General features: G+C 44.5%; 1 long non-coding RNA gene and 3 pseudogenes across 1 annotated transcript; 2 read left to right on the top strand and 2 right to left on the bottom strand.

Moving 5' to 3' along the window:
• Positions 1-1279: 1279 nt before the first annotated feature.
• Positions 1280-7067, top strand: LOC125546411. Its single transcript, XR_007300632.1, has 5 exons — positions 1280-2284; positions 2387-2548; positions 2770-5604; positions 5684-5762; positions 5872-7067. It is a non-coding gene; the product is annotated as an uncharacterized LOC125546411 (long non-coding RNA).
• A 23661-nt stretch (positions 7068-30728) lies between these two features.
• LOC125549587 lies at positions 30729-32309 on the top strand (annotated as a pseudogene).
• A 10861-nt stretch (positions 32310-43170) lies between these two features.
• Positions 43171-44412, bottom strand: LOC125549586 (annotated as a pseudogene).
• A 5839-nt stretch (positions 44413-50251) lies between these two features.
• Positions 50252-51516, bottom strand: LOC125549585 (annotated as a pseudogene).
• Between the last annotated feature and the right edge of the window lie 20573 nt (positions 51517-72089).

Genomic DNA, 72089 nt, shown 5'->3' with positions numbered 1-72089 from the left:
GGATTACGGGCAGCTAGAATTCTAACCCAAGAGATCTAGGAAAAGATAACAATTCTCAGACCTCAAAATGAACCAAGAACTTTTGGATAATTATTTTCAAATATATAATTAACAGTTTTACTAGAACTCATCTAGATGAGATATAATTTGGTCTCATTCATCTTTTATAGCCATTGGATGTGATGCTATAAGATGCGTGTGTGCTGACGTGGGTTGTATTTGTTCTTGTTTTCAAAATGAATGAGACCAAATTATATCTCATCTATAATTAATACTAGAGCAAAAATACACCAAAGAGGACCACGAGCCGACCACTTGGGTAGGTGGCGCGGCCACCCCCTGGCCGACCACATGGGCTTGTGGGGCCTTGGTGGGTCCCCTCCCGACATCTCCATATATTGTCATTTGCCCTAGAAAAAAAATCAAGAAAAGAGTTTCGGTATTTTCCGGCCATTGTTTCGAGGTGAAACTAGGACAAAAGCACTTTTACTTTCAACGACGCACTTTTACTCTCCAACAGTGAGAGCTAATAATGCTCGTAAATGATGATAAATAGTAATGCCTTTTTTGGCACCTGAACAAATTAAGTTTTTTTTTGCGTGAAATAGTGGTCTTTATATTCATGTCATAAGCAAATTATGTTTACCTTTTTTTTAAGTAAACTAGGCCTTTTTAGTTTCCTCCTCTCCACGGACACCAACCACATCACGAAACCCTTGTGATCCCCGTTGCGATGGCGGCCGAGCGCCAGGACGCGGCAAAGGCAGAGGCGCTCCTCTCCCGCTGGCTCTCCTTCCTTCCTCACCCACCTGTCTCCGCCGCTGCCCGCCTCTCCGCTCTCCATGACGCTGACACCGGCGCCGACCGCATCAGCCGCCTGCCCTACGCGCTTCTCCGCGAAGTCTTCTCCCGCCTCCCTGCCAAGGACGCGGCGCGCAAGGCCACGCTCTCCAGCTGCTGGCGCGGGCTCGTCCTCGCAGACGGCGACCTCATCCTCGCCTCTGCAGTATCCCTAGTGGGCTTCACCCCTGTCTCTTGGTAATTACGTGGTAGTTTCCTAGTAGCTTCTGGACATGCAAGTACGTGGTAGTAGATGTGCATGTTCCTGGTAGTTTCTTAGTGCATCAACAGGAAAGTGCTATGCACTTACGTGGTGGTAGTCAGCAAGGGCTGTGCATGTTCGTAGTAGTTTCCTAGTAGTCTCCTAGGAGTTTACTTTAGCTTGACCAGGTAGCCAATAAAAGAACATGTGCCCCATCGGTTGTAAGCAGGAGAAGTATAGTACGGGAGTATCTTCAAGTGAGTGTGTGTGTGTGCGCTTCACTCATGTCCAACTAGCTTGCACTAGCTGCAAATTAGTTCCTTTCCCCTACTTCTGTTTGATCCTCGGCTAGCTACGTTGTAGTTGGGCTAACAATTGGTATCGAAGCCCCAGGTTGCGGTAGCCATGGCCGGTGAACAAGGAAAGAAGCAACGCACCACCTCGGGTGGTTTCCAGTCGCAGCCATCACAGGACAGCTCCCAATCGCCGGCTCCGCGGGAGCAGCGAGGGCGCAGCCGGTCCAGGCGCGACAATAGTGGTGAGGTCGCGGTTAGGGAGAACGCGCGCGAGACCGTAGTCAGCGGTAGCGTACCCATCACCTTCCCAATGCTCACGCGCTCGAACTACAGCGAGTGGGTGTTGATCATGGAGTACAAACTCCAGCGGCGAGCCTTTGAGTTCCCATGGAGGACGATATAGTCGAGAGAAAGGAGGACAGGAATGTCGTGGCAGCGCTCATGCGCGCCATGTCCATGCGAGAGGCATAGAGCTCTTCAACTAATCCCCTCCCGACATCAGTAGCACTCTCCCCGACAACAACGTTCTCGGGGGCCTACAATTGGGAGGCGATGAAGACCCGGGTGTGGGGGAGCCACACCCTCGCAACCACGTCCCCTGAGACAATGGACAAGCCCATGCAAGTTGGTACGGCAAAAACGCATTTGGGGGAACACACTCCGTCCATGATGATGGCTACCATCGAGTCTGTGCAGAAGCACACGTCAACTTAGGTCGGCCACACCCTGACAACCAGGTTCTTAGGGTTTCTGCATGCCCGTGTGGGCGACACAACACTCTTCGTTTGCCTCAACATGAAGTCTGACAGGCCACTCCCCGACAAAGTTGTTTTCAGGGCCTGTCAACTAGGAGGCGATGAAGAGACTGTCATGGGGCGGCAAGGCCTCAAACGTGACTATGGCGACCTTCGGGGTCTCCCTTCTGAAACTGTTGGAAGTGGTGCAGGTACATTACTATAGTATTGCCTCTTTGTGATGGGTTCTTTCATATACCTTATCCCTTGTATTTATTCCTTCTTATCTCACTCCAGCCTATGGTTCTGGCCAGGACGGTGGAAGCTCATCGCACCCTTAGTGCAGGTGGAACATGATAGATCAGAGATGGCCGTCCGCACGTCTCAAGGGCATGTCTTAGTGCCGGAAAGTCACAACCAGTTCTCTGCATCTCCTTGCGAGGCCTTCAGCAGATACTTTCAAGTGTTAGCTGGAAGTAAGTCTTATTTTCAGAATTATTAAGATGGAGATTTGTTCTTTCTTTCTGTGGGATATCACTTCATTGATCTGGCCTATTTCACATGTTGCACTACATCGACTGAGAACAAGATCATTATTTTTATCCAGGGCTACGCAACTAAGAGTATTTACACACCGTTTTGTCTTTTTGAGTAAATTGGTCATGTCTAAAGTAGTGTGTTTATTTAACAAATGCAGGTGCAAACTTTCCTCAGGCATATTGGTTACCAAGCCCATTTGAGAAATTATTCAACCTATTTCATGGATCAGGCAAAATAATCCATTCACAAATGTATTTGGTCTGCTTTCAGTTCGTTGATTTTAACAAGCTTGGGAATATTTCCACCTTTGCTAAAAGGTTTGTTTCATTGGCAGCATCAATTGTGAATCCGTTCGTTGATGTTAACAACCTTGGGAATATTTCCTCCTTTGCTAAAAGGTTTGTTTCGTTGGCGGCATCAATTGTGAATCCAGTGCATAGCAAATTGAATATTTACATTTGTGTGCCCGCTAGACTTATGCACAACTTGCTGGTCTTACTTGATGTTTAATAATAGGGATGGTGAAATTGTAATTATTTGTTGTATGTGATCATTTTGCATCGTGCAAGAGCACTTGCATGCATTTCTGTCTAACATGACAAGAGACGTTATGCTACATGTAGGATAAAGAACTCATCTATATCTATAAGATTAGGTTATTTAGTACAATTCCTTGAAATGGTTTTTAATTAAATTTCCTATCACTCTATTGCCAAAATAGATGGGCGCTGCAACGCACGCGATCTATGATCTAGTTTAAATTGAAGGCGGACTAATTGCTAGCTTCCAATGCATCCGTGCATGTAAACATTGGCTCAAACAAACTCTTTTCCGCATGATTTCCTCACGACACCAGAAGGTTGTTCTGTAGACGCTTTACCATTCATCTAATGGTGTTGACTATTGAGTGACGTGGTGCTTCTTAACTACCTAGTTCTCATATATTTATTTAGAAAGGGAACATGTGTTAAAAATTGCTAACATTTTTCGAAAATGTGTATCTTTTAACAATATTTTAAATTATGAAAATTTCACTAAAAAGTAAAAAATTTCTAATTTGGAGCAATTTTTAAATTGCCATTTTCTTTTCAGAAATATTGAACAATTTTGAAAAACAATAAAGTTTTCAAAAAATTGATAATCTTTTTTTCATGTTCCAAATATTTTTCAAAACAGCAACAAAATTTTCGAATGCTGAACATTTTCTATAATTTATTTTTCTAAAATTCTGATTTTTGTTTTGAGAATTTTTAATTTATGAACTAAATTCTATAAGAAAATTAAATTTGGAAGTGAAAAAAGAGATAAGGGAAGGAGAATAAAAATATAAAAAAATACAGAAACCAAGAAAAATGGCCAGCCCATTATTGGTTGTCCTGTCCGAAGCATGGACTATTTGTCGCCCTGTGCGGGAAATAGAATTTTCACAGCTGCATGGGCAGAAAATAATTGGGCTGGCTTCGCTGGGCCACAGTGCACGGCCCATGTACGAAATTCTATAAAAGCCTTTTTTTCGAGAGCAACTAATTAACGAGTGCTCCTTCGGGAGCCTCGCAACGATCAGCGCTACTTGGCACGCTCCCAGCCGCCTGCCACGTGTCGCGCTCTGGACGCTCCCTCCGGGTTTTTTTTTTCATTTTTCCACACGCGTTTTCGGCTTTTTAAACTGTTTTTTTTCGACGTTTCGGTTTTCCACCGGTCTTCCTGAGCTTTTGGACCAATTTTTTTCCGAAAATTATTATTTTTCCATGAAAAAACGCTTTTTCTTTTTTTCCCTTTCGCGAGAGTCACGGTTTTTCTTCCGCGAGAGGCACGGTTTTGCTTCGCGAGAGTCACGGCCGTGCCTCTCGAAAACGAAAAAAAACATGCTTATTTTCTTCCGCGAAGGCACGGTTTTGCTTCCGAGAGAGGCACGGTTGTGCTTTTGCGAGAGTCACGGCCGTGCCTCTCGGAAACGAAAAAAATCGTGTTTTCTATTTTTTTTCCTTCCGTGAAAGGCACGGTTTTGCTTTCGCGAGAGGCACGGTTGTGCTTTCACGACAGGCATGGCCATACCTCTCAAAAATGGAAAAATAACGCGTTTTTTTTGTTTCTCGAAAGGCATGCTTGTGCTTTCGCGAGAGGCACGGCCGTGCCTCCTCGAAAACGAAAAAAACTTGTTTTTTACTTTTTTTTGTTTCCGCGAGAGGAACAATTTCGCTTCCACGAGAGGCATGGTTGTGATTTCACGAGAGGCACGGGCGTGCCTCTTTCGGCATGGGAAAAACCCGTGCTCCGGTTCGGTTTTTTCGTCTAGTTTTTTTCGTGAAAAAGAAGTTCGTCAAAACCTATCAACATCGGATATAGTTTTGAAGATCTCGATGCGAGGAATCCAACGGTGAAAACGGTTCGAGATTTAGACGCACAGTTAAAGAGATAAAACGTTTTGAACAAACGAATCTACGAAAAAAAGGAAAACTCCCAGGTTGCGACAAGTGGCGCACATGCAGCGTGCCGCTTTTCGCAACCTGGGGAGGTGGAAGTGATCTTTGCAATGAGTACTTCTTAACTAGTGATTTCGTTTTTTTTAGCAAACGAACGCATAAGAATTTTGTATCGCCTCGGATAGAAAATAAAATTTATTTCAGCGGTGAACGGATGAAACATTTGGCGAAACGCGAGGTGCTTTATTAGTAGGTATAGATATAGATATATCAAGTGCATATAATAATTCCGGACATATATTTATGCCTTGACAGTTGTTGTACTTCATAGTTACAATACCCTGTTCAGAGTATCCATACATTGCTGACACTAGTGAAAACAACTGCCTTATTGTCTGCTGGAGATCATTGGTTCCGGCTATATGCAGTTGTAGTGTTGTTATTTCAGTGTCTGAAGTCTGAACGCAATTATCAGGCTCCCTCTATTTGTATATATACCTATTATATTGATGCGTGCATTTGCACCGGCCAGCATGTGAAATCAGCTACAACATCAAAGAGCAGTCAAGGTGAGCAGGTGCCAAACTTTATCTTTATAATAAAATTTGTGATGTCCATTTTGGTTAGTGAAGTTTTCCCTTTTTGCAGGTCCAGCTTGTGAAAAGTGGTGACCGAAATGTCTTCCTTCCGCAGATGCTTTGCAAAAGTTTAGAGGAATCACATGCAGGTCTATTTGGCTGGAACTCACTATATGTCTATATACTCAGCACCATATTGCAGCTGCTAGCTCCATGACTCATCACCCAACTCTAGCTCACATTTGAAATAATTTGCAGCAACGCAAGGAAACCACCGGGATCACCAGGAAGCTCGCTCTCAAGCTATGGGAGCAGTCGGCGGGCGACATCGAGTGCCTCCGTTCAAACATCAAGCTGATGGTCTTCCTTAACTTCCGAGGGGATCTGTGCGAGCTGTTTGGCTGGAGAACTCGGAGACCGTTGGAGCTGTTAGGCCGAGCCATGTACTCTGAACTTGATAGCCAGGTATTTGGCTGAACCTGAAATTCAACGGAATCATCTTCAGAAAATTGCTGAAGCTGCTAGGAAAATTCAATGTTGTGGTAATATCTTGTCAGCAGTTGCTCTTCTGTTCATAGATTTTGTCTAGCTCTGTGGCGTCAGTTAAACTGTTTAAAGGAAACGGTGCTGTAGTTTAAGCAGATATAATTCACGTGTGTGTGTGTACTGTTGTCCTCAGGTTTCTCAATTTTTGTACTCCGAAGAGAAGTTAGAAGGAAAAAAGAAAAGGAACGACTACATTAGGAGAAGTCGAACCCACGGTCTTCTGATCCAAAGTCAGACGCGCTAATACACTTAACAGGATTCTTCTTCTTTTACAACATTATTAATCATTCATCCATGTATATACCCGCAACCTGTTTGCCCAGTTCGCTCAGCATCTCAGGGTATACTCTGAACCTATTCTGTTCTACATCAGCTTCTCTTTTGGTCAGTTTCCCTTCATCTTATTGATTGTTATCCGTTTGTTCATTCTTATCCTCACAATTTTTTGTAGCAACTTCCAGCCTTCACAGGTACGGCGCTGCTGTACCAGTTAGGGAAATCGTCGGAACCATTTTTTATGGACGGAGGGCCATATGTCTTGTCTGTGATTTTTTATTTTTTCTGCACAGAAGTTGTGTTCTTGCTTGCTGAGTGCACTTTCTTCAAACAAGACATATGCTGCCTTCTTTTTGGTAAATTTCCGCAGGAGCAACATGTTGAGGCTAAGATGCCTAGAGAACCAAAGATATTCTTGCCAAAACCTTCCAAGTGAAGGAAGAGGCATCCCTGGAAATTCTTTACTGGATTTTATAGGAGATATTAGCATGCTACTAGTCAATTTACCTTCTGCATCGCGATACCAATTCGAGGCTTAGTTGATAGTAACCTGTAACCAAGCTCTGCACGCTGCACCAACATGATGAATTACTTCACCGTCTTATGGCAAAAGTATATTCAGGAAGAAGCTTTGTTACTCATAATGATTCTCAAGGGGTTGTTTCTCCGGTTAATTGTTGTATATGTATGTGATCTGAATGTGAATATGTTACCTGTGGCACTCGTAGTTACTACTTTCTTAATGCAAATGAGGAGTTAGAAACAAACATCCTGGCTATTGAACAAACAAATATTTCTTCGCTAACTTTCTTATTACACAACCTACAATACTAGTATGACTTTTTTTCTTTCAAAATGACATACTAGTTGCTTCTCTGCCCTAACTCCTAACATCCATAATTCAGGGTACATCCTGCCAATATTCACTTAGCCACGATGACATGGTGGAAATGCAAGAGAACAGTCTGTCCGGCTCTAAAACAGTCTCCTTTATCGGTTACATAACGTAACTCTGCAATGAAAGAATCTCAGATAACTAAAAAAAACAAACCGGATAAGCAACCACATAAATATCAATAGGATGCGCTACTGCAGCCGGGAAAAGTAATCTAAATGACAGGCCAACGATGCCATAGAAATAAAATGAAGTTCAAATGTAGTACACAAAAACACGGACAAAACTCTAGCTTAATATTATTCACGATTCTAGTATCTAAAAATTACCGTGGGGGGCTCCCCTACTATTTAGAGATTAAAAAAAATATTCAAGATTCATCCATCCATCAAAGCAGGACCTAAGCTGTGCAAAAGAATGTGAGGAAATCTCAAGTCGCTACTACACCAAGACGGGAAACAAATAAGGCTAGCCAATTAACCTCTAAGGGCACGATCTCTCTACGGCTAACATCATGACCGCAACGATAATCCATCACTTCTTGCAACACCCCAGTCTCGACATCGGCGACATACATGTGTTGGCCATCACCCTTGATAAGCAAGGTGCCGTTCTTCTCTCCCAAGCACGTGTATCGTTGTTTAGTCTGTGGGGCTGTTTGGATCAGCGCCATGGAGCGCCCCTCCAAACAGTTGAGGTTGACTGTGCCTTGGTAGCTGTTTGGAAATTTTTTGTGCGCCCAGCCCTCGTCGCCTTCTCTAGTTCTATTTTTCTCCTGTTTTTTTGCGAGACGAAGGCGGCGAGAACATCCGTCAATTATTTGGCTCATCCCTGTTTGCTGTGGCCAGCTTTGGCGCAAACCAAACAGCCTCTTAGTCTTCTTCTGTTGAGTCTGTGGTTCTAGCCTGGTTATCAGAGGCCTCGCGCAATCCTCGTGCCATCTCCAGATCTCTAGTTGGCTTCCATCCAATTGCAGGCAGAGCAAGACGAGGCTGCCCTCGGCATCAACGCTAAGGTATGGCACGTCATAAGTATCGGGACGGACAAGGTCGCCCGGTTTGATGTTATGTAGCCTTGTAATGGAGAAGTGGTCGGTCCTGGCATCGACATCAAGCGTGTAGAACCCTGATCCACCTCCAAAGAACCAGTGCGCGGCACCGCCACACACGACAGCTTCGTGCTGCCTGAGCATGGCCCCGATACGGTCCTGATGCTCCACACCGATTAGGCGCATGTTCCATCCCCACTCACCAACCGATGAGATTGTGTAGAGACGGTAGTCCATAGACCTCCTTTCGATCATAATGATTAGCACCTTGAAGAAGGGCGGCTTGTCTTCGTCCTCCGAGCCCGAACAGTCCACGGCGGTCAGCATGGCATAGCCAACCAAGCAATCCGGGTCACGCCAATTGTGCTCTAGACTGGGGAGCGACTTGTATTTGCCGGTGAGAAGGTTGCACACGACCAGGAGGCCGCCCTTGCGCACGAGGAGGAGACCGTGGCGTGAGGTGAGCGGCACGGCGGAGTCGTCCATGCCGGGGATGAAATAGCTGAGAAGGCGAGAACCAGGGCCGAACACGGGGCGCGGCCCCGGGACAAAGCACGTCTCAGGGAGACCTCCACGTACGGCGCCGCTTTGGTTTCTGAGTGAGGAAGCCAGTAAAAGGCGACGAGGGGGCTGCTGACAAGCAGCGGCGGAGGAAGGAGGGGTCGGATACGAGGAGGCCGCGCCACCGCTTGCAAGCCATGGCGCAGCGGAAGAGGGCGGCGATGTCCTTGACGCGGACGAAGATGTTGGGGAGCACGTCCTCGGGGAGCGTGACTGCCATGGCCGCCGCCGCCGCCCTTTCCTCCTCCATGTTTCGTACGTAGTAGATCGATCTATGTGAGCTACGTTCGCTTGGTTGGTTGATCGATTGAGTCTTCCGGCCGGGTTGGAAGACTTGGATCGGGATACAAACCCTTGTTCATGTATACTCCTCCCAATTTTTCAAGGCTCCACGTTAATTCTCAAGAAAAGCTAGCAAATTGTCCATCCAATCTTCAGATTAATTATCTGCAGCCGTCCGATGAAGTACATTAGGAGTCCAAGGTCGCTGTCCAAGGTGCACCTTTTATATTAGGAAACAAAAACATCTCTCTCGCTGATTTCTTCCTCCGCGTCCTGCGGTGTCCTCCTGCTTGGCTGGACGGAAAAAAATTCTGTACATACCGGTTGCAAACTCCATCTCCTGCATACCCTCTCTCAGATGCTCCCACATGTCCCACCTCCTCATCTGACGATATCTACTCCACCGCTCCGTTCGTGGTTTCTCTCAGCTTGGATTGGAAACGAACGCTCGGCTCCAAACATACGATCCCGGCTCATCGTGGTACAACCCCGGCTCCCGTGAATTATGCATATGCGACCGCTTCCGATCAGATAAACGTATGTAATTGCTAGCTCCTGCTTCCCCGTCCAACCGTGATCCAATCAAGTTTTATCATGGCCGAGCGACCGGGGCACTCTCCCCGTCCGTGATGTGATTGGTGGCCACATTCCTGGTCGAGCGTTCGCTGCACCGAGCGAAACTACAGCCAGGTCCGTCGCACGCCCAAACGACGTCCATTCCTTCCCATGGCCACATGGGGTTGGAAGGACATCCATGGCCGCCGCGGATCGTTCTGCCACAGGTAGGATCGTCGAGAAGGACGGGAGGGGCCATGCCTGAATCTGACATTGTCTCTTACAAGGACGACTATGGTGGCTCTGCCGCTGGCTTTGGATCACATAAACCTGACTACATGTCACCATGATAGGAAAAGGGGTGCAGCAGTCATCCAAATGGATTTCTGTAAAATTACATTGATAGTGTGACCGAATGTAGTGTTACATCTCAATCAAATTGAGTAGCGTGCCTGTTGTAGAGGTTTTGGTGAGCTATATAAATTTCCCTACATTAATCATCAATTACAAGCTGTAGTTAGAACAACTGTAAAGGTTTCAGAACTTCTGGATTGCTGATTTAAAATATAAGGGCATGTACAATGGTTGATAAGACAGTCTTATCTTAAGTTCTGCATGTAATTTAAAGATGACAAAAAAGTATGTCTACAACGGGTTATATCTTAGCCTTGTCTTCAATAACTAGCAATTCCTTAAAACATGGTGAGACAAATTATGCTAAGAGATCATCTCTTGTTTTATCTTAAATAAGAGAAGACAAGCATTTTCTTATGAGTTCTCTCTCCTCCACACTACAAGAAATATGTCAACTTATGACCTTCTATCAGTGACCCTCGAAGAATTGGTCATAAATTTATGACCATTTTAGACCAATTGGTCAAAAACTGTCTGGGGGGCTCTAAACCCTAAACCATAACGACCATTTTGGTCAGAAAGGTCATAATTTCATTAGAGGAAATGGTCATAAAGCAAACAGTGCTAGTCCATTGCCTTATTTCTAGTTGTTAACGACCAATATAGATGGTCATAGCCTTGTAAATTGTGGTGGGTTGCTATGACTAGGCGCCATCTCATCAGTTTTGCATGTGTCATTGTCCATGTGGCAGTTTTTGTCCTAGGTTGTGAAGCAACCTATATTTCTGTCATTCCCAAAATTCTTTGGGCCATATCTTCGTCAAATATGTAAAAACCTTCCTTGCCTAGTTCAAAAATAATTCAAAAATATTCATTTTTCTATTCTGTTCAAAACAACAGTTTGTGAAGGAAGTACCACTTTGGCATGTCCAAATAGTATCCATTTTCTACAGTGCTTTCCTATGCCCAAATAACCATCCTCCACCAAATGCCAGCTCAATCCATTTATTATTTTGAGCCGAGCTTCAACATTCGTAGTCATGTCCAGTGTGGTAGTTTGCAAAGCAAGTACCACCTAGGCTCCTCCTTTTGAGCTGAAAATTTGTGAATACGGTCTTCTTAGTAACTGATCATCCTCAGCCAAAACTCACACCCATTAGCCATGTACATTTCACGTACCGCTAATCAAACACTTGGCTGCTAATTCATGTTTGAGCATCGATCGGTCTCCTCGTGAGAATCTTATGTTGTAATTTTCTTCCTAGCACCTACCTGGGGAGTGCCCAACCCACTAGACATGCCTAGGCCGCCCAAAACACATGGCAACACCACGGTCACGCGGTGACCACGCGGCGGGCATGCGAGTTTATGCGCTCTAGAGTTGGGGCCCTCGGCCACCACCCAAACCTCGACATATCGCCACCAAACCATGTATTTATGATTAAATAGGTACTTATGTAACTAGAAATGATTTTTGGAAAAAATAAATAGCAAACTATGAGGCAGCTGCAGTTCAAATTTGACCCGCTTCCAGCTGAATCGGGGGAAATTTGTCTTTTTCACGAGAGGTGGATAAAAACATTTTACACCCAATCATTTTGTCAATTTTACATTAAATATGTTCTAGTATTTTAGAAAATTGATTTGGTCAAATTTTGCAACAATTATTTGGTAGGTCCTTCAAAAAAAACCTCCTTTTGGGCACTCAAAAATGGAAAATGGTTTTTTCGTCCAAAGAAAATGAAAACTTCCTTAGGCGACATTGTTTGCCATTCCAATATGCACCCTTGTGCACAATATGAGATCATTTGAACAAACTATGCCATGGATGTGGCCATAACATTGATCATTTGGCTTGAAAGCGATTGATCTCCACACGTGATAGCTGGTTTCTGAGAACACTTTTTCTAAAATAATTGCCGTATTACAAGTTTGTTATTTTTCCTAGGAACTTGGCCACATATAATGACACAATGCGAAGGTTTCCCAATTTTTTGATTTTTTTTGAATTTTTTATGCCCGTTTCAAAATGCGGTCAAAACGGCGGGAATGACCGTTCCTAGCTAGTGGTTGAATCTTGGAACTTTTTTGGTGTTTCTATGATTAAATAGATACTTATGTACCTAGAAATGATTTTTGTAAAAAATAAAGAGCAAACTATGAGGCAGCTGCAGTTCAAATTTAACCCGCTTCCAACTGAATCGGCGGAATTTGTCTTTTTCACCGGAGGTGGATCAAAACTTTTGACACCCAACCATTTGGTCAATTGTGCATTAAATATGGACTAGTATTTTAGAAAAATGATTTGGTCCAATTTTGCAACAATTATTTGGTAGGTCCTTCACAAAAAAACCTCCTTTTGGGCACTCAAAAAATAGAAAATGGTTTTTTCGTCCAAAGAAAATGAAATCTTACTTAGGCAACATTGTTTGCCATTCCAATATGCACCCTTGTGCACAATATGAGATCATTTGAACAAACTATGCCATGGATGTGGCCATAAGATTGATCATTTGGCTTGAAAGCCATTGATCTCCACACGTGATAGCTCGTTTCTGAGAACACTTTTTTAAAATAATTGCCGTATTACAAGTTTATTATTTTTCCTAGGAACTTGGCTAGTAGAAAACAGGGCTATGGTCCAGGCCGGCTCAGCCCATTAGTCCCGGTTCAGTGTAGAACCGGGACTAATGTGGGCATTGGTCCCGGTTCGTGAGCCCAGGGGGCCGGCCGTACCACGTGGGCCATTGGTCCCGGTTCGTCTGGACCTTTTGGTCCCGGTTGGTGGGACGAACCGGGACCAATGGGCCTCGCTCCTGGCCCACCACCATTGGTCCCGGTTGGTGGCCTGAACCGGGACCAAAGGCTCCCCTTTAGTCCCGGTTCTTGCCACAAACCGGGACCAATGAGGTGCCTATATATACCCTCGCCCGCGAACAGAGCACTCCAGTGCTCTGTTTTTCTCTGGCCGGCGAGGGGAGGGGTTTGTGGTGCTCTAGCTCACCTCCTATGCACATGAGGTGTTCGATGGAATGCCCGAGCCACACTACTTAAACTTTCTCCTCTCGAAGCTCGACCTCCAAGCTCCATTTTCCTCGAGATTTGTCTAGATTTAGCGGTCCGTCACGCCCCGTCCCCGTCTTCACCGCCGTCGATCACCCGCGCTGATCTCATCACCGACACCACCGTGGTGAGCCTCTTGTTCTTATCTTCTTTCTGAAAGGAAAAATATTCTTACTTGTCTGTTTAGATAGATACTTGTATCATTTTCTTACATTTATTATTGCATCTTATATAGTGCGATGGTTTTGGTATCCGCCCCCGTCGGCCCTCGTCCTGTCTATGATCGGATGTGGTATGTATATTATCTTTATAACTATTGGTTCATTTATTGTTTATGAAAATTATGCCGACCAACGTGACATAGATTTTATTTATCTAGGATGTATGTGAATCGGAAATGCCAACCGACCCTATTGTCGAGAGGTTAAATTTAGTTGAAGAAGAAAACAATTTGTTGAAGGAAAAAATAAAAAAAATTGAGGAGGAGAAGATGATATTGGAGTTGCATGTTGCGGATGTCGTCGATGATCACAAGATCAAGATGGATGCAATGCGCTTGAAGATTAGAAAGATTAGAAAATATGCCATTCATACCGAGGCTTGGTATCATTATGCGTTGGATCAATTGTTACCTTGGTTGCGATTATGATCGCATTTGTTTTCGCATTGAAATGTTTTACATAGTTTCAATGTATGGTTTAATTAATTAGATGCTCTGGAGAGCTATATGTTGTTAGATGAGAACTATGTATGCACTTTGGTTTTAATGTGATGATGAACTTCTATTAATTTGGACACTTAATTATATATAATGCACGCAGATGAACCGGCAATGGATGTACGGTGACAGACACACCCGCGAGTACATTAAGGGCGTGCATGAGTTTCTCGATGCGGCTGAGGCAAACAAGCAGAATGGTTTTATGTGTTGTCCATGCACTGAATGTGGGAATACGAGGTCTTACTCTAACCGGAAAATCCTTCACTCCCACCTGCTTTACAAGGGTTTCATGCCACACTATAATGTTTGGACGAGGCACGGAGAAATAGGGGTTATGATGGAAGACGGCGAAGAAGAAGAGTACGATGACAACTATGTGCCCCCTGAATACGGTGATGCTGCAACGGGGGGAGCTGGTGAAGATCAAGAGGAACCAGACGATGTGCCCAATGATGCTGCCACGGGTGAAGCTGCTGAAGATCAAGAGGAACCAGACGATGTGCCCGATGATGATGATCTCCGCCGGGTCATTGTCGATGCAAGGACGCAATGCATTAGTCAAAAGGAGAAGCTGAAGTTCGATCGCATGTTAGAGGATCACAAAAAAGGGTTATACCCCAATTGCGAAGATGGCAACACAAAGCTCGGTACCGTACTGGAATTGCTGCAGTGGAAGGCAGAGAATGCTGTGGCTGACAAAGGATTTGAGAAGCTACTGAAAATATTGAAGAAGAAGCTTCCAAACGATAACGAATTGCCCGACAGTACATACGCAGCAAAGAAGGTCGTATGCCCTCTAGGATTGGAGGTGGAGAAGATACATGCATGCCCTAATGACTGCATCCTCTACCGCGGTGCCTACAAGGATCTGAACGAATGCCCGGTATGCGGTGCGTTGCGGTATAAGATCAGACGAGATGACCCTGGTGATGTTGACGGCGAGCCCCTCAGGAAGAGGGTTCCTGCGAAGGTGATGTGGTATGCTCCTATAATACCACGGTTGAAACGTCTGTTCAGAAACGAAGAGCATGCCAAGTTGATGCGATGGCACAGTGAGAACCGAAAGAAAGATGGGAAGTTGAGAGCACCCGCTGACGGGTCGCAGTGGAGAAAAATCGAGAGAAAGTACTGGGATGAGTTTGCAAAGGACCCAAGGAATGTATGGTTTGCTTTAAGCGCGGATGGCATTAATCCTTTCGGGGAGCATAGCAGCAATCACAACACCTGGCCCGTGACTCTATGTATGTATAACCTTCCTCCTTGGATGTGCATGAAGCGGAAGTTCATTATGATGCCAGTTCTCATCCAAGGCCCTAAGCAACCCGGCAACGAAATTGATGTGTACCTAAGGCCATTCGTTGAAGAACTTTTACAGCTGTGGAGTGGAAACGGTGTACGTACGTGGGATGAGCACAGACAGGAGGAATTTAACCTTAAGGCATTGCTGTTCGTGACCAATCAACGATTGCCCGCTCTCAGTAACCTTTCAGGACAGACAACAAAGGATACCACGCATGCACGCACGTTTTAGATGACACTGAAAGTATATACCTGGACAAAAATGCAGGAAGAATGTGTACCTGGGCCATCGTCGATTTCTTCCGACCAACCATCAATGTCGAAAGAAAGGCAAGCATTTCAAAGGCGAGGCAGATCACCGGAAGAAGCCCGCCATGCGCACCGGTGATCACGTGCTTGCTATGGTCAATGATTTACACTTAATCTTTGGAAAGGGTCCCGGTGGACTAGCTGTTCCGAATGACGTTGAGGGACACGCACCCATGTGGAAGAAGAAATCTATATTTTGGACCTACCCTACTGGAAAGACCTAGAGGTCCGCTCTTCAATCGACGTGATGCACGTGAGGAAGAACCTTTGCGTGAACCTGCTAGGCTTCTTGGGCGTGTATGGGAAGACAAAAGATACACCTGAGGCACGGGAGGACCTGCAACGTTTGCATGAAAAAGACGGCATGCCTCCGAAGCAGTATAAAGGTCCTGCCAGCTACGCTCTTACGAAAGAAGAGAAAGAAATCTTCTTTGAATGCCTACTCAGTATGAAGGTCACGACTGGCTTCTCGTCGAATATAAAGGGAATAATAAATATGCCAGAGAAAAAGTTTCAGAACCTAAAGTCTCATGACTGCCACATGATTATGACGCAACTGCTTCCGGTTGCATTGAGGGGGCTTCTACCGGAAAACGTCCGATTAGCCATTGTGAAGCTATGTGCATTCCTCAATGCAATCTCTCAGAAGGTGATCGATCCAGAAATCGTACCAAGGCAAAGGAGTGATGTGGCGCAATGTCTTGTCAGTTTCGAGCTGGTGTTCCCACCATCCTTCTTCAATATCATGACGCACATCCTAGTTCATCTAGTCGACAAGATTGTCATCCTGGGGCCCGTATTTCCACACAATATGTTCCCCTTTGAGTGGTTCATGGGAGTCCTAAAGAAATATGTCCGTAACCGCGCTAGGACAGAAGGAAGCATCTCCATGGGCCATCAAACAGAGCATGTTATCGGGTTTTGAGTTGACTTCATTCCTGGCCTTAAGAAGATAGGTCTCCCTAAATCACGGTATGAGGGGAGACTGACTGGAAAAGGCACTCTTGGAAGTGACTCAATAATATGTAGGGACAGATATTCTTGGTCTCAAGCACACTACACAGTTCTATAGAACTCTACCTTGGTGACCCCGTATGTCGATGAACACAAGAACAGTCTGCGCTCCAAACACCCGGAGCAGTGCGACGACTGGATTACATGTGAACACATCAGGACTTTCAGTAGTTGATTGGAAACACGTCTCGGAGGTGACAACACTGTTTGTGATGAGTTGTACTTGTTGTCCAGGGGACCATCTTTGACTGTATTGACTTACAAAGGATACGAGATAAATGGGAATACATTTTACACGATCGCCCAAGATCAAAAGAGCACCAACCAAAACAGCGGTGTCCGCTTTGATGCAGCAACGAGCGGAAAGGACACATATTATGGTTACATAGTGGACATATGGGAACTTGACTACGGACCTGATTTTAAGGTCCCTTTGTTTAAGTGCAAATGGGTCAATCTGTTAGGCGGCGGGGTACAGGTAGACCCACATACGGAATGACAACAGTGGATCTGAAAAATCTTGGGTACACTGACGAACCCGTTCGTCCTAGCCAATGATGTGGCACAGGTTATCTATGTGAAGGACATGTCTACCAAACCGAGAAAAAGAAAAGATAAGGAAGCGAATACATCATACGATGAGCCAAAGCGCCACATAGTTCTTTCAGGAAAAAGGGACATCCTGGGAGTGGACGGCAAGACAGACATGTCTGAAGATTATGAAAAGTTTCATGAAATTCCTCCCTTCAATGTCAAGGCTGACCCAAGCATCCTGATAAACAATGAAGATTATCCATGGTTACGGCGCAATAAGCAAATGACACAAGCAAAGAAAAAGTGAAGACTTTCTCCCGCAATAAGCAAATGCTATGTGGGTGAAATTATGATACCATCCCAACTTTCAACTTTTTCAGAGTTCATTTGAAATGCTTTCATGTCTTATGGTTCGAAACTTTGATACTTCGAAAGTGATTGTCCATTTTGTACACGAAGTGCATCAAGTTTTTGTCGTAACCCTCTCTACTTTTTGGAACATGCTATGTGGGTAAAATGATGATACCATGCCAACTTTCAACCTTTTCAGAGTTCATTTTGAAATGCTTTCCAATTTCAGAGTCATTTAGCTCAAAGAATGAATTAATAGCAAACAGAATGAACTACAAAACTTTTATGAAAATAAAAACAATCAATTAAAATATTATGTTATGATCAACTAAATAAAACTATAATATTCTTCAATAGCAAAAAGAATATAATTTGTGTGACCTAAAATCAAACTATAAGTATTTAATTGTAAGTATAAATAAAAAATAAATAGCAAAGAAGAAAAAAATTCTAATTTTATAGTAAATTTATTCATAAACTAGTGATTCACACAAATTTTTAAAAATTCAGATTTAAACTATTTAAAATTTAAAACTAATGGCACTAATAGAAAGTTTATAATTTTTGTGACCTAAAAGCAAAAAGAAATCACTTAAAAAACTGTAATTATTTAGTTTTAAGTAGAAACAAAAAAATAAAAACCAAAAAAATGTAGAAATAGAAAAGAAAAAACCAAAAAAAATGCCACCTACTGGGCCTCCACGGCCTGAATACGACTAGAAACCCTACATGGGCCATGATTCAGGCCCGCAGAGGCCCAATAGGCCCACAGGCAGTAGCAGTTTAGGCCCGAAAGCCTGCATTTGAGAGGAGCTCGAAAGGGGAGGCAGAGCAGCGCTTATAAACCAGTATCGGCGCCCTTCAGCTAGCGATGTGGGACTAAACTTCTGGGCGTGGGGCGCACAAGGGCATTGGTCCCGGTTGGTGGCACCAACCGGGACTAAAGGGGGCATTGGTCACGGTTGGTGGCACCAACCGGGACCAATGCCCCCCTTTAGTCCCGGTTGGTGGCACCAACCGGGACCAAAGGTCACCGCTTCCCGCCCTTTGGCCTGCCGAAAATTGACCTTTGGTCTCGGTTCGTGGCACCAACCGGGACTAATGCCCACCTTTGGTCCCGGTTGCTGCCACGAACCGGGACTAAAGCCTGTTCTATATAAGGAAGCACTTAGCATTTTTTCATTCTCATCCTGCAGTTGCCCCGACGCCGCCCGCCCCCATCGTCGCCGTCGCCCACGCCCATCGTCGCCGTCGCCCGCGCCGCGCGCCGCCCCGGCCCGCCCCCGTCGCCGTCGCCCTCGTCCCTGCGCCGCCCCGCACCGCCCTCGTCCCTGCCCCGATGCCACCCGCCCCCATCGTCGCCGTCGCCCGCGCCGCGTGCCGCCCCGGCCCGCCCACGTCGCCCGCGCCGCGTGCCGCCCCGACGCTGCCCGCCCCCATCGTCGCCGTCGCCCGCGCCCATCGTCGCCGTCGCCCGCGCCTACTTCGGGCTAATAAGAAGAAGAAGAATATATTCTATTTTCTCTTTTCTCCACTATTCCTTTCTTCTTCTCCTCTTTTTTTTCTTCTTTTCTTCTTCTTCTTCTTCTTCTTCTTCTTCTTATTAGCCGGAAGTAGAGAGAGGTTTCCTAGTGTCAAAGTATTGAAGAAATCCATGCCTTCATCATTAGCCGGAAGTAACCAGGGCATGTTGGTACGAAGTTCTGCAAAGTTATTCTGGAATGGAGTCCCGGATAGAATAATCCGCTTTTTGGTACGAATTCAGCAAAGGCCTTCCAAATAGCGATATTCGGAAGGCTCTTGCTGAACTTTGTACCAAAAAGCGAATTATCCTATCTGGGACTCCGTTCCAGAACAACTTTGAAGAGCTTCGTACCATCATGCACATGTTACTTTCGCCTAATGATGAAGACATGGTTTTGTTGAATCCTTTGACACTAGGCAACCTCCCGACCCCTCGGCGATCCTCTCGAACATGAGAGGAAGAAGAGGGTCGTCTAGGGGTCGAGGGTTCCAGGGTCGTCGAGGGTTCGAGGGGTCGAGGATCGCCGAGGGGTCGAGAGAGGTTTCCTAGTGTCAAAGTATTGAAGAAATCCATGCCTTCATCATTAGCCGGAAGTAACCAGGGCATGTTGGTACGAAGTTCTGCAAAGTTTTTTTGGAATGGAGTCCCGGATAGAATAATCCGCCTTTTGGTACCAATTCAGCAAAGGCCTTCCAAATAGCGATATTCGGAAGGCTCTTGCTGAACTTTGTACCAAAAGGCAGATTATCCTATCTGGGAGTCCGTTCCAGAACAACTTTGAAGAGCTTCGTACCATCATGCACATGTTACTTTCGCCTAATGATGAAGACATGGTTTTGTTGAACCCTGAGACACTACGCAACCTCCCGACCCCTCGGCGATCCTATCGAACATGAGAGGAAGAAGAGGATAAAAAAAGAAGAGGAAGAAGAAAAAAAGAGGAGAAGAAAGAATAGAGGAGATCTTCTCCTCTATTCTTTCTTCTCCTCTTATTTTTCTTCTTCTTCCTCTTTTTTTTATCGGGAACGAGGGTCGTCGAGGGACATAGATGTAGTGTCGTCGTTGTCGATATATACCCCCTCCCGATAGCTTACTATGATTAGGTAGCTAGTTCTACGTTTGGCACTAATATATCCATCTATCATGTTTGAATAATAATTGCCATGTTGTAATTATTTGTAGAAACTATGGACACCGCCCTAGACGAAGCAACAAAAGAAGCGTTGTTGAGGGACATAATCGCAGAAGGAAGTGATGCCATCTCGTTGTTTCTCAACGAAACCGATGGTCTGGAAGGACAGGGTGAACAAGCTGGCTACGGTGACCTAATGCCGGTGCAAGAAGAAGAACATGAGGACGGCTCCGGTGACCCAATGCCGGTGCAAGAAGGAGACCGTGATGACGGCTCCGGTGACCGAACCGAGTCCGGCCAGGTATATATATTAGTTAAGCCTATGCTGACTAGCTGATTGATGCATTCATTGTTTTGGTATGTACACATATTAATTAAGTCTTTGTTCTTTTTTCTAGCCCTCCGAATCGAGCACAACTTCGGTAAAGAGACGAGGCCCGAAGAAAAAGTTGAGCTCGGATGAAAAGTTTGAGATCATAGCAATCGCGCCCGACGGCCAACCTATTGAACCCCTCCGGACAAAGAGCGCATTTGTTGCTCAGTGCGGGGTTCTGGTTAGGGACAAGATCCCGATAAGCATCCAGCAATGGTTTAAGCCAGCTACAGAAGACCCTGAGGTGTCTTATGTCAATGATATGCAGAAAAATGATCTTTGGACTGAGCTGAAGTCAAATTTCACCCTACCGCCTGAGGATAATCCAGAGAACCCAGTTAAAGAGAAATTAATCAAGTCTTTTGCTCTGAAGAGGCTGGCAGAACTATTCAGGAGGTGGAAGAAAGAGTTGAATAAGTTTGTCAAAAAAAATGAGACACCAGAATTCAAGGGCAGATATGAGAAGATCAGAGATCACTGGCCCGCATTTGTGGCCCACAAGACATCAGAAAAGAGTAAGAAGATGTCGGCGACAAACAAGAAAAATGCTGCGAAGAAGAAGCTTCACCATCGCACGGGGTCAGGTGGCTACCTCGTAGCCCGGCCTAAGTGGTCCAAGAGTGAGAATGATCTGGTTCATAAAGGGATCGAACCAGAGACAAATAACTGGCCAGACCGTTGCCGGACTTGGTTCTTCGGGGCTGGCGGAACCCTGGACCCTGAAACAGGGAAGTGCATTTGGACGAACGATCAAATGGACATACCAGTCAGTAAGCTTAAGCAGTATATCGAAGCAGCGTAGGAAGGGACGTTCTTTCCAGACAGAGAGAACGACGAGCTCACAATGGCCCTCGGGAATCCTGAGCACCCTGGACGGACACGAGGCACGCCAGGCTCCGTTCCGTGGAAGGTTGGGTTTCCGGACGCAGGCGGTTACAAATCCCATGAGAGGAGGAAAAAAGTGCAGCAGACCCAAATGCAGGCACTGCAAGCAAGGGTGGACGCGATAGAGGAACGAGAAGCAAATCGCAGCAAACGTACTGCCGAAGCCTCCCCCGAAGCTACCCCGCCATCTCAGCGCAGAAGTAGCGTGGCTTCCACCGAGCTTCTTCAGCTAGAGCATGCCTTGACGGCTCCTGCCAGCTATCCCGTGGATGCTATCACGGAGTCTCAAAATTGCCACCTTATGACGCAATGGATGAATTTGAAGGTCAAGGCGGCTGTTGGCTCTGTTTATCCTACTGAACCCGGCGCAACTTTTCACTGCCGGCCGATTCCAGAAGGATATGCTAGGGTGATGGTGGATGAGATAACGGAGGGATTTGAGGACCTCCAGCTTGACCACCCTACCGGTGAAGGGGAGACTCGGCTGGGGTCTGCTCTGAAGACTCCATGCCTATGGCGGAAGGACCTCATCAACCTTCCGAACTGGACGCCACCGCCTCCTCCTCCTCCTCCGGCGAGTCAGGGCACTCCGCCTCCACCGCCTCCTCCTCCTCCGGCGAGTGACGATCAGGGACCTCGGCCGGCTCCTTCTCCGGCGCGCGGCGGCACTCCGCCTCCTTCTCCGCCTGCGCCGACGCGCCCGAGCAGCCCGCCTCCTCCTTCTCCGCCTCGTCAGCAAGGGCGGAAGAGACCTGCCGCCGCTCCAGCTGCTCCGGCGCGTCGTAGTCCTTCTCCTCCGCCGCTTAAGCAAGTAAAGAAGACAACCGCTACGTCTGCTCGGTCGGCGTCTAGCAGTACAACCAGAGGCGGGAGGACATACAGATTCGGTCCTTCTCTGAAGACTCCAGAGAAGTTACCATACGAGAGGACCCAGGAGGAGAACGCCGAGATCGCGCGAGAAGGAGTGAAGAAATTCTTTGAAGGGGTGAAAGCAAAGAAACATCCACCTCCGGAGGAGAAGGTAGATCGGGTGAAAGTGAAGCGCACTCTGGCTGCCCTGACAAAAACACCGAAGTCTGATTCGCCGAAAGGAAACTATGACCGCATTATTGGAAAGGAATTTGCCGAAGCGGAGCGGTCGGGAAGTACTGTCAGTGATCAAAGGCTGAAACAACGACGAGCTGGGAAACAAATTGCCCAGCTCGGCGAACAAGCGAAGCAATCGTGCCCCCCGCTCAAGGTGCCTAGCCACAACGTCGATAATGATCCGAGGATGGTGCCCGGTTATAGCAATCCTGCAGATTACCTGCCCGACGAAGTACATTATGACCCCATGGACGTGCAGATACAAAGATACGAGTACGGGAAGCCTCTCGTCAAAGATGAAAGATCTCTATCAACGATGATGCGAAGATTGCATGATTGGTACTTGAAAATCTGCAGAGACTCTGGGGGGAGGAGTACTTTGTATGCGAGAGTTAAACCGGAGCATGACCTCGTTGGAATTGATCTGTTGCCTGTTCCATTTGAGGAGTTATATCAGTTCTTCAATCAATTGGCCCTCGATAAAGCAACTGTCACCTGCTACTGTCTGTAAGTAGTACTACTTCTGTCATTAAGTTTCTCTATATAGCTTAGCTCTTTCATTGCATGTATTTATAATCATCCTCACTATATTATGCAGATTGAAGATCATCAAATTGAAGAAAAGACAAGTCGGTGATATTGGGTTCATTAACACAAATCTCATAGATGCAACTCAGGTTAAATTTCATGCCGCAGAAACCGAGGCCAGCATGCTAGAATCATTGATAATAAATCAAAACAAAGATATAATACTCTTTCCTTACAACTTCAAGTGAGTGTTACTGTCTTGTGCGTATTCGGTTTCCCTTATATATTAGTCAAGGTTATAGTAATGTAATTGATGAGTTATGCATGCGTGTGCAGTTTCCACTATATTCTCCTACATATTAAGCTTGAGCAGGGACTAGTAACCGTCTTAGATTCAAGACGAAAAGATCCCAAGGACTATGCAGACATGACTCAAATACTCGAGAAGTAAGTTAAATCGATCATTATCCACCATATCAGCAACTTTGTTCATTTCCTGATATATCAAGTAATTGTTTTCTTTGTCCGGCAGGGTTTGGAGAAAATTCACCAGAAAAGCTCCGGGACTGCCGAAGGAGCTGCAATTTAGACACCCGAAAGTAAGTACTAGCTATAGTAGCATTTTAAGCGCATCTACTAGTCATTCAAGCGCTAGTTTCATCAATACCATTTGGCATTCTTGCTTATCAGTTTGATTAACCTCTATTTCTTGTAAAGTGGTTGTGGCAGCAACAAGGGAATGATTTCTGTGGTTACTATGTTTGCGAGTTCATCCGCCACACGACCTGTGAGCGGGGCTACACCGATGAACAATATGAAGTACGTAAATAACAACATTCACAATTTTATTTTATTACCATCATTTGTGTTGAGTTTCATTCATTCATATATATATGTATTGACCCCCTTCTTTAAATTAGATGTTTCGGAAGCGGGATGAACTCCTAGCACCAGCTCGCATGCGAGGAATTCAAGAGGAATTGGCGGCATTCTTTCTTGACCACGTGATCCCTGAAGACGGAGAATTCTATGTTAACCCTGAGTCCGTATGATTATATTTGTAAGAGATAATTACTGTATATATGTAGCCGGTAGTGTCAGATAGATATACGAGAACTTGTTGTTCGACCAATCTCTCGGAGAAGGAGAGGTGGTCGATATCACTTCTCTCTGTATATATGCATATATGTTCATGACGATCTTCTGTTTCCTTCGTTTGCTTACTAGCTAGCTAGCGTGTCTAGTCCTCTCTATATACGTATGTATAGTACGTAGCGTCGACCAAGCACAGACATAACAGAGGACACTTCTCTTTATTAATTATAACTAGCTAACACAATATATGAAACACCTAAATTAACCCCCTAAAACCCCCAACCCCCCCCCCCCTTCAAAAAAAAACAAAAACCCCAGCCACAGAAGTGCTGACGCGTTGATGCCTATTGGTCCCGGTTGGTGCCACCAACCGGGACCAAAGGGTCTCCACGTGGGCAGTGCGCAGAGCCCAGTCAGGAGACCCTTTGGTCCCGGTTGGTGGCCTTTAGTCCCGGTTCTGGATTGAACCGGGACTAAAGGGTGGACGTATTAGTACCGACACTTTAGTCCCGGTTCCTGAACCGGGACTAAAGGCCCTTACGAACCGGGACTATAGGCCCTTTTTCTACCAGTGGGAACTTGGCCACATAAAATGACACAATGCGAAGGTTTCCCAATTTTTTGATTTTTTTTAATTTTTTATGCCCGTTTCAAAATGCGGTCAAAACGGCAGAAATGACCGTTCCTAGCTAGTGGTTGAATCTTGGATTTTTTTTGGTGTTTCTATGATTAAATAGATACTTATGTATCTAGAAATGATTTTTGTAAAAAATAAAGAGCAAACTATGAGGCAGCTGCAGTTCAAATTTGAACCGCTTCCAGCTGAATCGGCGGAATTTGTCTTTTTCACCAGAGGTGGATCAAAACTTTTGACACCCAACCATTTGGTCAATTGTCCATTAAACATGGCCTAGTATTTTAGAATGAACTGTTTTTTTTCATGCATGTTGCATGACTTATTTGTATGTTGAGTGAAAGATATTAACGGGGATCACCAATTGATAATAGGCGCTCAACCATGAAGTTGAGGCCGGCCTTTCTGATACGTCTAAGGACTAAAATATCATTGTGGATGCAAACAAAACTAACTCTAATTATTTGATGAGCAAGCTGCCTTGATGGATTCCTACTTGGAGGTTGGCTAGTTAGCTCGATAAATAGCACGCACCAAACACATGAACACGGCGCGACACACGAGTGTGTTCCTCTTGCACTATTGGGCACTTGGGAGGCTAGCCCACCACAAGATGCTCAAGGATTTTCTTATTCTTGAAACTTGCCTTTCCAATTTGTTAATATTTTGTTTTTAATTCATTGAGCGCGAGGAGTAATATAGGTATTTTTTTATTTTACTGAATAAAGTTCCACAACTATCCATTGATACATATTTAAAATACTAGCACTTGGTAATATCAAAGCAGTGATGCGCTACTTATCTACTCAATTTTGTTTATGAAATATTATCTACTCAATTGCCACTTACCTAATCAATTATGCAAACACGTATGTTTGTTCTTTGGTGTGACTCGTGAATCACTATAGTGGTTCACTTATTCCTCAATTAGTTTAAGACTTCTTAGCGGGGACGTCCTTCTGCGTCGTTACCTTGTTGAACGCATTGCTCGGATATGCTTCGACTTATTTTTCAAGGTGAAAACCTATATTCTAGCCTTGATGGTTGTATCTGGGTGGCGCACGGGTGTCGCTCCCTTCCTCAAGGCATTGTTGCTGTAGAACTTTGTCCTACGTGTGGTGTCATGCGATGGTTTGTGTGGAACTGTAGATATGATCATTGCTACTGTTTGCCAATCAAATCTGAACGATTTTTTTTCTCACCCACACATAGCTTTGATGTGTGTTCATAGTGTTTGTATTCTCTTGATGCTTCATTTTGAGCTACCAAAATCTACCCTTTGTCAAAAAAATGATTTAGCAAGTTTTATCGATTGCTTAATCGGATGAGGCCGGACCACAATAAGCACATCGAAAAATAAGCAATGAGGTTTTCTCAAATTTGATGGTACCTTCCGCAGTCCTGCGCGAAGTGGTTGCAACCTATTACAGTGGAATTTGGTTGTATGGAGCATGAATGTTTGAATTAATAATACGGGGACCGAAACTAAAAAATACATATTTTATTGCATTGGATTATTATCTAATTTTAAACAATCATTCTATATAAGTAGTATAAAAGAATAAAAAGTTTTTGGCATGCGCATAAAATGTTTGCATGTTGAGTGAAAGATGTTAGTGGGGATCACCAATTGTTAATAGGCGCTCATGACCACGGAGTTGTGGCCGGCCTTTCTAATCCGTCGGAGGACTCATTATTTGATGAGCTAGCTGGCTTGATGGATTCCTGCTTGGAGGTTGGCTAGCTCGTTGGATGGATAGCACGCACCTAATACATGAACACGACACGACCGATTTGAATATTTGATGGCTACAGAAGTGTGTCCCTCCTTTGGCCGCCGATCCGCGATGTGCGTGTCTGGATCTCTTTCTTGTGTGCTGCTGCAACGCGATCTGGTACACGGCCATCAACGACGGCAGCACCACCCATACTGTCCTCCATGATGTGAACACAGGTGGTACTGTGCGTGGTTGCTGGCACAGGCTGAATCAGATCCGAAAGCGTGTGTCATGGGCAGGATAGATCCAGCCGGATCTTAGCCTCTGGTGGTTTGCGGGTGGCCTGTGGCTAGGGATTGCAATGGGTATTTAGTACCTACGTACTCTGCGGGTAAAAATCCTATAAAGATAAGAGTATAGGACAAAAAGTTACGGGTATGTATATAGAGAAATCTCAAACCTATCGGATAGATAGGGTATGGTTATGAGATTGAGATGATATACCCCGTACCCGCATACCTTTCACTAGTAGAAAAAGGGGCTTTTGTCCCGGTTGGTAAGGCCCTTTAATACCGGTTTTCGAACCGGGACTAAAGGGTCGGTTCTACGTGGAGCTTCACCTTTAGTCCCAGTTGGTAACACCAACCGGGACTAAAGGAAATTTTATGATTTTTTTTATTTTTTTTTACTATTTTTTGATTTTCAAATTTCTGAATTATTTTAACCTCTAGTGTGCAATCACCACCCCTCACCACTGCTCAATTTATCCTCTAATCACCCTCATCATTCCAAATTATCTAACTTCCCGAACGATTTTTTTATTTTTTTTTATTTTCAAATTTCTGAATTATTTTAACCTCTAGTGTGTAATCACCACCCCTCATCACTGCTCAATTTATCCTCTAATCACCCCTCATCATTCCAAATTATCTAACTTCCCGAACGGTCACCCATCCTCCCACTCCCCCAGCCTGAGCACGCTTAACTTCCCGGTTCTATTATCTCTCGTTTCCAAGTCTGCACTTGTTGTTTTCCTGACAATAGTAAGATGTCAATCCTATAGTACCGGTTCGTGCCATGAACCGGTACTAATGCCTCAAAACCCATTAGTACCGGTTGGTGCCACCAACCGGGACTAATGTGCATCGCACCCTTTAGTCCCGATTCGTGGCACGAACCGGGACTAAAGGGGCCAGATGAACCGGGACTAATGCCTTAGCCGCACGAACCGGGATAAATGCTCACATTAGTCCCGGTTCTTGACTGAACCGGGACTAATGGGCTGACCCGGCCTGGACCAAAGCCCTGTTTTCCACTAGTGTTTGTACCCTTATAAAACCTAACAAGTACAGAAAAAAAATACTTCTATCCTTTGTCGTGAGTTTGTAACCTAAAATGTATGACTATGTATCATTGTTATGATGTGTTGTTGTTTACAAGGAAGTGTTCACGTTTATAAGATGTGTTGTGTTTACAATGTGTTGTTATTTATAAGTATGTATTGATGTTATTATGTGTTGTTGTTTATAAATTATGATTGTATGTTGTTCTTTATGATATGTGTCGGTTAAATTGATGTTATGCAAATATGGGTAATTTTACCCGCGGGTACCCATCTATCCTGTCGGGTGACGGGTATGGGAAAAATGTGTACCCAATAGCGGGTATGGGTACGTGTCGTGGGTAAGCTTAAATGGGACGGGTAAGGGTATGGGGTGGCTCCACCCATACCCAAACCCCGCGGGTGCCATCCCTACCTGTGGTGGTGCTCTGAAAGTGCCTGATGCGGTGGATGGCTGGATGCAGTCTTGTCCGTTTCAACAGTTAGTGATGGGCGTTTGGGTGGTGATCCGCGCTGTGTATTGGTCGCGTGCTGGTCAGGCCGATCTCAGCAGGTTTGATCCGATTGTGGTGCATGCTCGGTGGTAGCGCACATGATTTGGTCGTAGGGCTTCGCGTGGCAGGCTTACCTATGTCTCCCGCCCTCACGACGGTCCGTATCTTTACTAGATATATGTCTTGCTTCGGTGATGGTCGGAGTGTGCCCCACATCGGCGTCAGGTGCTAGCATGTGCGGCCATTGTCCGCATGGTCAGATTTGTCGTCTCAGCAAATGTCCGGTGTGGGGTGTTCACTTCAATTCGTGATTCCGGTGCTGATTGGGATATTGTAGCATGACTTCTTCACTAGCAATTTGGTGGCGGCAACACAGAGAACTTCGTCTATGGTGGTGAATGCCAGGCCTCGAGTTCCGGGGTGAAAACCCTAGGTTTGGCCTTCACTTGTTGTACCTGGCCAATGGCGGTTTATACTTCCTTGTTGAAGGCACTGTCTAAGAAATACTCGGTCCATCTTTTTCAGGTCAAAACCCATGATCTGTAGTTGATGTATTGCTGCAGTGGGTTGTTCACCTCGCCTTGACCCTTCTTTTATTTTTTTAAGAAATGGAGGAGGACCCCCGGCCTCTGCATCTGGATGATGCATGCAACCACTTTATTAATTATTCACACAAGACCTTACAACAGTAAGACTAAAGTCACCATCTAGGCAACATCTGTCGCTACTTCTATCCAGTTGATGAAGGGATGCTGATAGTCTGGGCCTAATACCAAACAGACCTCGCAGCCAAACCTAACATCTAAGACCTGAGGTCCCAACCAGGATGCCTGCCGGGTATGGCCACCAGTCCGGCGCACTCCTCAACCAGGACGCCTGTCGGGTATGAAGCCGCCACAGCCACCTACCACCAATCTATCTTCAGTGCTGTACTGCTGCATCTACCTTGCCCGGTCTAACTACCATCGACGCCACCACGACGCCAGACAGCGTCACCCTCGTGCGCGAGTCCATCATCGCACATTAGACGCCTAATCTCCAGAGCGCCAAGCCATCAAGATCTGTCACCATCAATGTGCATGATGAAGCACCGCTCCACCAAACACGTCGTCCACTGGTCCCTTGAGCCCACGTACACCTCCAAGAAAGACGCCCCCAAGTAGGAAACGACACAAACGCGCCACCGTCATCTGATCTATCGATCTAGGGTTTCCCCCGGTGGTAGCAGATCATAGTCTAGAACTTCTCCACAGCGATGCCTTCAAGAAGGGAACGACACCGTAGAGCGCCGCCATCGCCGGCTTTGGCATCTAGCCAAGAGCAGGTTTTCACCCAGATCTGTTCGAAGAACTCCATCCGCTTCTTGTGCGCGGACCGTCGCCTTCTCTGTCGAAGCCTAGACCAAGGGTCCAGCCGTCGCCGCCAGATCCATGTACCCAGCACCGGAGATGACGACTATCTCCCTGTACCGGAACTAGCACGAACCGAAACAGATCAAGTCGGAGACGATGATGCCCCTAGATCTCTAGCAGACCAGCGAGCCGCCGGCCCAACCGCATCCAGATCGCCGGCCACGCCGGGCCGCCGCTACCCCCCGCGTCGTCCGGGTCGGAGAGCCGCCAACCGCGCACAGGGGTCGCCGCCGCCTCCACACGCCGGAGCACAGCGGCAAGCCCAGCGCCCGCCACCACCGCCAAGCTCCGGGGCCGCCGCCCCGGCATCCGGTTGCCGCGAGAACCGGACGCCGCCCCCAGCCGCAGCTGCCAGCCACCAGCAGCGTTGAAGACAACCCCGACAGGCGAGGTAAGGCACAGGACCGCGCCCTGCTTCTAGGCCCGCACCTCCGGCGTACACACATCAGCAGCCGCCGCTCGAGATCCGTCGAGGCGCGCGAAAGAAGACAGCCCCGCCGCCGCTGACGCCGTGCAGGCTTTGCCCGCGGCGCCCTGGCGGCGGCGAGGTGAGGGAAGGGGCGGGAGGGAGCCGGCCACGGCGGCTTGCAGATCCGCCCGAGCCGCTCCTGGCAGAGCGACGCGGGGTTGCGTTGGCCCCTATGGGTCCTTTTTTCTTTCTTTCTTTTTAGTTGTGTGCATTCTAAACGTGCAGAGAGCGGGTTAGTACTTGTTATGTTTGTATCTGCTTGATGCCATATTAGTCAAATAATAAAGAACGCCCTCGTGCGTTATTTCTTTCTTCCCAATTGCGTTATTCATGCATGTCTATCCGAACGGCCGCAGCCGAATCCCAGGGAGCGGGACTAGTGTGGACTGTGGACAGCGCAGGACAGCTGTAGGAATATTGTTGATTGACGATGCATCACATGCATTCACCAATCGCACGACACTAAAAACTACTAACATGAAAACAGTGCCACGGCTGGTAAGTTTTGTCTTTAAATAGCAGCTCCCACCAGCTCAAGTTGCAACGCACAACACACAGTAGAGACACATACACCAGAGAGAGAGAGAGAGAGAGAGAGAGAGTTTTGGGTGACCATGGAGGGCGTGGTGATCAGACACCGGATAGTGTAGGGGAACGGCATATCGATGCATATGGCGGAAGCCGGTCGCCAAGGGGGTGGTGCTGCTCCTGCATGGCTTCCCGGAGCTGTGGTACTCGTGGCGCCATCAGATGGAGTACTTGGCGACTCGTGGTTACCGCTGCGTCGCGCCTGACCTCCGTGGCTATGGTGGCACCACTGCACCTCCCGATGTGGCCTCTTACACCGCCTTTCACATCGTTGGTGACCTTGTTGCGCTCCTCGACACTTTAGAGCTTGCAAAGGTACAATTAAGCTTACCTTGTAACCAAATAATATAGTCTGTTTCTGGATTATCCAGAGACGACACATGAGCACACACACACATACACAACACGCCCCCACCACACGCGGGCAGGTAATACACCTGCAAATCAGATGCTAACATTGATAAAGATCCTAAATAAATTATGGCATCTCATAGAATGAGATTTTTCAGCGTTGGAGAAAGAACATATTTTGTTTATTTGTTAGAATTTGAAAATGAATTCTCGCTTTTCCAAGTGAATTCATAATCCTTTTGTTCTCTCGTTGGGCAAAACCAAAATTTTCTAGATTTTTAGTTAATATCAATGGAGATATGTTGTGCAATATATTCCATAAGCCGTCTGCTGCATACATGAATGTTCTAACTGAAGTAATTTTGACCTCATAACATACACATCATGGTTGAAATGAAGGTGTTTTTGGTGGGGCACGACTGGGGCGCAATCATCGCGTGGTACATGTGCCTGTTCCGCCCGGAGCGTGTGACGGCACTCGTCAACACCAGCGTCGCCTTCATGCGCCACATCATGATCCGCACCGGCCCCGACTTCGTAAATCCCATAGAGTACTTCAAGCGCGCATACGGCCCCAACTACTACAAGTGCCGCTTCCAGGCAAGCCACTAGCATGCATTCGCAACATTCAACTGGTATCTGCATTATCAGATGCCCACGACAAACTATTGCTACAAAATCCTTACAAAACGTATATATGCATATGGTTCACGTACAGGAGCCAGGTGTCGCGGAGAAGCAGTTCGCGCCGGCGCATGCCAAGCGCCTCATGAGGCAGTTGTTGTGCCATTGCTTTAGCCACGGCGTGTTCTGTGATGAGGAGATGGATGACAACAAGTTCCCGACATCTCCGCTTCCACCTTGGCTCACCGAGGCCGACATTGACTACTTTGTCACCTCCTTCGAAAAGACTGGCTTCACTGGTGCCATCAACTACTACCGAAACTTTGACAAGAACTGCGAGCTGGCGGCGCCGTGGGCGGACGCCAAAGTGCAGGTGCCGACCAAGTACATCGTGGGGGACGATGACATCACATACAACTTTGAGGGGATCCAGGAGTACATCCACGCCGGTGGGTTTAAAGAGGATGTTCCGCTGCTAGATGAGGTGGTCGTCATCCCTGGCGCTGGCCACTTTATCCAGCAGAAACTTTTTCATCCGAGTTAGTATGCAAAAGTTATGCCCATTTTTACAAATTTCAGAGAAATTTTGCAAATAAAGTCAAAATTCACATTTGCAAATTTTCCCAACAACTAGACCACATATCACATGAGAAACTTATTTTCTTTTTTTTTTGACATTTCCATTATTTTCTTTATTTTTTTTTTTAAACTGAAAAGGCGATCGGGGGGGGGGGGGGTAGAGTTTGAAAATGGGACCTTTAGTACCGGTTCGTGGCACGAACCGGGACTAAAGGTCTCAACCCCACCCCATTAGTCCCGGTTCGTGCCTCAAACCGGGACTAAAGGTCTAATCTTTAGTCCCGGTTTCAGGCACGAACCGGGACTAAAGGTCATCGCACCCTTTAGTCCCGGTTCATGTCTTAAACCGGGACTAAAGGGCCCGAGTGAACCGGGACTAATGCCTTAGCCGCACGAACCGGGACCAATGCTCACATTAGTCCCGGTTCTAGACTGAACCGGGACTAATGGGCTGAGCCGGCCTGGACCATAGCCCTGTTTTCTACTAGTGGGTGGTCGTCATCCCTGGCGCTGGCCACTTTATCCAGCAGGAGAGGGCCCAGGAGGTCAGCAAGCATATCTATGACTTCATCATCAAGTTCTAATCTTGAACTCCAGATGGACACAAGTATCCATGTGCTTGCAGTTGTCGATGTTTGATCTTGCATGTGTCTTTTTCTTTGCGGGTGTGCTGTCTATTTATCTTCATGCTCCCATTCAAGGTGTGTACGTAGGTTGTTGTTTGTTGTATTTCTGCCCGTACATCCAGGTTATAACCTGTTGTAATAATAATAATAATAATAATAATAATAATAATAATAATAATAATAATGTGTTTGAATCCTGGCAACATTCATACCTTGTAGGCCCAAGGTAGAGGACTCTCCCTATGCCTTTTCTTGTAATACGTCATGATCTGAGATCGTTAGATCGCTCACAACGGCTCCGGAGTTATGGCTGTTGCAGCCTAGCGACCTGCGATTCTACCAGTACATATATATAACAACGATCTTGATGCAAGATTCACCGACCATTTTCTTGTAGTTCTCCCAAGCATAAGCCTTTGCCAGGGGGGTCATCGAGCAGAATGACCTAGGGCCTGTACCCGCGTCATACCTTACTTCCAACCTTACTACAGATTTTTCTTCCACACTCAACTCTAGTCTGACCCTAGCAAACAGTTCACAAAGAATTGGATCCCTATATCCTAACAGTGAAATCTAAGATGGGACAAGAAAGAAGCTTAAAGGCCAGGCAAAGAAGAGGATGGAGAAATCGTAGGTAAAAACGTTGGGTTACCAACTCGGGCGGGTTCTCAAACCAAGGTTCCTCCCTCCAAACTTGTTGTGCCAGATTAAATGTTCAACGTGTCGCCATGATTTAAGTGCACTGCACTGTGGTACTCCATCCTACATAAAAAGGGAATATAAAAAATATCAACTTGATGCATGGGACTAAGGTTGGTCTTGTCATAATAAAGTGAACTATTTTATTAGCTAAACTTTCCCAGACTGCATATGTCATATAGAACTGATCTAGAACCTCCAAATTGATTCATATAAACCTCACATTACAGATTAAGGTCAGTACCTTGTGGTTTCAGCAGATCTGACTGTTGGTGCGTTGAGGTCGTGGGTTCGAAGCCTGTGTCCTGATTTTTTTTGCGAGTTTAGAGAAAATTAAATCATATATGAGCCGACCCAGGTAAAAGCGTCTTCCGCGTCAGTTAACAAAATGAACGTTAACTGGCACTGAAGACGCCCAATAGGAAATACCAGGATTGAATCTATCACGATTAGGTCCCAACGTCATACCGGTTGAGCTAACTGAAATTTTTGTTAACCACATGGTAATAGCCTGTAACAAAGCGGTCAAATGAAAGTCGTCCCTCCCTATTAGGCACACGAGCTGTGAGTTCCTGGGGAACGGACATGTGATCACAGTGAGCTGCAGTCAGCAGTTTGTAAAGATAGCTCGTCCTTGGCAAGGTCATACAGCAGGTGCATGTTCTGCAACTAGAAGTTGCCAATGATGCTTATGCCGTTGGAATTGTCCAGCGGCACCAGCAACATGTCCGCTCCGCCATTGAAGTGTAGCACCATGGACGGCACTGTCTTTTCTTGCGCCACCGCCACACATAGGTCCATTCCAATGTCAGTGGGTGGTGACACGATTCAAAGAAAATTCATGATTTTTTTAAGAAATGTTCATAAAAATATAAAATGATTGTGAAATACAAAAAAGTTCATCGATTAAAAAAATGTTCATTGGTTCAAAAAATGTTTTCTTATTAGAAATATGCTCCCCAATTCTAAACAATGTTTATGAGATTAAAAAATACAATTTAAAAAAAATATTTTTTTACGAATTCCAGAAATGTACATGATTAAAACATAGAAATATGATTATAAAATCGAAATATGTTAATGATTTCCTAAAGTATGTTCATTATTTGGAAAGATGCTGAGAAAATGAAAGAAAAAAAATAAAGAAACATGAAAAATGAAAATAAAAAAATTTGAACACTAACATGAAGAATGAAAAGAAAAAGGAAAAAGATAAAAGAATGCAAATAAAAAATGAAAAGCGCAAAAAATACTAGAAAATTCTGGTCTGGAGAGGTTCAAAATGTGTTCGTTGTTGGAGGGGGCGGGGGGCAGTACGCCCATTTGTGTAAACGGTGCTCGGGCGCTCCACTAGATGAGCCGCAGCCCATCACCGTCCTAGTCGCTCTCTCTCATGAAATTATCTTGCTCGCTAAATTTTTTTACCTCACTCGGTGGGAGACACATTGGCAAACTTCTAGTCGAACCGTACCATTGAATAGTTTACAGTTAACCAATTTCACCATTGACTTTTGAAAAACATTATCTGAAAAATGCAAAACCAAAAGTAGTTCACAAAATTTGTAAAAAGTTCATAAATTTGAAAAATTCACGAACTTGAATTTTTTTACATGTTTAAGAAAAAGTTCATGAGTTCGAATAAAAGTTTGCACGTCCAAGCATTTGACCTTTTGTAGTAGTTTTTCAGAAAAAAAATCATGAAAATTTCAATAGAAAGTAAAAAGTACATACGAAAATTAAAAAAGTAAAAGAAACGAATAAAACAAGAAAGAAAAAACTGGTAGGAAAACCAAATGAAAACCGGACTAGGAGCTTCCCACAACTAGACTAGGAGCTTCCCAAAACTGGACTGCATTAGGAGCTCCCGACATCGCCTGCATGCTGAGAGCAGACGGGAAAAAAATAATTGGGCCGAGTCTAGTATAGAAGGGGTGTGGGCTGCTTCGTGGGAACACCTTTAAATGGCGCAGCAGGTGCTAAATAGGATTCAGGCGTGCTAGGTCACTGGTTAGTGACCTGCGCACCGAATAGGATTGGCCATATAGTACACATGGTCTGTCGAGAGCAACTAATAAGCGAGTACTCCTTCGGTAGCGCCCGCAAGGGTCACTTTGGGAGGGCTGGGAGCGTGCCAGTTGGCGCGCTCTTAGCCGCCGCCACGTATCTCGTTATGGACACTCCTTCCGGATATCCCTTTTTTATTTTTTTGTATGTGTTTTTTGCTTTTAGATGATTTTTTTTGATGTTTTTGGCTCTTCGGTATTCCAGAAGTTTTTCTTAGGTTCTGGACCCAAACAAATTTTAAAAAAAAGCAAAAAAATGCCTTTTCTTTTTTCCCACCAGAGCCATAGTCGTGTCTCTCGGAAAGTGAAAAAATGAGTTTTTTTTTCATTTTGTGAGAGGTGTGGATTTACTGCTCGTGAGGATATGGATTTGATTCCATGAGAGGCATAGTAATGCCTCTTTGGAAATGAAAAAAAATTCCCAGTTATGTTTTTTCATGAAAATTTTTTTATCGAAAACTAGCAACATGGGATCTAGTTTTGAAGATCTCGACATGAGGAATGCAACAATGAGACCGGTTCAAAATTTGGATGCACAATTTATGAGATAAAAATGTACGAGAAAATGGAAACTCCAAGATTGCAAGAAGTAGCGCGCATGCAGTGCGTCACTTGTCGTTAGAAGTGGGAGTGATCTTTGTAAAGAGTACTCCTCAATTATTGATTTCCTCATCTGTCTGGCCTTTTTTTGGAGAGCAACTAGTTAACGAGCGCTCCTTCGGGAGCCTCGCAACGATCAGCGCCACTTGGCGCGCTCTCAGCCATTCGCCACGTGTCGTGCTCTGGACGCTTCCTCCGGTTTTTTTATATTTTTCCGCACGCGTTTTCCCGGGTTTTTTCCATGTTTTGGTTTTCACCCAATCTTTTCTTAGATTTTCGATCAAAAAAATAATTTCAAAAAAAATAATTTTTTGCATGAAAAAAATCAGTTTTTTCGCAAAAGTCACGGTTTTTCTTCTACGAGAGGCATGGTTGTGCTTTAGCGAGAGTCACGGCCGTGCCTTTCGGAAACGGAAACAAAAACGCATTTTCTGTTATTTTTCTTTCGCAAGAGTCACGTTTTGCTTCCGCAAGAGGCACGGTTGTGCTTTCGCGAGAGTCACGGCTGTGCCTCTTGGAAAGGGAAAAACAAAACACGTTTTCTGTTTTTTTTTCTTTCGCGAGAGTGACGGTTTTGCTTCTGCGAGAGGCACGGTTGTGCTTTCGCAAGAGTCACGGCCGTTCCTCTCGGAAAGGGAAAAATACGCATTTCTGTTTTTTTCTTTCTCGAGAGTCACGGTTTTGCTTTCGCGAGAGGCACGGTTGTGCTTTCGCGAGAGTCACGGACGTGCCTCTCGGAAAGGAAAAAATACGCGTTTTCTGTTTTTTTCTTCCCGGGAGTCATGGTTTTGCTTTCACGAGAGGCACGGTTGTGATTTCGCGAGAGGCACGGACGTGCCTCTTTCGTAAAGGAAAAAAACCATGCTCCTGGTTCGGTTTTTTCGCCCGGTTTTTTTCGTCCGGTTTTTTTCGTGAAAAAATGTTCGTCAAAACCTATCAACATGGGATCTAGTTTTGAAGATCTCGACGCGAGGAATCCAATGGTGAAAATGGTTTGAGATTTGGATGTAACTTTTCGAGTAGATGATTTTTCATATAAAAAACTTTTTCATCCGAGTTAGTATGCAAAAGTTATGCCCATTTTTACAAATTTCAGAGAGATTTTGCAAATAAAGTCAAAATTTTGCAAATTTTTCACAACAACTAGACCACATATCACATGAGAAACTTATTTTCTTTTATTTTTTTGACATTTCCATTATTTTCTTTTATTTTTTTAAACTGAAAAGGCGATCCACGGGGGGGGGGGGAGAGTTTGAAAATGGGACCTTTTACCGGTCGTGGCACGAATCCTAAAGGTCTCGTCCCGGCGCCTCAAACCGGACTAAAGGTCTAATCTTTAGTCCCGGTTTCAGGCACGAACCGGGACGGGACCGGTTCATGTCTTAAACCGGGACTAAAGGCCCGAGTGAACCGGGACTAATGCCTTAGCCGCACGAACCGGGACCAATACTCACATTAGTCCCGGTTCTAGACTGAACTGGGACTAATGGGCTGAGCCGGCCTGGACCATAGCCCTGTTTTCTACTAGTGGGTGGTCGTCATCCCTGGCGCTGGCCACTTTATCCTCAAGAGAGGGACCAGGAGGTCAGCAACCATATCTATGACTTCATCATCAAGTTCTAATCTTGAACTCCAGATGGACACAAGTATCCATGTGCTTGCAGTTGTCGATGTTTGATCTTGCATGTGTCTTTTTCTTTGCGGGTGTGCTGTCTGTTTATCTTCATGCTCCCATTCAAGGTGTGTACGTAGGTTGTTGTTTGTTGTATTTCTGCCCGTACATCCAGGTTATAACCTGTTGTAATAATAATAATAATAATAATAATACTAATAATAATACTAATACTAATGTGTTTGAATCCTGGCAACATTCATACCTTGTGGGCCCAAGGTAGAGGACTCTCCCTATGCCTTTTCTTGTAATACGTCATGATCTGAGATCGTTAGATCGCTCACAACGGCTCCGGAGTTATGGCTGTTGCAGCCTAGCGACCTGCGATTCTACCATTACATATATATAACAACGATCTTGATGCAAGATTCACCGACGATTTTCTTGTAGTTCTCCCAAGCATAAGCCTTTGCCAGGGGGGTCATCGAGCAGAATGACCTAGGGCCTGTACCCGCGTCATACCTTACTTCCAACCTTACTACAGATTTTTCTTCCACACTCAACTCTAGTCTGACCCTAGCAAACAGTTCACAAAGAATTGGATCCCTATATCCTAACGGTGAAATCTAAGATGGGACAAGAAAGAAGCTAAAGGCCAGGCAAAGAAGAGGAGGGAGAAATCGTAGGTAAAAACGTTGGGTGACCAACTCGGGCGGGTTCTCACACCAAGGTTCCTCCCTCTAAACTTGTTGTGCCAGATTAAATGTTAAACGTGTCGCCATGATTTAAGTGCACTGCACTGTGGTACGCCATCCTACATAAAAAGGGAATATAAAAAATATCAACTTGATACATGGGACTAAGGTTGGTCTTGTCATAATAAAGTGAACTATTTTATTAGCTAAACTTTCCCAGACTGCATATGTCATATAGAACTGATCTAGAACCTCCAAATTGATTCATATAAACCTCACATTACAGATTAAGGTCAGTACCTTGTGGTTTCAGCAGATCTGACTGTTGGTGTGTTGAGGTCGCGGGTTCGAAGCCTGTGTCCTGAATTTTTTTTGCGAGTTTAGAGAAAATTAAATCATATATGAGCCGGCCCAGGTAAAAGCGTCTTCCGCGTCAGTTAACAAAATGAACGTTAACTGGCACTGAAGACACCCAATAGGAAATACCAGGATTGAATCTATCACGATTAGGTCCCAACGTCATACCGGTTGAGCTAACTTAAATTTTTCTTAACCACATGGTAATAGCCTGTAACAAAGCGGTCAAATGAAAGTCGTCCCTCCCTATTAGGCACACGAGCTGTGAGTTCCTGGGGAACGGACATGTGATCACAGTGAGCTGCAGTCAGCAGTTTGTAAAGATAGCTCGTCCTTGGCAAGGTCGTACAGCAGGTGCATGTTCTGCAACTGGAAGTTGCCAATGATGCTTATGCCGTTGGAATTGTCCAGCGGCACCCAGTAGTTCTCCGACAGCAGCAACATGTCCGTTCCGCCACTGAAGTGTAGCACCATGGACGACACTGTCTTTTCTTGCGCCACCGCCACACATAGGTTCAAAATGAAAAGCGCAAAAAATACTAGAAAATTCTTGTCTGGAGAGGTTCAAAATGTGTTCGTTGTTGGAGGCGGCGGGGGGCAGTACGCCCATTTGTGTAAACGGTGCTCGGGCGCTCCACTAGATGAGCCGCAGTCCATCACCGTCCTAGTCGCTCTCTCTCATGAAATTATCTCGCTCGCTAAATTTTTTTTACCTCACTCGGTGGGAGACACATTGGCAAACTTCTAGTCGAACCTTACCATTGAATAGTTTACTGTTAACCAATTTCACCATTGACTTTTGGAAAACATTATCTGAAAAATGCAAAACCAAAAGTAGTTCACAAAAGTTGTAAAAAGTTCGTAAATTTGAAAAATTCACGAACTTGAATTTTTTTACATGTTTAAGAAAAAGTTCATGAGTTCGAATAAAAGTTTGCACGTCCAAGGATTTGACCTTTTGTAGTAGTTTTTCAGAAAAAAAATCATGAAAATTTCAATAGAAAGTAAAAAGTACATACGAAAAATAAAAAAGTAAAAGAATCAAATAGAACAAGAAAGAAAAAACTGGTAGGAAAACCAAATGAAAACCGGACTAGGAGTTTCCCACAACTAGACTAGGAGCTTCCCAAAACTGGACTGCATTAGGAGCTCCCGACATCGCCTGCATGCTGAGAGCAGACGGGAAAAAAATAATTGGGCCGAGTCTAGTATAGAAGGGGTGTGGGCTGCTTCGTGGGAACACCTTTAAATGGCGCAACAGGTGCTAAATAGGATTCAGGCGTGCTAGGTCGCTGGTTAGTGACCTGCGCACCGAATAGGATTGGCCATACAGTACACATGGTCTGTCGAGAGCAACTAATAAGCGAGAACTCCTTCGGTAGCGCCCGCAAGGGTCACTTTGGGAGGGCTGGGAGCGTGCCAGTTGGCGCGCTCTTAGCCGCCGCCACGTATCTCGTTATGGACACTCCTTCCGGATATCCCTTTTTATTTTTTTGTATGTGTTTTTTGCTTTTAGATGATTTTTTTCGATGTTTTTGGCTCTTCGGTATTCCAGAAGTTTTTCTTAGGTTCTGGACCCAAACAAATTTCAAAAAAAAAAACGCAAAAAATGCCTTTTCTTTTTTCCCACCAGAGCCATAGTCATGTCTCTCGGAAAGTGAAAAAATGAGTTTTTTTCCTTTTGTGAGAGGTGTGGATTTACTGCTCGTGAGGATATGGATTTGATTCCGTGAGAGGCACAGTAATGCCTCTTTGGAAATGAAAAAAAACTCCCAGCTATGTTTTTTCATGAAATTTTTTTATCGAAAACTAGCAACATGGGATCTAGTTTTGAATATCTCGACATAAGGAATGCAACAATGAGACCGGTTCAAAATTTGGATGCACAATTTATGAGATAAAAATGTACGAGAAAAGGGAGACTCCAAGATTGCAAGAAGTAGCGCGCATGCAGTGCGTCACTTGTCGTTAGAAGTGGGAGTGATCTTTGTAAAGAGTACTCCTTAATTATTGATTTCCTCATCTGTCTGGCCTTTTTTTGGAGAGCAACTAGTTAACGAGCGCTTCTTCGGGAGCCTCGCAACGATCAGCGCCACTTGGCGCGCTCTCAGCCATTCGCCACGTGTCGTGCTCTGGACGCTTCCTCCGGTTTTTTTATATTTCCTGCACGCGTCTTCCCTGGTTTTTTCCACGTTTTGGTTTTCACCCAATCTTTCTTAGATTTTCGATCAAAAAAATAATTTCAAAAAATAATAATTTTTTGCATGAAAAAAATCAGTTTTTTTTCGCAAAAGTCACGGTTTTTCTTCTGCGAGAGGCATGGTTGTACTTTAGCGAGAGTCACGGCCGTGCCTTTCGGAAACGGAAACAAAAACGCATTTTCTATTTTTTTTCTTTTGCAAGAGTCACGTTTTGCTTCCGCGAGAGGCACGGTTGTGCTTCCGCGAGAGTCACGGCCGTGCCTCTTGGAAAGGCAAAAACAAAACGCGTTTTCTGTTTTTTCTCTTTCGCGATAGTGACGGTTTTGCTTCTGCGAGAGGCACGGTTGTGCTTTCGCAAGAGTCACGGCCGTTCCTCTCGGAAAGGGAAAAATACGCATTTCTATTTTTTTTTCCCGAGAGTCACAGTTTTGCTTTCGCAAGAGGCACGGTTGTGCTTTCGCGAGAGTCACGGACGTGCCTCTCGGAAAGGAAAAAATACGCGTTTTCTGTTTTTTTTTCTTCCCGGGAGTCATGGTTTTGCTTTCACGAGAGGCACGGTTGTGATTTCGCGAGAGGCACGGACGTGCCTCTTTCATACAGGAAAAAAACCGTGCTCCTGGTTCGGTTTTTTCGCCCGGTTTTTTTCGTCCGGTTTTTTTCGTGAAAAAAAGTTCGTCAAAACCTATCAACATGGGATCTAGTTTTGAAGATCTCGACGCGAGGAATCCAATGGTGAAAATGGTTTGAGATTTGGACGCACAGTTTAAGAGAAAACGTTTTGAATAAACGGATCTACGAAAAAAGGGAAAACTCCCAGGTTGCGACAAGTGACCCGCTGCATGTGCGCCACTTGTCGTGACCTGGAAAAGTGGAGTGTTCTTTGCAACGAGTACTCCTTAATTACTAATTTCTTTTTTTTTTCATGCCACAGCTACGTCTGCTTCGGGCTGGACTACGCTACTCGGCCCTAGCCTACGGTGGAGCTGCTGGGCCTGCTCCACAGGTAGAAAAAAAATAATTCTGGGATCCTTTCAGGATTAGAAAAGGGGTGACCACCTAAGCATTAAATCTATCACCAACAGGCCCGAACATCGTACCAATTGAGCTAACTTCAATTTTTGTCCTTTCAAAAAAAAAAACTTCTCGTTAACACCAGGGTAATAGCTTTTAGCAAGCGGTCACAAGAAATTGGTCTATCCCTGTTAGCCCTAACCTTCGCCGCCTCCCTCCCTCCGCTCTACGGCCCAGTTGGGTTTTTCTTTTTTCTTTTAGTTCTTCTAGTGGGAGTTCCTGCGGAACAGTACGTACTCACTAGAGTTGATCGAGCACCTCAAAAAAAAAACTAGAGTTAGATCGTTGACCCGAGCCATTGGTTACACTTTTGTTTTACTTTGAGAATCATGGTTTTAAATACTACTAGCAAAAGGCCCGTGCGTTGCAACGGGAGAAAAAATTTATAGCAACAAAGGCCATGCCAATATTTTGCTACATCACAGATAACATTTGTTTTCAAAATTGGGAATTTTTTTTGAATATGCAAACATTGTAAAAACAATTATGAATTTTTTTAAATCCACAAACATTTTATGATTTATTGAATATTTTATTTATAAATTCTCTTTTTTAATTCATGAAATTTTTTGAAGTACTAAATTATTTAAAGGAGAAAACAATGAACACGGAAAAGAAAAAAGAAAGATAAAAACAAAATTTTAAAACAGGCCGCCCGCACGGAAGCACTAATGACTTTATGTGACGTACCACCAGAAGCACTAATGACTTTATTATTAGATTGGAGATATAGTATATATATCGATATAGATATAGATATAGATGTCTCCTAAAAGAAACACGATCTTAAGGTTTAGCATCCATTAACAGTAAACAATTTGCCAGAAAAACAACAACCAGTTCTCAAAGAGGAAAGGAATGATCAAGAAGATTCTCCGATGCAAGTGCTACAACAGATTATCAGGCTGTTGATCCAAGTGCTACAACAGATTATTAGGCTGATTCCCTACAACACAGTCCTTTTAACACCGGGGAACGGACGTGTGATCACAGTGAACTGCAGTCGGCTCTTTGGAAAGATAGCTCGTCCTTGGCAAGGTCGTAGAGCAGGTGCATATTCTGCAACTGGAATTTGCCGATGACGCTCATGCCATTGGATATATGCATCACCATGCATGACGTGGAATTGTCCAGTCGCACCCAGTAGTTCTCCGGCGGCAGCACCATGTCCGCTCCGCCACTGAAGTGGAACACCAAGGAGGGCACTGTCTTTTCGTGTGCCACCACCATACACAGGTCCATTCCACTGTTTGCGGGTGGCGACACGAGGCTCCCGTTCAGCTGCCTCCGGAGCTCCTCGCGCAGGGGCCCATACGCCCCGTCAGCCAGAGCTGTAGTGGGGGTACCGGAGTCGATGATGACACCGCCGCCGGTGCCGTTTGGTTTTAGAGCAAACACGGTCGGTGGGATGGACAGCCTTGTGTGTCCCACGCTTATCCCGACGAGGGGGACGTAGTAGAATGGATACTTCTTAGGGACTTGCACGAAACGCATGGACATCACAGGGCTGCTGCTGCTAAGGCTCGCGGAGGCGCCGACGAAAAGATGGCTGCTGGCACTGGCGGAGGTGTTGCTGCGCAGATAGGGGGTGTGACAGTAAGAGAACTTTTTGGCGCCCACCTGAGAGATGAGCGACAGGGGGCCGCGGACATGCCCTATGAGACAGGACGCCCCGTGGAGGGACCCCGGAGTGATCATCAGCAAGTCGAGGCAGCCGAACGTGAGCCTCGCGGTGCCGTTTTGGAAGGCGAAGACCTCAGTGCCAATGGACCCTCTGGCGACGCCGGCGCCGTAGAAGGCCCCAAAAGCGCAGCTGCCGCCCCTGGCGGACGAGTGCTCCTGGTTGGCCAAGCACAAGGTGTCATGGCATGGCACGGGATGGAAACTGTCCGAGTTGGACGCATTATAGTATGGCAGGCCCTGCTTGATGCACGATCCTTTGAGGCTGCGTCCAGATGAGGTCACTGCATGTGTCCACGATGGCCTCCACGCGCTGCGGTGGGTTGCCGATCAGGTACTCAGCGATGTACTGGCACGCTCACGTCAGCAAAGGACGCCAGACGCTGCCGGCTGTTGGCCATGGCGCGCTGCACGCGCTCCGCTGTGGTGTAGCTCCCCTTGCCATCAACATGGGTGAGCTCCATGTGGAACCCTGCGCTACTACAAAGTAACTAGGGTAGCAGCAATGGAGCACAACACAACAACGATCAGCACCAGGCTTAATTTCATTGTTTCACTCGTTGGTTTGGTGCTGCCTCCTCACCATGTTATAGCTTAATTTGCAACTCGTGGCCTCCATACATACATATGCATCTCTACTATTAAAGGTGAATGAGTATGTAGTTGTTCGCACACAACCACTAATGCAAAGAAATAGAAACAGAGGACGAATCAATTTAAAAATCAAGATATTAATGCAATCAATTACACAAAAAGTTAATTAAATGTGCAAGTAAATAGATCTAATTAAATAGGGATTTTTTGTGCTGAATCAACTGAAAAATCAATTCATTAATATGAAGGCTAATAATGAGGTCTATAGATAATTAGGCTGGTTGTAATGGGTAGTATCATATAATAGTATCATGCATATAATATTAGTGTATAATACTACCTCCCTAACGCACAGTATCATAGAATAGTATCATATAGTACTTTATTTATTATTATGCATGACACATACTACCATAGCATTTATTATGATATGGTATCATGATAGCATGATACTCAATCCTCTCTTTTTTCATTTAATTCCATGACACCTCATCAAAATTGCCTAGTTGGCATGCATGATACTAACTATGATACTTCTATTACGACCAGCCTTAGAAGTGTACCTATTTTCCAGTTAATAAGACAATTAATGAGTTAGGCAGAAAATTAATCATACTGAATCAACCATATAGCCATTAGTCTGGAAACAATTTTAAAAACTAGCTCCGAATCCATTTGAAAATCACATCATTAATACAATAAATCAGCTAGACGGTTAATTACATGAACAATTCATTAGGTCCATTTAAAAGTGGATTTTTTCATGTCGAATCTCTATTATTCAATACGAATATGTGTATAGTCCTTCGCCGACAACCATTAATGCAAAAATTAGAAACAGAGTAATGCATTTAAATAGGATTTTTTTTCATCGAATCAATCTCAAAATTAAGTTATTAATGCAACTTATTAATTAGTTAGTCAATTAATTAGCCTTACAGATAATTAGAGTTTCTCCCTCCATTCTTATATAAGGTCTATGTGTTTTTCTAGGCTTTGGCCATGTGTTAGAACAATACAATAATATATGACATGCATGTTACACCATTGCTACTTGTGAGCTGTGTTGGGATTGCCTCTGATTTCCTCGAAGGGAGAAGATGATGCAGTACAGTAGAGATAAGTATTTCCCTCAGTTATGAAACCAAAGTTATCAATCCAATAGGAGAACCAAGCAACAATATGTAAACAACACCTGCACACAACAACAAATACTTGCAACCCAACGCGTAGAGGGGTTGTCAATCCCTCAACAATTACGAGCAAGGTATTTGATAGATAGATCTAACAAAAATAATAAATAAAATAAATTTTAGCAATGTATATTTAGGATTTTTATATGATAAAAGATAGACCCAGGGGCCATAGATTTCACTAGAGGCTTCTCTCGAGAAAATAGCATAGAATGGATAAACAAATTACGGTTGGGAAATTGATAGAAAAGCAAATAATTATGACGATATCCAAGGCAATGATCATACATAGGCATCACGTCCAGGATTAGTAGACCAAAATGATTCTGCATCTACTACTATTACTCCACACATCGACCGCTATCCACCATGCATCTAGTGTATCAAGTTCATGAAAAAATGGAGTAATGCATTAAGAAGACATGATGTAGACAAGATAAACTCATGTATGAATAAACCCCATCTTTTTTACCCTTAATAGCAACGATACATACATATCATGTCCCCTTCTATCACTGGGATTGAGCACCGCAAGATGGAACCCATTACAAAGCACATCTTCCCTTGACAAGATAAATCAATGTAGTTGGCCAAACCAAACCAATAAATCTGAGAAGAAATATGAAGCTATATTAATCATGCATAAAAGAGTTCAGAGAAACCCAAACAATATTCACGGATAGATCTGACTATAAACTCACAATTCATCGGATCCCAGCAAACACACCACCAAAAGTTATTACATCAAATAGATTTCCAAGAACAACGAGGAGAACATTGTATTGAGAATAAAAAAGAGAGAAGAGAAGTCATCTAGATACTAACGATGGGCCTATAGGTATGTGGTAAACTACTTACGCATCATCGGAGGGGCAGCAAGGATGATGAAGAACCCCTCCAGGTTTTCCCCCTCCGGTGGAGTACCGGAGAAGGCCTCTAGATGGGATTTCTCGAGAGCAGAGGCTTGCAGTGGCGGAAAAAGTATTTCATGGCCTCCCTGGTAGGTTTCCTGATTTTAGAGTATTTATAGAGGCGGAGTTAGGTCAAACGGAGGCTCGTGTGCCCCACTACCCACAAGGGCACGCCAGGGGCCTGTGGCGCGCCTTGGTGCCTAGTGGGCCACTCCTCCATCTTCTCGTGTCCTCCTGAAGCTTACAGTGTCTCTTATTGCCATAAAAAAAAATCTCCAAATGGTATAAAGTTGATTGTAAGTTAGTAGGTTAGTACCACAAAATGATATAAAGTTGATTGTAAATGTATATAAAACATCCAAGATTGATACGATAATAGCATGAAACAATCAAAAATTATAAAAATGAAGGAGTATCTAATGATATAATTTTCGTATCATACATCTCATAAACTTTATTTCTTATCAATAGTCAAAGCCAACCTCGAAAAATTTATTAGGCCCTATATATACGGATGAGGGAGTAGGGATTTTCTTCGCGCGGAATCAGTTTAAAAGTGCTCGTGGGTGAGGAAGGCCACCAGACTTTTGCTGACATTGGCGAGTACTAGTAGGCTCTTAGCGCATGGCAGACCAATGCTTGATACCATGGACAATGACCAACAAGCCCTCGCGACATGGGCGACCAAGCGTTCGCCCAGATGGATGGCAGTCATGGTCCGCAGGACGTACACACACTCGATGGTCGCTCACTAGAGGACGAGCGGGTATTGATGTTCGAAGACAATGATGACGATCGAGTACAATCGGTCGCATGACACCATTTTTCAAATATTGTTCTATCATGTAGCAACGCACGAGTATGTAGTTAGTCTGGATAATATGTAGAAACAAACCAGCTGATGAAGGATCGATTATGATACATTCATAATTTAATACACTAGCTAGTATAATCAAGTCTTCGGTGCCGGCCTGAACCTTGAATGGGATTGGGCGGACTTCCTTATTGTCACATCCCAAATTTTTTCCAAATCAGGTATGTTAAAAGAATTCATAGGGAATAAAAAATTTGCTAGGAAATATCTATGATTGCTTGTGTTTGACTTTGTTTTGCTCGATTGTTGCCTAGAAAGGATAAAATCCCACTGTCACAAGTTGAAATCCTAGCAAGTCTTGGTAGAAACCAAACCATTTATAATATTATTAGGCACAACGCTAACCTTAATAAGTCCCAAGAATAACCAAGCCAATTTATGTTTCCCTAAAATGACTTGAGTTGGATTCATTGTGAAAACAATTCAAAAATGAAAGGGAAAATATTTGAAATGGCTTTGCAATTATTTTAGCAGGAAGATGAATTCCACAAATCCAAACAATGACCTTGACCCTCTGGATTTTTTTCTAAAATGAATTTGAAACACATTTGAGGTTGAAACCAAATTCAAATTCAAATGGGCAATATAAGTGCAGGAATTATATGTCCAAATTGCCAAAACAAAATTTTAAAGAAAACCCCCGAACTTAAAACACTCACAACTAATTATTTACATATCCAAATTGAGTGATTCACTTTGCAAAACGAACCTCATGAAATGTACTGTCACCCTGTACAGAAACATTTTACTTTTGAATAATTTAAATTTTAAATTCAAACAGAATGAATTCAAATTTAAATAGGGCATAACATGCAAATTAAAATCAAAATAAATTGACTCTTTTTTGAAAATTGAGCCTAGAGAAATATAGTTTCAACTCAGAATACTTTAGTTCATATGTGCGTAAGACAATTATGATATTTGACAGTAATATGGACTTCGGTTATTAGTCGACTTTAGGAAATTCAAATGATATTTGAATTTAATTCAAACACAATTTGATTATAACTTTGAAACCATAGGTTTAATTTAAATAAAACTAATGCAAAATGTTTAATTAATTAAACTAGACCTTGTAAATACCTTGGAGTTAATACTTGACTTTGGGGAAAGATGAGCACAAATTAAATTCAAATAAAGTTGAAAACCAAATGAAATGTATTTTTCAAAGTTTAATTGTTTTTTAAATATACAATATGTGCGGAAGGTGAGGTTCTTCGAGGGTTTAAAATTTGAAGTTGGAATCTTAATCAACTGTAGGAGGTATGACCAAAGTCATCACTGAATAGTGACAAATTGTACGACATTGTTGTTTATGCATATTTTTTCCTTCTCTAGCTCCCAAATGAACATGGTTTCATACTTTGAACAGAACATGTTTATACTTCATAGTACAAGACCTTTCTAACATACCGCATTTTTTTAGAGTTATTCTGCAAGTATCAAGCATGGTTTCCACGGAGTTTTCATGACATGATTTCCACGAAACAATTTTCGTTCCCAGATGGAATAGTAGTAGTACTAGCATAATCGTTCCCTTCTCACAATCAGACACCTCAATTAGCATACACAAATTCATACAAATTCATGCAACTACATAATGATGCATTACACACATCGTCCGGCTACTACGTCAGGACATGTCATCGGACTACCAAAATTTGTCATTTTTACCTACATGCTACCTATTTACAAGAACATCCACGACTGCCCTTACCCTTCCCAGTGCCCTTGACGTCCTTCTTCCCGAAGTAGCGGTCAAAAACGCAGTATGGATCAAGCCGGATCTGCTCATCGTCGGAGTTGTCCGACCCGTCGCTATCCTCCTTCTCCTACTTGGGGGGCACACTGGCCATTTCAAGGAATGCCCCACTCTGCTCTTGGGCGAGAGAGCGCTTGTTCCTCCGTTGCCGCTTCTTAAAATGCAGGCGCGGATGAATTTCTCCTCTGCGGCAGCGTGCGCTGCCGCATCATTCGCCTCCGTTGTCGCCATGTCAGCAGCGAGTCAGGCCTCAGCGGCCCTCAACCTCTCCTTCCCAAGGTGGCACACCGGTCCTAGTAGGACCCATACTCCGGCGGACCGGTGATGGCGAAAAGTAGATTGGAAGGCTCCCAGGAGGACCACGATGATCTGCCCTAGAGGATCCGAACATTCGGTGCGTCGATGCAATGGACTCGCGGCGGACAGATCGTACCCTCGGTCGGGCATTGTCCTACTGGGAGCGGCGGAGTGCAATGTGGATAGCCGTTGCCTCCTCCGACCTGCACGAGACGACACCTCAGCCGACGGATCCATGCTGGTCGGAGTCAGATCCACTGCCTGCCATGCCGGAGAAGGCCGGAGATCGCCGGATGGGAGTTTTGGTGGTGGAGTAGAGTGGAGTGAAGTGGCTAGGATTTGGTCCGAGGAGCAGATGGGGATGAATATATGTGGCGTCGGGTGGGCTAGCATGGGCTGGAACTGACGTGATGGACGCACCCGTGCGTGTGCCCGGGCCTCCCCATATCCGCTCCATACGTGAGCTGGATATGAGGGATGTCAGTCAACCCGGGCGTTTGAGGCCGGTTTGAGGTGCCCGTCTGATCAGATTTTTTTTGACCTGTCATTGACTGGGCCGTTTGTCCGGGCGTTTGAGGCGAGTTTGAAGTGCCCCGCTGTAGATGTTCTGTGACCCAAACATTCCCATAAATATAAATCGATTGACTTCTAAATGCCAAATCACACCCATTCGAACTTCGAAGCATCAATATCAATGGAAGTTCCACATATGCATGAGTTGAAATAAATTTATTCCAGTGACAGTAAACGTGGGTGATCAGAGTTTGCTGCAGTCCGCTGTTTGGAAAGAGAGCTCATCCTTGGCAAGGTCGTAGAGCAGGTGGATGTTCTGCAATTGGAAGTTGCCGATGACGCTCATGTCGTCGGATCTCTCCATGACCATGCATGACGTGGAACTGTCTAGGGGTACCCAGTAGTTCTCCGGCGGCAGCACCATGTCGGCTCCGCCACTGAAGTGGAGCACCATGGACGGCACTTTCTTTTCCTGCGTCACCGCCACACACAGGTCCATCTCACTGTCAGCGGGTGACGGCACGAGGCTCCCGTTCAGCTGCCTCCGAAGCTCCTCGCGCAGGGGCCCATACGCCCCGTGGGCCAGACCCGTAGTGGGGGTGCCGGAGTCGACGATGACACCGCCGCCGCTGCCGTTTGGTTTCAGAGCGAACACCGCAGGTGGGATGGGCAGCCTTGTCTGTCCCACACTTATCCCGACAAGTGGAACGTAGTAGAATGTGCCCTCTTTAGGGCCTTGCACGAAAGACATGGACATCACAGGGCTGTCGCCGCTAAGGCTCGCAGAGGCGCCAACAAAAAGGTGGCTGCTGGCACCGGCAGTGGCGTTACTGCGGAGGTAGGGGTGTGGCAGTAAGAGAACTTGCTGGCGCCTGCTTGAGAGACGAGCGACAGGGGGCCGCGGCCAAGCCCTATGAGGCCGGACGCCTCGTCGAGGGACCCCGGAGAGATGAACAGCGAGTCCACGCAGCCGAACGTGAGCCTTGCCGAGCCGTTTTGAAAGGCGAAGACCTCGGTGTCGATGGTCCCTCTGGCGTCGCCGGCACCGTAGAAGGCCCCAAAATTGCAGCTGCCGTCCCGGCGGCACGAGTGCTCCTGGTTGGCCAGGCACAATGTGTCGTTGCATGACACGGGATGGAAGGTGTCCGACTTGGATGCGTTATAGAGGGGCAGGCCCTGCTTGACGCATTGCTTGCAGGTGGAGCACTGCGTCCAGATGAGGTCGCTGCCGGTGTCGATGAGTGCCTCGGCGCGCTGAGGTGGGGTGCCGATCAGGTACTCCGCGATGTACTGGCTGGTGTTCCAGTGGACTGGCGCGGTCACGTCGACAAAGGACGCCAGGCGCTGACGGCTGGTGGTTATGGCGCGCTGCACGCGCTGCGCGGTGGTGTAGCTGCCCTTGCTATCAACATGGGTGAGCTCCATGTGGAACCCTGCGCTACTACAAGTAACTAGGGTAGCAGCACTGGAGCATAACACAAGAACGATCAGCACCAGGCTTATTTCCATTGTTGTTTCCCTTGTTGGTTTGGTGCTATAGCTCCTCACAATGTTATAGCTTAATTTGTAAGTTGTAGCCTCCATATATATGCATGAGGATAACATGTGGAAACAAACAAACTGACGGAGGATCGAGGATGATACATCCATAATTTAATACATGGGTGGGATTGGGCGGACTTCCTTGCAGCTAGCTAGCAGCTGGGGTTGCATCTCTAATCTCTCCAAGTGTCGACCTTTACAAGAAGCTCGGATTTTGTCGCCAGATCCTAGTGTGTGTTTTGTCAAGGGCTGCTAGTCGATTATTCGAGGCCATAAACCTCCTGATATTTATGACTTACTATTATAGAAGTAGCAAAGTGGCCCGCTCGATGCGTGGGTTAGGATTTTTCAAATGTAATTACATAGTCAATATCTTAGCATTTTATTTCAAGAACATATTACTCGATTTGTCTAAAGAAGAATTGGGACCCAATTTTGTGTCACTTACAAAATGATCTTTTAACAATATAATTTCATATTGCGTAAATCATACATAAAAATAGAAAATTTGCTTCACAAACTGAATATAATTGAGTTGAACTGAAAAGTTCAATTTATTTTCTACACAACAATACAATGGACAACAATAAAATTTCAAACATTCTCTCATATCCCATAATGTTGAGGATATTAGAACTTTATACTAATCAAACTTTGCGCTGGTGGTGTTTTTGTATCTTGTAAGAAGTGACATCTCTTCTGTCGTAAGTATTAAAAAAATTATATTCATTGCAAGATTGAAATTAATCAAGAACCTCTAAAAATAGCCAAGAGACATATAGAAGATGTAAATCGTTTTCTAAGCACATCTCTTCTGTTGAGAGGTATTTATGTATTTTCCAGTTATATTTTTTCTTTAGTGATGAACTTAATTAAGTGCTTGGAACGAAACTATTGGAACAATCCGGGGTAGTAATAACATTCTTATCTTCTGAATACCATGGCATATTTTTCGCAACTAAAATGTACAACCGTAGTTGTCATTATTTGTTATTTACAACTGTTTTACCAAAAGAAAATTTATCCTTCAGTCTCATCATATACACAAAGCCTGCTTTTCTATCTTGCCCATGCTGTTTTTGCATATTATGGTCGAACAAATTGAGCCACTGTAATTATGCATGAGAAAGTGATCCAAGCACATGTGGGTTTAGAGTTAATGTACAGTCTAGACACCTAGATAATAATCATCGGAAACATTAATCTATTTTCATATGTACGTATTATATTATCAAGGTCTCCCTAGAGATTTCATCTATAAAAAAATTATATTGATTGAAGATTATGGAAACATCACCTTGCCTCACTCATGTCATACCCTTGTTATTTTGGATTTCCGCACATTTTTTTATGACCTGTATCTTTAAAAAGCCGAAATGACATCTTTTGCCTAATGAACATCATAATTAACGTGCTCTTTTGTTTCTTGTATTTTATTATTGTCGAGCAACATTGTTTTTATTCCTTCATATGATACAACTTACACATATAATATTTGAATCGACCCACGTATCCTTCTTGCCTGGTGTATGCATGTCTTGTACCAGGTTTTGTGCATCCATTTTTCTTTCTTTCCAAATTCACTATAGGTAGCAGCCGTGAAGTCGGTAGTGGATGCTAATGGGAGCAGTTAAAAATGAAACACCTACAACGTAGGTGTGCCTTTATCTCGATCTAAACTGTCCATGCATCAATCGGTCTTGCATTGTACTTCCTTCGTCTCAAAATAAATGTCTCAACTTTGTACTCTTTTTTCTTAAAGAGTGGGTAATTTTTTTAACTTTTGTCTTATCTAATGGCTATAAAAACTTTGTCTATTGGATTAACAGTTCGATGTTTCTAATTTATGTGGTAATTTTTAGTTAATTCTCTTTTTTCTGGTTAATAACCCGTCAACTATTTTTAATATATAATAGATAGATTTGCCATGGCCTGACTGGCTAGAGTCTGGACTCATACTGATCCACCTGGCCATCCCTTCCCAGGTAAATCTGTCCAATTTGTTATAAGCTCGCAATGTACTCTTTTTCTATTCTTTTTTTAAAATATGCACGGATGTGCATATCATATAGGACAAATAAAAAATGTGAAGAGTAGCAGACAAAAGAATTAAAGTTTGTCAGGGAGAATATTTACGTTCTGTCAAGTTTGTGTCGAATATATATACAACGGGGTTACATCTGGACTTGAGTTGTAATTAATAGTGGTAAGGGTATGAGTCGTACTAGGGTCAGACACTTGTACCTTCGCCTCATATATAATGAGAGGGGCACCACATGTTATAATCGATAATGACTTGAAACCAACAAGTACGAGGGGGAACCGGCGCCCGGTGTTGTACTATCTCGGGAAGGAGCATCCATAATCATTGCCCCGAGGAAGGACCTTGTTAACATATATTGTGTTGTTCTTGCATGGCATGATTAATTTAACAACGTCTAAAAAAATTGAAGACACAAATACAAATCTACTAGACCAAATTTTATGAACTAAAACTACCAACAACATGAAAGAAAACATACAGATGATTCAAAACTACTAACATGGAGAGATGCCCTAGTTGAAACTAAGGAAAAATTAATTGATAATCTATCAGCGCCAGACGAGGACGCTTCGCCAAGGTGGTATGGCATGCCGCATCAAGGGATTTGTTATCTAGTGAATCCCATGGGATTGGGGTATTGAGAAGCTGCTCAGCAGACTCCCGCTCCCCCCGAGTGAATTGCGGATAGCTACACTATCTGTCCCCTGTCGCAACATTGCGAGCTGCAGCAGATGGATCGAATGGTGCAGACCCATGAACACTAGACTGTGGGGCCAGTGTGCCAACCATGAAAACTTCTGCCTTGAATCCCCGGGCCCCAAAGCTATCCACGGTGGTGCTAGTCCAGCCGTGGCGCTAGTGAGCGCTTCCTACGACATCGTGACGCTAGTCCAGCCGGCTTTTGTGAAGATATGAGTTGGAGGCTCAGAAAGCCCAACTCATTGGCCCGGTAATGGATGCTCCCGTGTGCCAGTAGATCAAAAATGTTCAATGGAGCATCGAGATGCCATCTTGAGCCATCAATGGCGAACTCAAGGTCGCCGAAACTGATGCTGCTAGCGGGAGTCCAGGAAGAAACCATCTGCACCATGATGTTGATAGATGCTTGCCCTATGGTGGGTTCCAACTATTGTGGATATAATCCTGACAATACTATCAGGTGTCAATGTAGAGGCAAACATATCTATCAGTTAGTAGGATGTGAGTACACTCAAGGGTTTATACATGCTCAGGCCCTCTTAGATGATTGTAATGCAATACTCCTGTAATGTTCTTTGCTCCTCCTCTAAGTTACAATGTGAGGAAGTTCAACCCTTAGCCTGATGCCCTCCTCTCGGCTTATATGGAGCACACTAGTGTCATAACTGGCTGATATTATTGTCGTTCATGGTCATTACTGCTAGTAATTGTCGCATTTTACTAGATTATACTACCGTTGAGTAATGGATGTAATTAAGACATGGTAGGGGTCCTTGCTATCAACATGGGTGAGCTCCATGTGGAACCCCGCGCTACTACAAGTAACTAGGGTAGCAGCACTGGAGCATAACACAAGAACGATCAGCAGCAGGCTTATTTCCATTGTTGTTTCCCTTGTTGGTTTGATGCTAGCAACTAACCATGTTTTTTGAAGGTCAGCAACTACCATGTTGTAGCTTCATTTGTAACTTGTGGTCTCCATATATATGCATCTGGGTAACATGTGGAAACAAACCAACCGATGGAGGAAAGGATACATTCATAATTTAATACACTAGCTAGTACTCCCTCCGGTCCTTTTTAGTTCGCATATAAGATTTGACTGAAGTCAAGTCTTGTAAAGTTTGACAAATTTTCTAGAAAAAAGTGCCAACATTCACAATCTGAAATCAATATCACTAGATGTATCATGACTTAAAGTTTTATATTATATAACTTTAGCATGGCAGATGTTGATATTTTTTTATATAAATACGGTCAAACTTTGTGAAGTTTGACTCCAGAGAATTCTAATATGCAGAGTAAAAAGGACCGGAGGGAGTATAATCAAGTCTTGGATGCCGGCCTGAAGCATGCATGGGATTGGGGCGGGCTTCCGTAGGCATAAAACAGTTGTACTAGTACCATTTTCGAAAATTCTACCATTATAGATACAGCTAGCTAGCAGCTGTGGTTGCATCACTGATCTCTCCAAGTTTCGAGCTTTACAAGGAGCTTGGATTTTGTCGCCAAATCCTAGTGTGTGTTTTTACCATTGTACTCAAGGGTTGCTAGTTCAATATTTGATGCGATAAACCTCCTGATATAACATTATGACTTACTAGTGCCTGATTTGCTGGAGTCTGGACTCATAGTGATCCACCAGGCCAAGCCCTTTCCAGGTAAATCTGTCCAATTTCGTATAAGCTCCCAATATACTATTTTATATTCCTTTTCTCAAATATGCATGAGTGTGCATATCATATATTAAAGAAGAAAGGGGATGGGTGGGGGGGGGGGGGAGTAGCAGAGCAAAGAATTGAAGTTTCTCTGTGAGAACATTTATGTCTGTTGAGTTTGTGTCGAATATATATACAACGGGGTTACATTTGGACTTGAGGTGTAATTGGTAGTGGTAAGGATACGAGTGTGTACTAGACTCACACACTCGCACCTTAGGCCTCCTATATAATGAGAGGGGCACCACATGTCATAATCCATGATGAAATCAACAAGCGCAAGGGGGAGCCGCCCCCCGGTGTTGTAGTATCTCTGGAAGGAGCGCCCATAATTATTGCCCCAGGGATGGACCTCGTTAACATATATTGAGCTGTATGTGATCTTGCATGGCATGATTAGCTAGTTGAACATAAGGAAAACTTAATTGATAACCTAATTTGTGAATATATTGTGCTGCGTCAACTTTTTCTAAATTTGTGACTTTATTTTTTCAAACTCGACGAAATTTTTCTCTAATTTGTGAATGTTTTTCAAATTAGATGAATATTTTCAAATTTGTGAACTATTTTTTAAATTCCTTGCACTTTTTTAATTCACGATTTATTTCTGAATTTTCCAAAAGAAAATTGGATTTTAATTGTATTCCTATTTTGTAAAAATTCAACGTTGACCAGTCAACTCATCAATCGCCGAATGATCAATGTTGACCGAAAAAAAATCGGCTGCGTATCGAGCAGCCGAGCAAGGATCGAACTATGCTTGGATGCGCATGTGAGCGCCGGCTCATGTTCCTATCGCTCAAGACGCCCTATAGGAGCACCTGCGGGGATAGAACAGGAAAGCTCATGACTGGGCTTGCGCGTTTTTGTTAATTTTTTGTTTCTATTTTTTTCCTGTTAATTTTTTCTTTTTTCAAGTTTGTTTTTCTTCTATCAAAAAATTGTTCAGAATTTTTTTAAAATATCCCTTTTTCAGAACTTGAAAAATATTATCCTGTTGCCATGTTTTGTTCAATGCTACAAATTCAGGAATTCAATTTTTGAACTGTTTTGAAAAAACAAAATTTCAAAAAATATTTGTATTTAAAAAACCTTTCGCAGGTTTTTAATTAGTTACAAATTAGAAAAATGTTTGTGAATTACAAAAGATATTCTCGATTTGAAAATATGTTCACAAACTCAAAAAAAATCATGTTTTCAAAACATTTTCTCAAATTCAAAAAATGTCGGGGAATTTCAGAAATTGTTCGGGTTATTGAAATGATGTTCCTAATTATGAAACATGTTCATGTTTTTCAAACAAAAAATTGAGTTTTTAAGAATTTGTTCACAAACTCACGTTGAAAATTTCAAAAGATATTTGAATATGGATTTAGACACCAAAGCTTCAATCCTTCACGCGCACATGATTCATTTTGGGAATTTTCACACTGCTTGCATGTTGATGGGTCGACCAAGTTGAATGAGCCCATGTGCTGGCCGTGATGAGTGATATTTTGTGCTCATCACACCGTTGTTTAGACAAGATAAATACTGATATTTGAATATCATTCCGATATGGACACTAATGACTAGTGAATGGAAGAGATCACGAGATCCTTAATTAATGTGTTTCCGTGGATAATGGACTAAACATGATCACATATCAATGTAAAGAAGGAAATACAATAGTTTGATGAAAGAGGCAAGTCAACAAGAAGTGCATGGATCAACTCAGAGCGCATGATAGCCCATGATATGAGCGCGCCCGCTCGTACCGCCGGTCGTAACCCACGCCACCGACTCCAGATGGTCCGCCTGGCTAAATTCTCTAAAGGGGCCGGCATCAGAATCTCAAAAGGGAGAGTACCATTCGCAAAACGAAGAACCAAAACCCATCTTCCGACCCTAGCCGTTGCCATTTCCCATCTAACCTCCATAGCATCCGACATCTTCATCACGGCAGCCATTTTCACCTAGTTAGTCATACTTGTAATTTGTGTATCGCATCCTAAACTATTGCAAGGCATATTATCAATCCATCATTTATATTCACGTTATTTTCAATGATCTAACCTTGTGATCAAATCGCCATGTGTGAGTAAGTCGGTAAGAAATTGGCTAAGCAAGTTCTTGCAATCCTATGTATTTGTGCATGGGTCGTTGGAATTGACTGCGAATAATTGACATTATTTGTATGAATTTCATGCAGTTTTCTTTTGTATTCTTCATTTTCTAAGGCCCTGCAGGTATCCAGGATCTTGTAGATCGATCAAGGAGGAGGTAAGAAGCGAGGATGCGTGGCACGTGATTCTAAACACCAGTGATAGAAAGATTTAGTAGGGTAGCCAAAAGCAATTCCATTGGGGACAAATGAGGTGTTGTTATTAAATGCCCAGGGCTTCTATGTATAATTAGTCTTAATAACTAGGGTAACAACGCTGACGGTAAGGGCCATTGATTAGACAACTGACTCTTGATATAGGTCATGACCAATCATGACTTACTTTGGACAAATCCTTCACTTCATCGTGTCACAACCTCATCGTAACGGTTGTCTTCCAGAGCTATATTTATTATCAAGACAAGATCTCAATCGCAAGTATAAGGTTGTGAGAGTAATACCTCATACCAATGCATGCTTCAACATTAGTGTTTTCATCCCTAGCGTTATTAAGGTCCGATTTGCAAAAACCAGAATATAATTCATTAGCAATAACTTGTCAACTCGTTTATCGTATTTCATATCCTCTTGTGGGTTCGATAAACCAGTGTCACTCCTTGAGGAAAAGGACACTACAAGAATTAGGTAATTTGCCATATGTGGATCACAGACGGCAAACACCTGAATACAGACGACAAAGGTTTTGCCAGCAGCTTGCTGACGGTAAAGTTTGTCAGCAAAGAGTTCTTTGCCGTCAGCTTTTTATTGGCAGACGACAAAGAAAAGCATCTTTGCCGCCAGCCAAACTCTATCTTTGTCGTCAAGCCGAATAATATACGGCAAATAAAAGCATCTTTGCCGTCAACTAGACTACGCCTTTGCCGTCAGCCTCGTACACCCTAGATGGCAAAGAATTTTCTATTGTTTTAAAAAACATGAACCAACAGTCCAGGTGCAGAGGCCATACATGGTCGAAGCTACATGGTCGAAGGTGTAGGCAAAATCTTTCATAGCGATTTCACAACCAAAGTACGAGCATTGATGACGAACGATCGGATTTTACAAGATAAAACTAGTGTATTTACACAATATATCCATCATCACTCACTGATCCAAGAAAAAACTACTCTATTTTAACTTCTAAAAAAACTACTCTATTTCACACGGATGAACTGGGCAACTGGTCCTTGCAGCGCAGGCGCCGCCGGGGAGGTGGAGAACTCTGCGCCACCGAGGAGGTCGCGATCCAGCAGCCAACGCGCGAGGTGCCGAGGAGGTGGAGGGCTCTGTTCCCCTGCCGTGGCCGCAGCTCGTCCATAAACGATGTCGACGAGTCCGTCGAGCGCGTGCGCAAAGAAGGGAAGGTCCCGCAGCAGGAAGGAGGAGGAGGAGGATCTCGCAGCCGCCGGGCCCTGCTCGCTGCGCCACAGCCCAATCGCGCTCACCCGCGCCGCACGCCTACGCCCGCCATTGCCTCGCCCACGCCTGCTGCTGCCCTTGCCCGTGCCGCTGCCCGGCAAAGTGAGCTCTTTGCCATCTGCAAAAAAACGCAGACGGCAAAAAAGATTTAGCCATATGTGTTTTTCTAATAGACAACAAAGTATGTATTTTTCGTCAGCCATTCTTTGCCATCAACAGCTATTAGCAATATTGATCTTCGCCGTCTGCCCTGACGAAATGCTGACAACAGTACGGACGACAAATCTCCTGTTTCCAGTAGTGGGAACGGGGATCTTCTGCCATCCAAAATGGATCACAAAGGGTATCAGCACGCTGTTGTAGGATACAATGCGTGGCATAGAGGAGTCCCTTTGTCCTCACTCGTGTGCATCTCGAGATCAACTTCCTAGTCAATCATGCATTTTCAAATTGCTCCAAGCCAAGCATGCTAAACTTTGATGTGCCTTTTGGATGGGCTCTGAGAAAATAAGGTAGTCTATCATACCTATTGAGCCGCGATATCACATATACCCCTTCAAACCAACCGATTTCCCCCTCGGCCCAGCAGGAACATTCCATCATGGCACACGTCTTTGAGCATAGTGTCAAGATCGACATATGCTCCATATGTGCATCATTAACCCGCACACGCTCATGTAACTGTGAAGGTCAGCTTTGATACCAAATTTAATGCCCTGACCAAATCCATTGTTCACCAACCTATTCCTGGCCATTGCGCCTAGACCTAGACTGGACCAACATACAAACTATTCTTTCTTGCGCATTTATGCCCACTCATTTGAACCCAAAATTAACTTCTCGGTCAGTCACCCATCTCAACTCCATAGCAGCGCCTTGCCAGAGGCACCTTTGAGTTTGAGCCTAGTCTCTCCACTACTAGAAAAAGGGCTATAGATGAAATTGACACTAATGGCGCACCAGAGAAGTGGTGCGCCACTACTATATACCAATGGCGCACCATGTGGTGATGCGCCATTAGTGTGGAAGACACTAATGGCGCACCAGGCACAAGGTGGGCCACAAGTAACAATTTTTTTTCATTTTTCCAAACATACTAATGGCGCATCCGGCCAAAAGTGCGCCATTAGTAGTTCTAACTAGTAATGACGCACCAGCCATAGAGTGCGCCACTATTATATTTTTTAATTCTGTTTTTTTTGCAAAACTACTAATGGCACACCGTTGCAAAGTGCGCCATTACTAGTTTAAACTAGTAATGGCGCACTCTGCCACGGTGCGCCATTAATATATATATTTTTGATATTTCATGGGCACTTTTTAATATTTTTGATATCACCAAGACATATACTTTTTGATATCATGAATATTTTTAAATTTCATGGGCACTTTTTGAATTCATGAGGACACTCGATCTCGATCTCGATTTTACCCGCACCCTCCCCCGCTAGCTCCACCGTCACCGACGACCCACCGCACCCTCCCCCGCTTCACCGCCGTCGACGAGCACCTCCCGCACCCTCCATCTCGATCTCGATTCCATCCGCACCCTCCCCCGCTAGCTCCATCGCCGCCGACGACCCACCGCACCCACCCCCGCTCCACCGCCGCCGACGAGCACCCCCCGCACCCTCCCCCACTCCACCACCGCCGAAGAGCACCCCCCGCACCCTCCCCCGCTCTGGTCAAATTATGTATGCAAGAACAAACCTTTAAACAATTACTAACATTCATAACAAAAATTATTTATAACATCACCACAAATAATAATAATAAAATATACTAATGGCGCACTGGCCTGGTGGTGCGCCATTGCTATCTAAAAAAAAGATTTCTAATGGCGCACCGGCGGTGGGTGCGCCATTGCTATCTAAAAAAAGATTTCTAATGGCGCACCGACGGGTGGTGCGCCATTAGTAAGCTTTCCCCTATAGCTAAGTCCTCCCTCTCCCTCGCCAGATCCCATTCGTCCCTCTCTCCCTCGCCAGACCCACGACGCCGCCGCCCCGACCCCCGCCGGACTCCACCCCTGCCGCCCCCGCGCCCCAACCCCCGCCGGACTCCACCCCTGCCGCCCCCGCGCCCCCGCGCCCCCACCCCCGCCGCCCCGACCCTCAATGTCTTCGCCTTCCACCTCGCCGTCGGTGCCGAGCAGCGACGCAATACCGTACGCCCCCCGACTATCCTCTTCCCCTTACCCCTCCTCCTCCTCCCCTTGCCCCCCCCCTGCGCCGGGGCTGACGGCCCCTTCTCTGTCTCACAGAGCAAGGTCTCCGACGCCTCTACGACATCGACTCCTCACCGTCGATCCGCATCACCTCATCAACCCCGGCCCCGCACGAGCTCGCCATCGTCTTCCTCTCGGTGACCTGCACCGGTTCCCCTCCCCCCTTTCTGTTAACTGAACATTGTCAGGTTTAGGTTCTGTTAACTGAAAAAGTTTAGATTCAGAAACATTGTTGGACTGATAGGAAGTTTGTTGAACAGAGCAATCTACACCTGTAATTTCTACTGTTATGCCTTTGTTACTCCAGTCAAAATTTCAGTCAAAATTTTCAGTCAAGCACAACTGATCATGTAACTTGAGACCTTGCCCTGCGGCATTATAATGTTTGATGCCTGCATCAACACTTCTCTGTACCGCATGCGGTTGTTATAGTTGAGGGTCAAAAGTAGGGGTTAGCTTTAACATGATTCGCTAGTGCTTTCATCACAGAACACATTCTTTGAAAAGGTGATATTCTGAGGTCGATGCTTTCTTGGGATGGGAATAATAGTCTGAAATACACATGATGGAAACCTTTGTTGATTGTGATCTCTGCACATGTTTAATGTCTATGCTGTTGTGCGGCTGTTATGTGCGTCTATGTCGGTGAGCTTGTGTTATGCACTTCTGCGTTTGACAAGTAATGACTTGCAAAGATGATGATCATCTTGCTAGTTTGCTGGGTTTTGTCTCCGACCATTGTGTCGTGATGAATTTTCAGGTACCCCAAGAGGACCTTGAGTTTGCCGGAATGTCGATTAACTTCCGTTCCGGCAAATTCGGGCACTCCTTGTGTCCTATTTTCAACAAAGGTAATGCTGAAATTTTTCGTAAATTTTAGCATGACTTTGCTAAAAATAGGACATATGGGGTACTTGCGACTAATGCATGGGCCGAGGTATCTTAGTACTTAATTAAGTAGGATCAACTACCCATTTATTCTTGCTGCATTAAACCATAGGTTTTAGGGTGCATCGGTGTCGATAAGAACCTAAATGATGAAAGCTTAGGCTTTTAGGGTGCCTCGGCGTCGGAAAACCCTAAATGATAAAACCTTGGCTTTTAGGGTGCCTCGGTGTCAATAAGAACCTAAATGATGAAAGCTTAGGCTTTTAGGGTGCCTCGGCGTCGACAAACCCTAAATGATAAAAGCTTGCATGCCTGCAGGTCGACTCTAGAGGATCCCCGGGTACCGAGCTCGAATTCGCCCTATAGTGAGTCGTATTACAATTCACTGGCCGTCGTTTTACAACGTCGTGACTGGGAAAACCCCGGGGGAGTGCGACTGGTGCCACGACGATCGAGGTCTGTGCGACATGCCTCACCTGGACGATGATCGGCACTTCAGCATTATGTTGGGGAACGTAGTAATTTCAAAAAATTTCCTACGCACACGCAAGATCATTGTGATGCATAGCAACGAGAGGGGAAAGTGTGATCTACGTACCCTTGTAGATCGACAGCGGAAGCGTTAGCACAACGCGGTTGATGTAGTCGTACGTCTTCACGGCCCGACCGATCAAGCACCGAAACTACGGCACCTCCGAGTTCTAGCACACGTTCAGCTCGATGATGATCCCCGGACACCGATCCAGCAAAGTGTCGGGGAAGAGTTCCGTCAGCACGACGGCGTGGTGACGATCTTGATGTTCTACCGTCGCAGGGCTTCGCCTAAGCACTGCTACAATATTATCGAGGATTATGGTGGAAGGGGGCACCGCACACGGCTAAGAATATGATCACGTGGATCAACTTGTGTGTCTAGGGGTGCCCCCTGCCCCCGTATATAAAGGAACAAGGGGAGGTGCGGCCGGCCAGGAGGAGGGCGCGCCAGGAGGAGTCCTACTCCCACCGGGAGTAGGATTCCCCCCCTTTCCTAGTTGGAATAGGATTCGGGAAGAGGGAAAGAGGAGAGAGAGAAGGAAGGGGGGGCGCCGCCCCCCTCTCCTTGTCCTATTCGGACTAGGGGAGGAGGGGCGCGCGGCCCAGCCCTGGCCACCTCTCCTCTCTTCCACTAAAGCCCACTAAGGCCCATTTACCTCCCGGGGGGTTCCGGTAACCTCCCGGTACGCCGATAAAATCCCGATTTCACTCGGAACACACCCGATATCCAAATATAGGCTTCCAATATATCAATCTTTATGTCTCGACCATTTCGAGACTCCTCGTCATGTCCGTGATCACATCCGAGACTCCGAACAAATTTCGGTACATCAAAATGCATAAACTCATAATATAACTGTCATCGAAACCTTAAGCGTGCGGACCCTACGGGTTCGAGAACAATGTAGACATGACCGAGACTCGTCTCCGGTCAATAACCAATAGCGGAACCTGGATGCTCATATTGGCTCCTGCATATTCTACGAAGATCTTTATCGGTCAGACCGCATAACAACATACATTGTTCCCTTTGTCATCGGTATGTTACTTGCCCGAGATTCGATCGTCGGTATCTCAATACCTAGTTCAATCTCGTTACCGGCAAGTCTCTTTACTCGTTTCGTAATACATCATCTTGCAACTAACTCATTAGTTGTAATGCTTGCAAGGCTTATGTGATGTGTATTACCGAGAGGGCCCAGAGATACCTCTCCGACAATCGGAGTGACAAATCCTAATCTCGAAATACGCCAACCCAACATTTACCTTTGGAGACACCTGTAGAGCTCCTTTATAATCACCCAGTTACGTTGTGACGTTTGGTAGCACACAAAGTGTTCTTCCGGTAAACGGGAGTTGCATAATCTCATAGTCATAGGAACATGTATAAGTCATGAAGAAAGCAATAGCAACATACTAAACGATCGGGTGCTAAGCTAATGGAATGGGTCATGTCAATCACATCATTCTCCTAATGATGTGATCCCATTAATCAAATGACAACACATGTCTATGGTTAGGAAACATAACCATCTTCGATTAACGAGCTAGTCAAGTAGAAGCATACTAGTGATGTTTGGTTTGTCTAAGTATTCACACAAGTATTATGTTTCCGGATAATACAATTCTAGCATGAATAATAAACATTTATCATGATATAAGGAAATAAAATAATAACATTATTATTGCCTCTAGGGCATATTTCCTTCAGTCTCCCACTTGCACTAGAGTCAATAATCTAGATTACACAGTAATGATTCTAACACCCATGGAGCTTTGGTGCTGATCATGTTTTGCTCGTGGAAGAGGCTTAGTCAACGGGTCTGCTATATTTAGATCCGTATGTATCTTGCAAATATCTATGTCTCCCACATGGACTAGATCCCGGATGGAATTGAAGCGTCTCTTGATGTGTTTGGTTCTCTTGTGAAATCTGAATTCCTTTGCCAAGGCAATTGCACCAGTATTGTCACAAAAGATTTTCATTGGACCCGATGCACTAGGTATGACACCTAGATCGGATATGAACTCCTTCATCCAGACTCCTTCGTTTGCTGCTTCCGAAGCAGCTATGTACTCCGCTTCACATGTAGATCCCGCCACAACGCTTTGTTTAGAACTGCACCAACTGACAGCTCCACCATTTAATGTAAACACATATCCGGTTTGCGATTTAGAATCGTCCGGATCAGTGTCAAAGCTTGCATCAACGTAACCATTTACGATGAGCTCTTTGTCACCTCCATATATGAGAAACATATCCTTAGTCCTTTTCAGGTATTTCAGGATGTTCTTGACCGCTGTCCAGTGATCCACTCCTGGATTACTTTGGTACCTCCCTGCTAGACTTATAGCAAGACACACATCAGGTTTGGTACACAACATTGCATACATGATAGAGCCTATGGCTGAAGCATAGGGAACATCTTTCATTTTCTCTCTATCTTCTGCATTGGTCGGGGATTGAGTCTTACTCAATTTCACACCTTGTAACACATGCAAGAATCCTTGCTTGATCCATTTTGAACTTCTTCAAAACTTTGTCAAGGTATGTGCTTTGTGAAAGTCCAATTAAGCGTCTTGATCTATCTCTATAGATCTTCATGCCCAATATGTAAGCAGCTTCACCGAGGTCTTTCATTGAAAAACTCTTATTCAAGTATCCTTTTATGCTATCCAGAAATTCTATATCATTTCCGATTAGCAATATGTCATCTACATATAATATCAGAAATGCTACAGAGCTCCCAGTCACTTTCTTGTAAATACAGACTTCTCCAAAAGTCTGTACAAAACCAAATGCTTTGATCACACTATCGAAGCGTTTATTCCAACTCCGAGAGGCTTGCACCAGTCCATAAATGGATCGCTGGAGCTTGCACACTTTATTAGCTCCCTTTGGATCGACAAAACCTTCCGGCTGCATCATATACAACTCTTCTTGCAGAAATCCATTCAGGAATGCAGTTTTGACATCCATTTGCCAAATTTCATAATCATAAAATGCGGCAATTGCTAACATGATTCGGACAGACTTAAGCATCGCTACGGGTGAGAAGGTCTCATCGTAGTCAATCCCTTGAACTTGCCGAAAACCTTTTGCGACAAGTCGAGCTTTGTAGACAGTAATACTACCGTCAGCGTCAGTCTTCTTCTTGAAGATCCATTTATTCTCAATTCCTTGCCGATCATTGGGCAAGTCAACCAAAGTCCATACTTTGTTCTCATACATGGATCCCATCTCAGATTTCATGGCTTCAAGCCATTTTGCGGAATCTGGGCTCACCATCGCTTCTTCATAGTTCGTAGGTTCATCATGATCTAGTAGCATGACTTCCAGAACAGGATTACCGTACCACTCTGGCGCGGATCTTACTCTGGTTGATCTACGAGGTTCAGTAGTATCTTGTTCTGAGGTTTCATGATCATTATCATTAGCTTCCTCACTAATTGGTGTAGGTGTCATAGAAACATGTTTCTGTGATGTACTACTTTCCAATAAGGGAGCAGGTACTGTTACCTCGTCAAGTTCTAATTTCCTCCCACTCACTTCTTTCGAGAGAAACTCCTTCTCCAGAAAGTTTCCGAATTTAGCAACAGAAGTCTTGCCTTCGGATCTGTGATAGAAGGTGTATCAAATAGTTTCCTTTGGATATCCTATGAAGACACATTTCTCTAATTTGGGTTCGAGCTTATCAGGTTGAAGCTTTTTCACATATGCATCGCAGCCCCAAACTTTCAGAAACGACAACTTTGGTTTCTTGCCAAACCACAGTTCATAAGGCGTCATCTGAACGGATTTTGATGGTGCCCTATTTAACGTGAATGCGGCCGTCTCTAGAGCATATCCCCAAAACGATAGCGGTAAATCAGTAAGAGACATCATAGATCGCACCATATCTAGTAAAGTACGATTACGACGTTCGGACACACCATTACGCCGTGGTGTCCCGGGTGGCGTGAGTTGCGAAACTATTCCACATTGTTTCAAATGTACACCAAACTCGTAACTCAAATACTCTCCTCCACGATCAGATCATAGGAATTTATTTTCTTGTTACGATGATTTTCAACTTCATTCTGAAATTCTTTGAACTTTTCAAATGTTTCAGACTTATGTTTCATTAAGTAGATATACCCATATCTGCTTAAGTCATCTGTGAAGATGAGAAAATAACGATATCCGCCACGAGCCTCAACATTCATCGGACCACATACATCTGTATGTATGATTTCCAACAAATCTGTTGCTCTCTCCATAGTACCGGAGAACGGTGTTTTTGTCATCTTACCCATAAGGCACGGTTCACAAGTACCAAGTGATTCATAATCAAGTGGTTCCAAAAGCCCATCAATATGGAGTTTCTTCATGCGCTTTATACCGATATGACCCAAACGGCAGTGCCACAAATAAGTTGCACTATCATTATCAACTCTGCATCTTTTGGCTTCTACACTATGAATATGTGTGTCACTACTATCGAGATTTAATAAGAATAGACCACTCTTTAAGGGTGCATGACCATAAAAGATATTACTCATGTAAATAGAACAACCATTATTCTCCGATTTAAATGAATAACCGTCTCGCATCAAACAAGATCCAGATATAATGTTCATGCTTAACGCTGGCACCAAATAACAATTATTTAGGTCTAATAGTAATCCCGAAGGTAGATGTAGAGGTAGCGTGCCGACTGCGATCACATCGACTTTGGAACCATTTCCCACGCGCATCGTCACCTCGTCCTTAGCCAATCTTCGCTTAATCCGTAGTCCCTGTTTCGAGTTGCAAATATTAGCAACAGAACCAGTATCAAATACCCAGGTGCTACTGCGAGCATTAGTAAGGTACACATCACTAACATGTATATCACATATACCTTTGTTCACCTTGCCATCCTTATTATCCGCCAAATACTTGGGGCAGTTCCGCTTCCAGTGACCAGTCTGCTTGTAGTAGAAGCACTCAGTTTCAGGCTTAGATCCAGGTTTGGGTTTCTTCTCTTGAGTAGCAACTTGCTTGCTGTTCTTTTTGAAGTTCCCCTTCTTCTTCCCTTTGCCCTCTTTCTTGAAACTAGTGGTCTTGTTGACCATCAACACTTGATGCTCCTTCTTGATTTCTACCTCCGCAGCTTTCAGCATTGCGAAGAGCTCGGGAATAGTCTTATTCATCCCTTGCATATTGTAGTTCATCACGAAGCTCTTGTAGCTTGGTGGCAGTGATTGGAGAATTCTGTCAATGACGCAATCATCTTGAGGATTAACTCCCAATTGAATCAAGTGATTATCATATGCCCACTGACAGAACTGTTCTCCTCCAGCTTGAAGCTATAGAACTTATTGCAGACTTCATATCTCTCAATCCGGGCATTTGCTTGAAATATTAACTTCAACTCCTGGAACATCTCATATGCTCCATGACGTTCAAAACGTCGTTGAAGTCCCGATTCTAAGCCGTAAAGCATGGCACACTGAACTATCGAGTAGTCATCAGCTTTGCTCTGCCAGACGTTCATAACATCTGGTGTTGCTCCAGCAGCAGGCCTGGCACCCAGCGGTGCTTCCAGGACGTAATTCTTCTGTGCAGCAATGAGGATAATCCTCAAGTTACGGACCCAGTCCGTGTAATTGCTACCATCATCTTTCAACTTTACTTTCTCAAGGAACGCATTAAAATTCAACGGAACAACAGCACGAGCCATCTATCTACAAGCAAACATAAACAAGCAAGATACTATCAGGTACTAAGTTCATGATAAATTTAGGTTCAATTAATCATATTACTAAAGAACTCCCACTTAGATAGACATCCCTCTAATCTTCTAAGTGATTACGTGATCCAAATCAACTAAACCATGTCCGATCATCACGTGAGATGGAGTAGTTTCATTGGTGAACATCGCTATGTTGATCATATCTACTATATGATTCACGCTCGACCATTCGGTCTCCGTGTTCCGAGGCCATATCTGTATATGCTTGGCTCGTCAAGTATAACCTGAGTATTCCGCGTGTGCAACTGTTTTGCACCCGTTGTATTTGAACGTAGAGCCTATCACACCCGATCATCACGTGGTGTCTCAACACGAAGAACTTTCGCAACGGTGCATACTCAGGGAGAACACTTCTTGATAATTAGTGAGAGATCATCTTATAATGCTACCGTCAATCAAAGCAAGATAAGATGCATAAAAGATAAACATCACATGCAATCAATATAAGTGATATGATATGGCCATCATCATCTTGTGCTTGTGATCTCCATCTTCGAAGCACCGTCGTGATCACCATCGTCACCGGCGTGACACCTTGATCTCCATCGTAGCATCGTTGTCATCTCGCCAATCTTATGCTTCCACGACTATCGCTACCGCTTAGTGATAAAGTAAAGCATTACAGCGTGATTGCATTGCATACAATAAAGCGACAACCATATGGCTCTTGCCAGTTGCCGATAACTCGGTTACAAAACATGATCATCTCATACAATAAAATTTAGCATCATGTCTTGACCATATCACATCACAACATGCCCTGCAAAAACAAGTTAGACGTCCTCTACTTTGTTGTTGCAAGTTTTATGTGGCTGCTACGGGCTTAAGGAAGAACCAATCTTACCTACGCATCAAAACCATAACGATAGTTTGTCAAGTTGGTGCTCTTTTAACCTTCGCAAGGACCGGGCGTAGCCACACTCGGTTCAACTAAAGTTGGAGAAACTGTCACCCGCTAGCCACCTTTGTGCAAAGCACGTCGGGAGAACCGGTCTCGCGTAAGCGTACGCGTAATGTCGGTCCGGGCCGCTTCATCCAACAATACCGCCGAACCAAAGTATGACATGCTGGTAAGCAGTATGACTTATATCGCCCACAACTCACTTGTGTTCTACTCGTGCATATAACATCAACACATAAAACCTAGGCTCGGATGCCACTGTTGGGGAACATAGTAATTTCAAAAAATTTCCTACGCACACGCAAGATCATGGTGATGCATAGCAACGAGAGGGGAGAGTGTGATCTACGTACCCTTGTAGATTGACAGCGGAAGCGTTAGCACAACGCGGTTGATGTAGTCGTACGTCTTCACGGCCCGACCGATCAAGCACCGAAACTACGGCACCTCCGAGTTCTAGCACACGTTCAGCTCGATGTCGATCCCCGGACTCCGATCCAGCAAAGTGTCGGGGAAGAGTTCCGTCAACACGACGGCGTGGTGACGATCTTGATGTTCTACCGTCGCAGGGCTTCGCCTAAGCACTGCTACAATATTATCGAGGATTATGGTGAAAGGGGGCACCGCACACGGCTAAGAATATGATCACGTGGATCAACTTGTGTGTCAAGGGGTGCCCCCTGCCCCCGTATATAAAGGAACAAGGGGAGGTGCGGCCGGCCAGGAGGAGGGCATGCCAGGAGGAGTTCTACACCCACTGGGAGTAGGATTCCCCCCCTTTCCTAGTTGGAATAGGATTCGGGAAGAGGGAAAGAGGAGAGAGAGAAGGAAGGGGGGGGCGCCGCCCCCCTCTCCTTGTCCTATTCGGACTAGGGGGGGAGGGGCACGCGGCCCAGCCCTGGCCACCTCTCCTCTCTTCCACTAAAGCCCACTAAGGCCCATTTACCTCCCGGGGGGTTCCAGTAACCTCCCGGTACTCCGGTAAAATCCCGATTTCACCCGGAACACTTCCGATATCCAAATATAGGCTTCCAATATATCAATCTTTATGTCTCGACCATTTCAAGACTCCTCGTCATGTCCGTGATCACATCCGGGACTCCGAACAAACTTCGGTACATCAAAATGCATAAACTCATAATATAACTGTCATCGAAACCTTAAGCGTGTGGACCCTACGGGTTCGAGAACAATGTAGACATGACCGAGACTCGTCTCCGGTCAATAACCAATAGCGGAACCTGGATGCTCATATTGGCTCCTACATATTCTACGAAGATCTTTATCGGTCAGACCGCATAACAACATACGTTGTTCCCTTTGTCATCGGTATGTTACTTGCCCGAGATTCGATCGTCGGTATCTCAATACCTAGTTCAATCTCGTTACCGGCAAGTCTCTTTACTCGTTTCGTAATACATCATCTTGCAACTAACTCATTAGTTGTAATGCTTGCAAGGCTTATGTGATGTGTATTACCGAGAGGGCCCAGAGATACCTCTCCGACAATCGGAGTGACAAATCCTAATCTCGAAATACGCCAACCCAACATTTACCTTTGGAGACACCTGTAGAGCTCCTTTATAATCACCCAGTTACGTTGTGACGTTTGGTAGCACACAAAGTGTTCTTCCGGTAAACGGGAGTTGCATAATCTCATAGTCATAGGAACATGTATAAGTCATGAAGAAAGCAATAGCAACATACTAAACGATCGGGTGCTAAGCTAATGGAATGGGTCATGTCAATCACATCATTCTCCTAATGATGTGATCCCATTAATCAAATGACAACACATGTCTATGGTTAGGAAACATAACCATCTTCGATTAACGAGCTAGTCAAGTAGAGGCATACTAGTGACATTTGGTTTGTCTATGTATTCACACAAGTATTATGTTTCCGGATAATACAATTCTAGCATGAATAATAAACATTTATCATGATATAAGGAAATAAAATAATAACATTATTATTGCCTCTAGGGCATATTTCCTTCACATTAAGCTCGAGGAGACCTTCGAAGTTGAAACGGTACACAACGATGACAAGTGTTATTTTCATAATTAAGCATGACTTCAACTATTTCAACGTGTAATTCTCATCTTTTACAATTCGAGTATAGCTTATCCCATGCCATGCAAGACGCTATGTCTTGGAGAGGATGGATTTTGAAGACCATGAAATTTC

Source organism: Triticum urartu, chromosome 3 (genome assembly GCF_003073215.2).
Source record: "Triticum urartu cultivar G1812 chromosome 3, Tu2.1, whole genome shotgun sequence".
Classification (NCBI taxonomy): domain Eukaryota; kingdom Viridiplantae; phylum Streptophyta; class Magnoliopsida; order Poales; family Poaceae; genus Triticum; species Triticum urartu.
The sequence above is the reverse complement of the archived record's forward strand: the minus strand, read 5'-3'. Positions and strand labels throughout refer to the sequence as shown.